At 43.7% G+C, this 72,089-nt stretch overlaps 1 protein-coding gene and 2 long non-coding RNA genes across 9 annotated transcripts in view; 2 read left to right on the top strand and 1 right to left on the bottom strand.

Moving 5' to 3' along the window:
- Window positions 1–3,623, bottom strand: part of LOC119869216 (olfactory receptor 6C74-like) — a 7,039-nt gene extending 3,416 nt beyond the window's left edge. Inside the window, 3 exon segments of the mRNA XM_038588955.1 lie at window positions 2,549–2,747; window positions 2,750–3,166; window positions 3,350–3,623. Of these exon segments, the coding sequence (XP_038444883.1) occupies window positions 2,549–2,747; window positions 2,750–3,166; window positions 3,350–3,623 (890 nt within the window).
- Window positions 3,624–11,614: 7,991 nt separating this feature from the next.
- Window positions 11,615–14,863, top strand: LOC111095026. Of its 2 annotated transcripts, XR_005386771.1 has the most exons (4): window positions 11,615–11,761; window positions 12,266–12,373; window positions 12,673–12,746; window positions 13,102–14,863. It is a non-coding gene; the product is annotated as an uncharacterized LOC111095026 (long non-coding RNA). The 2 variants fall into 2 exon arrangements; XR_005386770.1 differs by having other exon boundaries at window positions 11,615–12,373.
- Window positions 14,864–32,630: 17,767 nt separating this feature from the next.
- LOC119869004 lies at window positions 32,631–58,379 on the top strand. Of its 6 annotated transcripts, none has more exons than XR_005386765.1 (5): window positions 32,631–32,773; window positions 41,706–41,873; window positions 46,268–46,375; window positions 47,483–47,975; window positions 58,281–58,379. It is a non-coding gene; the product is annotated as an uncharacterized LOC119869004 (long non-coding RNA). The 6 variants fall into 6 exon arrangements; XR_005386763.1 differs by having other exon boundaries at window positions 46,268–47,268; XR_005386764.1 differs by lacking the exon at window positions 32,631–32,773 and adding an exon at window positions 33,257–33,385 and having other exon boundaries at window positions 46,268–47,268.
- The last annotated feature ends 13,710 nt before the right edge of the window (window positions 58,380–72,089 follow it).

Below are 72,089 nucleotides of genomic sequence, written 5' to 3'. Positions count from 1 at the left end.
CTAGGGGTGGTGGAAGGGGAGGAGGGCGGGGGGTGGGGGTGAATTTGTGATGGGCACTGAGGGGGGCAGTTGATGGAATGAGCACTGGGTGTTATTCTGTATGTTGGCAAGTTGAACACCAATAAAAAACAAATTTACTATTAAAAATAATATATTATCTGTAGCTATTACTAACATTACATAGTGTAATATGAAAATATGTCAGTTGTTAAAATGAAAATAATTTTATGGTTTTTTTAAGTAGAGAAAAGCAAGATAAAAAGATATCCTTAATATCTCTGTGTCTGATGATGAAAAATATTAAAAGAAAAATTTAAGGGGCTTATGCATAGCTTATTTGGAAATTTTATTTGCATAAAAACCACAGCATTTATTAAAATAGAGGTATCAATCTAAAAAATGTCAAAAAAATTTCACATTAAATTTTTACCAAATCTGTACAATTTTCTGGCCTCTGTATAAAATATATAGAGAAATAAGACCTTATTCTAAGGGATAACTCATTTATGTGAAATTGGACAGATAAAATGTACATACTTGATATAACTGGAAAACAGTTTGACTTTATTAAGAAGTGTTATGCTGTGGTCAAGTTTAATAAAGAAGAAGAGACAAAATTATTGGTGATTGTGATTATTAGATACAATTTATGAAAAGCTGAGCTTGAGCTGACATTGAAGGAACTATAATTTGTTGATGGGACCTGCGTTCAGCCAGAAAGACCATCAATTATATTTTGAATTTTGCCAAGTACTGACCAATCCACTCATGTATCTATATTAAATGGCGATAGTGTTTATTGAGCCCTTGCCATGAGCCAGGAAAGGTAAGTAGTATGATTCCTAACATTTTATTAACAATTTCGGGGCTGAAGGGCGGGGGCTGGGGGGCTGTAGTGAACACCACAGCCCATGTAGTCCCCAGGCCGGAGGTCTGGCCGCAGGTTTAGTCCCCAGCCCGGGGCCCGGCCGCAGGTGCAGCCCCCAGCCCGAGGCACAGACACAAGTGCAGCCCCCAGCCCGAGGCCCGGCCATAGGTGGAGTCCACAGCCCACACCACCTCCTCCACGACCATGCTGCTATTTTTCAACCTCATCCTCTGGGAGCAGCTGGTATTTATGCTGTGTGGGCGCCTATGTCCGTGTCACTTGAGATGCCTGTGGCCATTTCCTTGAGGACGTGCCTGCCGTCTGCACACTGAGCTCAGCTATGAGGAGGCTGCTTTCGCCCTCAGCCTGGCTGGCGCTGCCCCCCTGTCTCAGAGAGCTGCCTGCATCTGCACACCTGCCGCCCCCCTCCCCGGGGTGTCTGTACTGCAGCTGCAGTGGCTTTGGGACTGGCTTCCCAGCTCGGCCGGGGGGTGGGGTAGCCGTGCAGCCACTCTCAGGTGAACAGATGGCAGCACCTGCCCCCCACCCCGCCGAGGGCTGCAGGGATGGGGGCCGAGGGCCCGGGCCCTTTCAGCCCCGCCTGGGTGGAGAACTCGGCCCAAAGGCTCTCGCAGGAGGAGGAAAGGAGCTGCAGTTGAAGTGGACATCAGATGGTGCCCTCCTCAGCATCATATCTATCTATGTGATAGATGTAGAATTTAAGGAACACAGTTAGTTCCAAGATGAATAAGGAATAGCTGATAAAGCATCAAATGTGATCTCTCTCTCCAGGATGCATTTTATTCTTAATCAAAGTTACTTGATTTAGTACACATACATGAGTCAGTATTTATTTACTTATTTACTTATATGGCATAAAATGTAAAATAAAAATAATATACCATATAATATTTTATTACACTAGCATAGTGGGGTTTTTTCAATTCTCAAGACAAAGGATGATATTGATATTTTTTTTTAAAGATTTTATTTATTTATTCATGATAGACACAGAGAGAGAGAGGCAGAGACACAGGCAGAGAGAGAAGCAGGCTCCATGCACCGGGAGCCTGACGTGGGATTCGATCCCGGGTCTCCAGGATCGCGCCCTGGGTCAAAGGCAGGCGCCAAACCGCTGCGCCACCCAGGGATCCCTGATATTGATATTTTAATCTCAACTTCCAACTTTTAAAGATATTTATTTAAAACAGTAGAGAATGTGTATCAGGACATAAAAGCCAAGGAAAAGTAAAATCCCAAGGAAGATATATAATTGTTTCGAACTTATCAAGATTTTGCAGAAAATCAAATATAAGAATAAAATATACCACACAGATATAAAAATAATTAAGTCTCCATGAACTAATATATAAAGTTGACTAAAATAATCTTTCAAGTATTTGCTACATTTAAATGGAAGAAGCAGAGAAGAAATTAGTCAAATTTGAGAATGTTGGGATGCCTGGGTGTCTCAGTGGTTGGGCGTCCGCTTTCAGCTCAGGGCATGATCCCGGGGTCCTGGGATCTAGTCCCAAATCAGACTCCCAAAGGGGAGCCTGCTTCTCTCTCTTCCTGTGTCTCTGCCCCTCTCTCTGTGTCTCTCATGAATAAATAAGAAAAATATTTTTTAAAATGTTTTTAAAAATTGAGAATGCTTACAATGGAACAGAAAAATAAAATGCTTGCTTCACCTGCTGTTTCCTTAAAGTATAAATAAAGGGATTCAAAAGTGGAGCAACAGAAGTATTGAGAACTGCCACTCCCTTCATCAAGGATATCCTCTGTTTGACTGAGGGTTTAAGGTACATAAAGATGCAGCTGCCATATGAGAGGGAGATGACAATCATGTGAGAAGAACAGGTGGAGAAAGATTTTTTCTCTGGTTGGCAGAAGGAATTTTTAAAATTGTCAGGGCAATATATGTGTATGATAGAATTACGAATGCCAAAGTGACCAGCAGAGTCACCAAAGCTAAGATGAAACTCATCATTTCCAGCACGTGTCTGTCCGTGCAGGAGATCTGCAGGAGGGGAGCAGTGTCACAGTAGAAATGATCAATGACACTGGAATCACAGAAGTCCAGGCTTAAGCCTAAAATGAGTCCTGGAAAGATGATGAGGAAACCAGTGATCCAAGAGCTAAGGACTAGCTGGATACAGATTTTGCTGCTCATAATGGTTGTGTAATGCAGGGGCTTGCAGATGGCGACATAACGATCGTAGGACATGACAGCCAGGAGGTAACATTCAGATGCTCCAAGAAGGAAGGCAAAGCAACTGAGTTGCACAACAGTTATAGGAAATGGTTTTGGGGAACCCTGGGTGGCGCAGCGGTTTGGCGCCTGCCTTTGGCCCAGTGCATGATCCTGCAGACCCGGGATCGAATCCCACATCCGGCATGGAGCCTGCTTCTCCCTCTGCCTGTGTCTCTGCCTCTCTCTCTCTCTCTGTGTGACTATCATAAATAAATAAAAATTAAAAAAAAAGGAAATGGTTTTGTCACCAGTTGCCTTGCTTACAAGCAATTTGAGGATGCAGACTGTCGTATAAGAAATTTCTAAGAAAGAAAAATTTCGAAGAAAGAAATACATAGGGGTCTTGAGATGTGAGTCCAGCAAAGTGAGGGTAATAACTAAGTTGCCTGAGATGCTTAGCAAGTAGGTGAGGAGCAGGAAGACAAATAGCACAATCTTCAGTTTTGGGTCCTCCGTCAATGCTGCTAAGATAAATACTGTCACAGTTGTATGGTTTTCCATCTTGACCTCTTTATATGCTTCTGCTCTGGTAAAAATATTGAGAAAACAATATGCACAGGAACCAATAGTAAATTATGAAGATAATTATGTCAGAATATTAGTAGTTGCTATTGATTATACATACTAATAGGGCACATTTTTGAAATGACTAATGTAAGATAAAGTAACAAAAACTAGTACTTATATTTTTTATTATTTTTATTACTTTATTTTTGAGGAAAGACAAATATTTTCTACAAATCTGATGAATAAAACACTATCTTATAAATCATCTTTGTAGTCTGGCTTAGATTTATGGTAATGAGGTAAAGAAATTAACAAGCATGTGAAAAAATTATTTCTACTTTTCTCAGTATGTAAGCGCTAAGATGTCACAGTACTACTCAGCCTGATGACTGTATAAATATCATTGCCTCATGGAACTGACCATGAGTGCAACAGAGAAACAAGGTGATATATAAATACTTGTGATGGTTGAAAATAGAAATCAAGCTTAGATTTAAGTTTAATTCTGGAAGTAATTCCGGGTAACAACTGTAACTCTTCCCTGGTTTGGCCTGCGCTGCCTCTACTTAGATAATGAATACTCTATCTTGGTCCTGATTTTTTTATTCCTATAAATCAGTGTTTTGTCCCTATTCCATCTCTTCATTTCTTCACTTTTACTGCCTCCTATGCCAATATTAAACTTATCTGATTGCATACTAAAACTGACTTGAACAGAATTAAACAAATTCAGTGTTTCTTCTGGTTATAGTTCTGAAAACGGGAAGAGAATAAGAATAATGAAGTGAAATGCAAAATAAAGTAAATAAGTGTTCAAAGAGAAGGGAAATAGAGAAGAAAAAGTAAAAAAGAAGGAAGACAAAAGAAGTAGAAAAGCGGTAAGACAGTAAGGGAAGACGATAAAGAGAAAAACTTACCATTAAGATTGGATTTTTCTTCAGATGTGACAGTGACTGGTATTTAGCTCTGGGCCTCTTACCTGATAGATAGAAATGAGTTACATCAAAGCTGTAATTTACCTCCACCAAGGGGAATACAGAGAAAAAACTCTGGCAAATTTTACTCAGATGATCAGTCACTTGGCAAGTGTTTTTAGACACTTGCAAGTAATGCTGACTGCCCCCAAATAATGTGGTAAGTCCACAGATAAGCCCGTGCAAATGGAGTTGACTATGTGGTTGAATATTACATAAGCTCTCAATAAGCTAAATGTCATGAAAACTCCTAGCTATAAACATTTCATCCCTTGGCAATTTTCTTGTTTGATGACTTCATTATCAGTTACCCTTCTCGAAGGAGTTCATCATCAATATGAATCACTTATTAAACAATTTTTTTAGTTTCATTGGTAGAATTTAGTGTATTAATGTGCTGCATACAGCACCTGATGCTCATTAACATCAAGGGCTGTCCTTAGTGCCCATCCCTGCACCCATCTTCCCTCCAGAAATCCTCAGTTTGCTCCCTGTAGTTAAGTTTCTTATAGTTTGCCCCTCTCTAATTTTTTATCTTATTTTATTTTTCCCTCTACTCCCCTATGTTCATTTGTTTTGTTTCTTAAATTCCACATGAGTGAAATCATATGATAATTGTCTTTCTCTGACAGATTTATTTCGCTTAGCATAATACCCTCTAGTTCCATCCACATCATTGCAAATGGCAAGATTTCATTATTACTGTTATTGTTTTTAATAAATTTATTTTTTATTGGTCTTCAATTTGCAACACCAACCCAAAGCCTAACACTAACATTAAGCATAGTTCCATTTGGAACTTAGGTGTGACATGCCATCGTGTTGGATGTATCGTGTTGTTCAAAACCCATCACGAAACACCTCGCGGTGACACAGGGATATTTAAGCCACAGGTCATTATCGCTGGGAGCCATTGTGAAGGCTGCGACCCCCAGGCCCAGAAGGAGGCACCTCTGTCTCATTCAAAATAGAACAGGACACAATTGGACGGTTTGACTACAGAAGATCACCATGTCTGCATCTTAGAGCATTCCCACCCCATCATGGTGTCCCCATTGAAATGAGGCCGGAGGTCAAGTGAAAACTGTCGAATCCAGGCCACTTTCACCTGGTACTCCATGCCACATCTCACCTCTTCATGTCAGTCCACCATCCTTAAAATTTGCGCCTCAGACACACAGGACACCAGCTCACGTGCATTGCAGATATTCATAGACCCCTGATGATGTCCCTAGGAAGAGGATTCTGACTGTTCGATTACTGTGCAGGTTGGGAACCTGTGGACTATATGAGAGACATGGTGGGTTAGATAGGTCACAGATCTGCGAAGCCAAGCACAGAAAGAAAGGTCTGAATTCAGCTCCATCTCCAGAAATGTAGGACCTTCCTTGCATTTTCAGAGAGTTGTGGCTATGGCATTTTTGGCTGCGGATGTAAAGTTAACGACATAACGTGGGGCAAGCAGTCATCTGCCAAGAAGGGGCTCTGGATAGGTCTGACTGAAGGGAGGGGCCCAAGGGCTGGAATCTTGAAAAAGTGACGTCACTACCTTGGGGACAAGCGTGTAACGGATTTAGAACTCTGGTAACCAGGAAGCTGCATTGAACAATGTCCCTTTTTCCAGTGCACTTAACTGGAGCTGGTCAGGAGAACAAGACCTTCTGTTGCTGTTGCCCTACTTTCAGTGGCTCTGGGCTTAGGAGAGTCCAGAAAGAGAGATGTTCATGCCACTATGGACGTCAGTTCGGCCCTCTTTCCGAAGCTTCTGGTGATGTGCGGGAGTCTTCAACAGGTACCACAAGGCACCTTGTGGGAGGCTAATGGAGAGCAGACCACACTGTAATCTCAGCTGAGGGGGATCGCACCTCTTTCACCCTCATTGGTGTGTGTCCGTTTGCGTATGTGTAAAAGGGTGTGTTAGTGTGAGATTGTGTGTGTGTGTGTGTGTGTGTGTGTGTGTGTAGAGGGGACAGAAGAGAGGAACATGCCCTTCCTGGGCAGAAATCAGCTGCCATGGTTTGGAAGTCTGACACATCTTTGGTGTTCAGACTCCAGGTCATAGCAGGCAAGATGAGAAGGTGAGTGCTGAGGGCCAAGCTCAACTTCAAGTATGTTAAGTCATGAGCGCAAGAGTCTCTTTCATCTGGCTTCTCCTTGCCAGATGTCCCTTCAGCTGCCTCTGTGCTGTGAAGCAGAGAACACGATTTCTAAAGGGGTGTTCCCTTGTTGTGATGTGGAGGGAGTACCCTAATGTCTCTAGGCCCTGTACATACGGGGCACTGTATTTGCAGAGCTGCACCCAGGAGATCTTGGAGGAGATGTTCTGTGGCTTCAACTCTTCTAACTCCCTAGACAATGATCGGGTGCACCAGGCAAACAAGGAGCAGTGCTGTTCTGAAGTGAGAATGGGAAGAGGGTTCTCCACAGAGAGATGGCCACCACGCACACATGGAGAGAAACCTGGGACCCTCCCATAGTGGTTACACACCAGTGCCGCACAGGCCCAAATGCAAAGAGACCTGAACCTCCACCCCTAACCTCCGGCTACATCTGAGGTGATAAGACTCTATTCCGCTAGGTTGGAGAGGTGCAGAATAGATTTCATGCTTTTGAGGAGTGGGGGTGGTTTGTTTTTTTTCACTCAGAGCACTGAGTGTCTTTGCGTTCAGTATCATTTTCCTTATTGCACCCATGCGCCCCAGGTATCCTGTGTAGAACGCAGCTTCACTGTCGTTGCACAACGTCTGCTGGCCTCAGAAAAGATCACACTGAAGACGGTGATTTAAGACAAAAGGAAGGGTGGGATGAAGCCATTCTCTTTCTTTATCTCTAAGGTGTCATGTGCCAGAACACATCTGATCATTGTAGGCCAAATGGGTCATGAGCTGTGTCCTTAGAGGTCCTCGTAGTACTCTATCAATGATACCGTCTGCCACAGTGATTCAGCCATTCAAGGCCCTTGGCATTGACATGATGCCTTTCTCTTGCCATTTCTCCTGTGCTGCAAGGAGCACCTTGTGTGTCCCCACAAATTGTTTCAGTTGCTTGATCTGCGATAACCTGGAAGCCCAGTTTGGGTGGAAGCCCTCTGATGCCTCCTGACCCAAGTCTTTTTTGTAGAGATCCACACAGGAAATCTAGGATGAGGCTTAACCCTGACCCTGACCCTAATCCTGACCCCTAAAACTGAGGCCTTACCTGACCCTTTCACTGAGGCCTAACCCTGAGGCCTAACCCTGACACTGACACTAACCCTAACCCTGACCCTATACCTGAGGCCGAACCCTGACCCTATCCCTGAGGTCTAACCCTGAGGCTTAAACCTGACCATAACACTGACCATAACCCTAATCCTGAGGCCTAACCCTGAGGCCTAACGCTCACCTTAACCCTGAGGCCTAACCCCTAACCCTGATGCTAAACCTGAGGCCTAACACTAACCCTATCCCTGAGGCCTAACCCTGACCCTAACCCTAACCCCAAACCTGATGCTAACCCTGAGGCCTAACCCTGAGGCCTAACCCTGACCCTATCCCTGACTCTAACTCTTTCCCTTAGGCCTAACTCTGAAGCCTCACCTTAACCCTAACCCTGAGGCCTAACCCCTAACCTTGAGGCCTAACTTGGATGCCTACCGCTTACCGTAACACTGAGCACTAACCCCTAAACCTGTGGCCTAACCCTGTCCCTAACCCATAACCCTAACCCTGGGGCCTAAATCCTAACCCTAACCCTGAGGCCTAAACCCTAAACCTAACCCTAATGCCTACCCTAACCCTAACTCTGAGGCATAACCCCTAACCCTAACCCTGAGGCCTAAACCTAACCCGTAACCCAGAGGCCTAATCTTAACCACTAACCCTGAGGCCTAACACTAACCCCTAACTCTGAGACCTAACCCTAACCCTAACCCTGACCCTAAACCTAACCCTAAACCTAACCCTAACCCTGACCCTGACACTAACCCTATCCCTAACCCTAATCCTGAAGCCTAACACTGAGGCCGCACCCTGAGGCCTAACACTGAAGCCTAACCATGATCGTAACCCTAACTCCTAACCCTGAGGCCTAACACCTAGACCTAACCCTGAGGCCTAAACCTAAATCCTAACCTTGAAGCCTAACCCTAACCCTAACCCTGAGGCCTAAACTTAAACCTGAGGCCAAACCCCGAGGCTTAACCTAAACCCTAACCCTTAGGGCTAACCTTAACACTGACCACAGGCCTAACCCTAACCCCTAGGCCTAACATCTAAACCTAAACCTAAACCTAACCCTAACCCTAACAATAACCCTGAAGCCTAACACTAAGCCCTAACTATGAGGCCTAACACTGACCTCAAACCCTGAGGCCTAACCCTAACCCTAACCCTGATGCCTAATGCTAACCTAAGCCTAACTCTAACCCTGGCCCTATCCCTGAGGCCTAACACTGAGGCCGAACCCTAACCCTAACCCTGACCCTAACCCTAACCCTAACCTTAACCCTGACCCTGACCCTAACGCTGACCCTGACCCTGACCCTAACCCTAAACCTAACCCTGACCCTGACCCTGATGCTAACTTTAAACCTAACCCTAACCCTAACCCTGAGGCCTAACCCCTAGTCCTAACCCTGAGGCCTAAACCTAAACACTAAACCTGATGCCTTACCCTAACTGCTAACCCTGAGGCCTAAACCTAACCCTAGGGCCTTACCCTGAGGCCTAACTCTGAGGCCTAACCTTGAGGCCTAAACCTAAGCCAAACCCTGAGGCCTAACCATGAGGCCTAACCGTGAGGCCTAAACCTAACCCTAACCCTTAGGCCTAACCCTAAAACTGACCCCAGGCCTAACCTTAAACCTAACCCCTAAACCCTAACCCTAACTCTAACCCCTAGGCCTAAACCCTCAACATAACCCCTCGGCCTAAACCCTAACAATAATGCTGAGGCCTAACCCTAACCCCTAACCCTGAGGCCTAACCGTAACCACTAACTCTGAGGCTTCGCCCTAACTCTAACTCTGACCCTAACCCTAACCCTCACCTTAACCCTGACCCTGACCCTAAATTTAACCCTGTCCCTATACCTAATCCTAACTCAAACCCTGACCCTAACCCTAACCCTGACCCTGACCCTAACCCTAACCTTAACATTAACCCTAACCCTAACCTTGAGAACTAACACTGAGGCCTAACCCTGAGGCCTATACTTAATCTTAACCCTAACTCCTAACCCTGAGACCTAACCTGTAGACCTAACACTGAGGCCTAAACCTAAACACTAACCCTGCGGCCTAACCCTAACCCTAACCCTGAGGCCTAAACCTAACCCCTACCCCTAAGGCCTAACCCTAACCCCTTACACTAACCCTAACCCTGAAGCCTAACTCTAACCCTAACCCTAATGCTAAATGTGACCCTGACCCTAACCCTAACCTTAACCCTTACCCTAATCCTAACCCTAACACACTGAGGCCTAACCCTGAGGCCGAACCCTAACGCTAACCCTAACCTCTAACCCTAAGGCCAAACCTCTAGGCTTAACCCTGAGGCCTAAACCTAAACCCTAAACCTGAAGCCTAACCCTGAGGCCTAACCGTGAGGCCGAAACCTAAACCTGAACCCTTAGGCCTAACCCTAACAATGAACCCAGGTCTAACCCTAACCCTCAGCATAAACCCTAACTCTAACCCTATTCCTTAGGCCTAACCCCTAACCCTAACCACTCAGCATAACTCATAACACTAACCCTGAGGATTAACCCAAACCCCTAACCCTGTGGCCTAACCCTCACCCCTAACCTTGAGGCCAAATTCTAACCCTAACCCTGAGGCCTAAACATAATCCTAACCCTAACCCCTTACCTTAAACCTAACCCTGACCCTAAGGCCTAACCCATAACCCTAACCCCTCGGCCTAACCGCTAAGCCTAATGCAGAGGTCTAACACTAACCCCTAACCCTGAGGCCTAAACCTCACCCCTAAACCTGAGGCCTAACCCTAACCCTAAACCTGAGGACTAACCCTAACCTTAACCCTGAAGCCTAACTTTAAATATAACTCTAACCCCTAACCCTAACCCTCACCCTGAAGCCTAACCCTAACCCTAATCCTGAAGCCTAACCCTAACCCTAACCCTGAGGCCTAACCCTAACCTGAAACATAGATCAATTTGGAAATTAGATGTGACATGCCATTGAGTTGGATGTATTGTGTTGCTCAGGAACCGTCACCAAGCACCTCGGGTGACACAGGGATATTTATGCCACAGGTCATTATCGCTAGGAGCCATGGTGAAGGCTGTGACCCCCAGAGCACAGAAGGAGGCACCTCTGTCTCATTCAAAATAGAACAGGATACAATTGGACGGTTTGACTACAGAAGATCACCATGTCTGCATCTTAGAGCATTCCCACCTCATCATGGTGCCCCCATTGAAATGAGGCCGGAGGTCAAGTGAAAACTGTGGAACCCAGGCCACTTTCAACTGGTACTCCATGCCACATCTCACCTCTTCATGTCAATCCACCATCCTGAAAATTTGTGCCTCAGATACACAGGGCACCAGCTCGCGTGCGTTGCAGATATCATTCATAGACCCCCGATGATGTCCCTAGGAAGAAGATTCTGACTCTTCTATCACTGTGCAGGTTGGGAACCTGTGGACTATATGAGAGACACGGTGGGATAGATAGGTCACAGATCTGGGAAGCCAAGCACAGAAAGAAAGTTCTGAATTCAGCTCCGTGTCTAGAAAAGTAGGATCTTCCTTGCATTTTCAGAGAGTTGTGGCTATGGCATTTTTGGCTGCGGATGTAAAGTTAACGAGATAACATGGGGCAAGCAGTCATCTGCCAAGAAGGGGCTCTGGATAGATGTGACTGAGGGGAGGGGCCCACAGGCTGGAATCTTGAGAAAGTGACGTCACTTCCTTGGGGACAAGCGTGTAATGGATTTAGAACTCTGGTAACCAGGAAGCTGCGTTGAACAATGTCCCTCTTTCCAGCACACTTAACTGGAGCCGGTCAGGAGAACAAGACCTTCTGTTGCTGTTGCCCTACTTTCAGTGGCTCTTGGCTTAGGAGAGTCCAGAAAGAGAGATGTTCATGCCGCTATGGACGTCAGTTTGGCCCTCTTTCCGAAGCTTCTGGTTGTGTGGGGGAGAACTCAACAGGTACCTCAAGGAAGGTACCTTGGGGGAGGCCAATGGAGAGCAGGCCACACTGTAATCTCAGCTGAACGGGGTCGCACCTGTTTCACTGTCATTGAGTGTGTGTACATTTGTGTATGTGCAAGAGGATGTGTGTTTGAGACTACTGTGTTTGTGTGTGTGTGTGTGTGTGTGTGTATAGGAGACAGAGGAGAGGAACATGCCCTTCCTGGGTATAAACCAGCTGCTACGGATTGGAAGCCTGACACATCTTTGCTGTTCAGACGCCAGGTCATAGCAGGCAAGATGAGAAGGTGAGTGCTGAGGGCCAAGCTCAACTTCAAGTATGTTAAGTCATGAGCGCAAGAGTGTCTTTCATCTGGGTTCTCGTTTCCAGATGTCCCTTCAGCTGCCCCTGTGCTGTGAAGCAGAGAACACGATTTCTAAAGGGGATGTCCCCTTGTTGTGATGTGGAGGGAGTACTCTAATGTCTCTTGGCCCTGTACATACAGGGCACTGTATTTGCAGAGCTGCACCCAGGAGATCTTGGAGGAGATGTTCTGTGGCTTCAACTCTTCTAACTCCCTTGACAATGATTGGGTGCTCCAGGCAAACAAGGAGCAGTGCTGTTCTGAGGTGAGAATGGGAAGAGGGTACTCCACAGAGAGATGGCTCCCAACAAATATAGAGAGAAACCTGGAGCCCTCCCGTAGTGGTTACACACGAGTGCTGCACAGGCCCAACCGCAAAGAGACCTGGACCTCCACCCCTAACCTCCGGCTACATCTGAGGTATAAAACACTGTTCTCCTAGGTTAGAATGGTGCAGAATAGATTTCATGCTTTTGAGGAGGGGGTGTGGTTTTTTTTTTCACTCAGAACAATGAGTATTTTGAGATTCACTACCATTTTCCTTATTTCACCCATGCGCCCCAGGGATCCTGTGTAGAACGCAGCTCCACTGTCATTGCACAACGTCTGCAGGCTCACGAGAGATCATACTAAAGAAGGTGATTTAAGACAAAAGCAAGGGTGGGATGAAGCCATTCTCTATGTTTATCTCTAAGCTGTCATGTGTCAGTACACATCGGCCCATTGCCTGCCCAATGGGTCATGATCTGTGTCCTTAGAGGTCCTCGTAATACACCATCAATGGGACCTTCTGCCACAGTGATTCAGGCATTCAAGGCCTTTGGAACTTGACATGATGCCATTCTCTTGCCATGTCTGTCATGCTGTAAAGAGCACCTTGGGTGTCCCCACAGACTGTTTAATTTGCTAGATCTGCCATTACCTCGAATCCCAGTTTGGCTGGAAGCCCTCAATGCCTCCTGACCTAAGATACTGACTTTGCCTTTTTTTTAGAGATCCACACAGGAAATCTTGCATGAGTTGCTCCAAGGGTTCAATTCTCCATCTACCCCCAAGAAGCACAGGTGCATCAGGCCACCGCCTACAAGCATGGCCGGTCTGGGCTGAGAACCAGTCCCATTCATGGGGAAAGTCAGGACCCACAGATGATCAAGGCAATCCAAGGAACGGGACTAATAACAACTGGCTCCCCTGGGGCCTGCTGGAGAAAGTGCTCTCCCCTGATCCTTCCTCCATAGGTCAGGAACAGACCAAGGTACATCAGCTTAGGGGACATGCCAGGGAGCCCATGCTTTGGTCTCTTCTCAGGCCCAATCTGTGGGATTTTGAGCAGCATTTGAGGTGCTCTCTGTGTTCTATGTGCAGTGGGATGCTTACAGATGACTCCATGGAATACTGGTCTTCGTAAAAGCTCTGAGTTGAGAGAAATGTGAGTGTTGCGCAGCTATTCGTGTGTGTTGAAGTTTCCAATGCTGTGCCCTACGTCTGAACCAACCAATGGTACTTTGAAGCCTAAAACCTTTTTCTGTGTGGGCCCTGAACTCCTTTGTCCTGTACAACTTCCTGAGGGGATTGGTGTCTCTGGGCTGAGTGCCAGACCCTGATCTTCCCAGTGGCTTGTGGTTTGGAAGCTGACAACAGTGCCCCTCCTTGTGTCTCTGGTGTGGAAAGGAATCATCCACCCTGACAACAGATGAGTCCTGGGCCATGGGGACGCTCTGGGAGGCCAGAATGGATACTTTTGTACAGTCCCTGCCACGATCCATCCAGGAGAGAAGCCTCTCAGAAAACGCAGTCGTTTCCCACCTCTATCACGTGTTCAGCACAGCTCAAAGGGTCCTGGGCCAGCAGCTCCTCAAGTGAGTGACCACCCCATACACAGCACAGGGCCTGAGGCTCGCCTCTACTACTGGCATGTTTTGGGAATGTCACTGCACCTCTCTGAGCTTCTTTTTCTTCCTCTGAGAAGGGTTGTGGAAGAGGATGAACCTCATGGGGCTACTGTGGGCAATCCTGGCAGAACACATGGCCTAGAATTCTCTGCTGCCTGCCTCTGTTGAAAGGGCTGCTGGGCATCTTCCTGTGGAGCAGCTGTCTCTCGCCAGCGAAGAAGCTCTCCACATCAAGCGTCATGGGCCTGTGGCACCCTGGGTGTACAGAACACTGGAAAGCAGACCGTTTTCCTGTTTGCAAAAGACTTCTGGGATTCCATCTAACTGGCACTGCTCCTTGTCCTTCATGTGTCCAGAGCAGCGGTCAGTGGGGAAGACAGAGCAGCTCATGGTCCACTCAGTAGACGGAAAGTGCTGGCTGGGATTCCTTTCTCCAAGAATAGAGATAAAGCGCCTAGGATTGCAGCCACATTTCGAAGCACTAACATCATTGGAAGAATACAGTAGATACACGGTCTCAGTCTCAAGTCTAATCAGAGTGTCAGACAGTCAATCTACCTGTTGTAGGCACGCATGTCCACAGTTGGTTAGATGTGAAATCTTCACGGCCGCCGCATGGGATGAATGATCCCGCCACATTTAGACCACTGGGATGGATGATTAGATCAGGTAAGGGCACTGGGTGACTCAGTCAGTGAGGCCCCTGATTTCAGATCAGGCCATGATCCCAGGGACCTGGCTTTGAGACCTCCATTGGGCTCCCTGCTCAGTGGGGAGCCTGCATTGCCCTCTCCCACTGCAGCTCACCCTGCTTATTCTCTCTTTTTATTAATTTTAATTTTAATTTTTATTATTTTTCACATTACACATACATAATTTAGTTATTTATTTTGTTTTATTTTATTATTATTTTTAATAATAAATTTATTTTTTATTTGCCAAGATACAGAATAACACCGAGTTCTCATGTCTTCAAGTGCCCCCCTCAGTGCCCGTCACCCATTCACCCCCACACCCCCTCCCCTTCCACCACCCCTAGTTCTTTTCCAGAGTTAGTACTCTCATGTTCTGTCACCCTTTCTGATATTTCCTACCCATTTCTTCTCCCTTCCCTTCTATTCCCTTTCATAATTATATTCCCCAAATGAATGAGAACATATAATGTTTGTCCTTCTCCAATTGACTTACACCACTCAGCATAATACCCTCCAGTTCCATTCACGTTGAAGAAAATGGTGGGTATTTGTCATTTCTAATGGCTGAGTAATATTCCATTGTATACATAAGCCACATCTTCTTTATCCATTCAATTTTCGATGGACACCGAGGTTCCTTCCACAGTTTGGTTATTGTGGACATCGCTGCTATAAACATTGGGGTGCAGGTGTCCCGGTGTTTCATTGCATCTGCATCTTTGGGGTAAATCCCCCTCAGTGCAATTGCTGGGTCGTAGGGCACGTCTATTTTTAACTCTTTGAGGAACCTCAACACAGTTATCCAGAGTGGCTGCACCAGTTCACATTCCCACCAACAGTGTAAGAGGGTTCCCTTTTCTCCGCATGCTCTCCAACATTTGTGGTTTCCTGCCTTGTTAATTCTCCCCATTCTCACTGGCGTGAGGTGGGATCTCATTGTGGTTTTGATTTGTATTTCCCTGATGGCAAGTGATGCAGAGCATTTTCTCATGTGCATGTTGGTCATGTTTATGTCTTCCTCTGTGAGATTTCTGTTCATGTCTTTTGTCCATTTCATGATTGGATTGTTTGTTTCTTTGCTGTTGAGTTTAATAAGTTCTTTATAGATCTTGGACTAGCCCTTTATCTGATACGTCATTTGCAAATATCTTCTCCCATTCTGTAGGTTGTCTTTGAGTTTTGTTGACTGTGTCTTTTGCTGTGCAAAAGCTTCTTATCTTGATGAAGTCCCAATAGTTCATTTTTGCTTTTGTTTATTTTGTCTTGTGGATGTATCTTGCAAGAAATTACTGTGGCTGAGTTCAAAAAGGGTGTTGCCTGTGTTCTCCTCTAGGATTTTGATGGAATCTTGTCTCACATTTAGCCATTTTGAGTTTGTCTTTGTGTATGGTGAGAGGGGTCTAGTTTCATTCTTCTGCATGTGGATGTCCACTTTTCCCAGCACCATGTATTGAAGAGACTGTCTTTCTTCCAATGGATAGTCTTTCCTCCTTTATCAAATATTAGTTGACCATAGTGTTGAGGGTCCACTTCTGGGTTCCCTATTCTGTTCCATTGATCTATGTGTCGGTTTTTCTGCCAGAACCACACTGTCTTGATGACCACAGCTTTGTAGTCCAACCTGTAATCTGGCATTGTGATGCCCCCAGATATGGTTTTCTTTTTTAAAATTCCCCTGGCTATTTGGGGTCTTTTCTGATTCCACACAAATCTTAAAATAATTTGTTCTCTCTGAAGAAAGTCCATGATATTTTGATAGGGATTGCATTAAATGTGTAATTTCCCTGGGTAACATTGATATTTTCACAATATTAATTCTGCCAATCCATGAGCATGGAATATTTTTCCATCTCTTTGTGTCTTCCTCAATTTCCTTCAGAAGTGCTCAATAGTTTTTAGGGTGGAGAACCTTTACCTCTTTGGTTAGGTTTATTCCTAGGTATCTTATGGTTTTGGGTGCAATTGTAAATGAGATTGACTCCTTAATTTCTTTTTCTTCATTCTCATTGTTAGTGTATAGAAATGCCACTGATTTCTGGGCATTGATTTTGTATCCTGCCACGCTACAAAATTGCTGTATGAGTTCTAGCAATCTTGGGGTGGAGGCTTTTGGGTTTTCTATGTAGAGTGTTATGTCATCGAAGAAGAGGGAGAGTTTGACTTCTTCTTTGCCAATTCGAATGCTTTAATGTCTTTTGGTTGTCTTATTGCTGAGGCTAGGACTTCCAGTACTATGTTGAATAGCAGTGGTGAGAGTGGACATCCCTGTCTTGTTCCTGATCTTAGGGGAAAGGCTCCCAGTGCTTCCCCATTGAGAATGATATTTGTTCTGGGCTTTTCATTGATGGCTTTAAAGATGTCGAGGAATGTTCCCTCTATCCCTACGCTCTGAAGAATTTTGATCAGGAATGGATGCTGTATTTTGTCAAATGCTTTCTCCGCATCTAATGAGAGGATCATATATTTCTTGGTTGTTCTCTGGCTGATATGATGAATCACATTGATTGTTTTACGAGTGTTCAACCAGCCTTGTGTCCCAGAAATAAATCTTAGTTGGTCATGGTGAATAATATTCTTAATGTACTGCTGGATCATATTGGCTAGTATCTTCTTGAGAATATTTGCATCCATGTTTATCAAGGATATTGGTCTGTAATTCTCCTTTTTGGTGGGGTCTTTGTCTGTTTTTTTTTTAATTTTTTAAAATTTATTTATGATACTCACACAGAGAAAGAGAGAGAGAGAGAGGCAGAGACACAGGCAGAGGGAGAAGCAGGCTCCATGCACCGGGAGCCCGACGTGGGACTCGATCCCGGGTCTCCAGGATCGCGCCCTGGGCCAAAGGTAGGCGCCAAACCACTGCGCCACCCAGGGATCCCTGGTTTTGGATATAAGGTGATGCTGGCCTCATAGAACGAATTTGGAAGTATTCCATCTCTTTCTATCTTTCCCAACAGCTTTAGTAGAATAGGTATGGTTTCTTCTTTAAACTTTTGATAGAATTATCCTGGGAAGCCATCTGGCCCTGGTCTTTTGTGTCTTGGGAGGTTTTGGATGACTGCTTCGATTTCCTCCCTGGTTATTGGCCTGTTCAGGTTTTCTATTTCTTCCTGTTCCAGTTTGGTAGTTTGTGGCTTTCCAGAAATGCGTACATTTCTTCTAGATTGCCTAATTTATTGGTGTATAGCTGTTCATAATATGTTTTAAAATCCTTTGTATTTCCTTGGTGTTGGTAGTGATCTCTCCTTTCTCATTCATGATTTTATTAATTTGAGTCTTCTCTCTCTTCTTTTTAATAAGGCTGGCTAATGGTTTATCTATCTTATTAATTCTTTCAAAGAACCAACTCCAGGTTTTGTTGATCTGTTCCACAGTTCTGGTTTCTGAGTTCTGCTCGAATCTTTATTAACTCTCTTCTTCTGCTGGGTGTAGGATCTATTTGCTCTATTTTCTCTAGCTCCTTTAGGTATAAGGTTAGCTTTTGTATTTGAGTTCTTTCCAGTTTTTGAATGGATGCTTGTATTGTGACGTATTTCCCCCTCAGGACTGCTTTTGCTGCATCCCAAAAATTTTGAACGGTTGTATCTTCATTCTCATTAGTTTCCATGAATCTTTTTAATTCTTCCTTAATTTTCTGGTTGACCCTTTCATCTTTTAGCAGGATGGTCCTTAACCTCCACGTGTTTGAAGTCCATCCAAACTTCTTGCTATGATTTAGTTCTAATTTCAAGGCATTATGGTCTGAGAATATGCAGGGGACGATCCCAAACTTTTGGTGTCAGTTCAGACACGATTTGGGACCCAGTATGTGGTCTATTCTGGAGAAAGTTCCATGTGCACTTGAGAAGAATGTGTATTCAGGTGAGTTTGGAAGTAAAGTTCTGTAGATATCTGTGAAATCCATCTGGTCCAGTGTATCATTTAAAGCTCTCGTTTCTTTGGAGATGTTTTATTTAGAAGACCTGTCGAGTATAGGAAGATCTAGATTGAAGTCACCAAGGATAAGTGTATTATTATTATTTTTTTTTAATTTTTTTTATTTATTTATGATAGTCACAGAGAGAGAGAGAGAGGCAGAGATACAGGCAGAGGGAGAAGCAGGCTCCATGCCCCGGGAGCCCGACGTGGGACTCGATCCCGGGTCTCCAGGATCGCGCCCTGGGCCAAAGGCAGGCGCTAAACCGCTGCGCCACCCAGGGATCCCCGGATAAGTGCATTATTATCTAAGTATTTCTTCACTTTGGTTATTAATTGATTGATATATTTGGCAGCTCCCACATTCGGGGCATATATATTGAGGATTGTTAAGTCCTCTTGTTGGATAGATCCTTTAAGTATGATATAGTGTCCCTCTTCATCTCTCACTACAGTCTTTGGGTTAAATTTTAGTTGATCTGATATTCGGATGGCTACACCTGCTTTCTTTTGAAGAGCATTTGAAAGGTAAATGGTTCTCCAACCTTTTATTTTCAGGCTGAAAATACAGAAGGCTGTATTTTCCTTCTGTCTAAAATGAGTCTCTTGTAGACAGCAAATAGATGGGTCCTGCTTTTTTATCCAGTCTGACTCCCTGCACCTTTGATGGGGTCATTAAGGCTGTTCACGTTCAGAGTTACTATTGAAACATGAGTTTAGTATCATCATGATATCTATTCAGTCCTTGTTTTTGTGGATTGTTCCACTGGACTTCTTCTTAAAGGGGAATTTTGAGAGTCCCCCTTAAAATTTCTTGCAGTGCTCGTTTTCAGGTCACATATTCCTTCAGTTCCTGTCTGCCTTGGAAGCTCTGTATCTCTCCTTCCATTCTGAATGAGAGCCTTGTTGGATAAAGTATTCTTGGTTGCATGTTCTTCTCATTTAGGACCCTGAATATATCCTGCCAGCCCTTTTTGGCTTGTCTGGTCTCTGTGGAGATGTCTGCTGTTACCCTCATACTCCTCCTCATAAAAGTCAGGGATTTCTTGTCTCTTGCTGCTTTAAGGATCTTCTCTTTATCTTTGGAATTTGCAAGCTTAACTATTAGATGTCTCGTGTAGAACGGTTTTTATTGATTTTTTTTGGGGGGGGATCTCTCTATTTCCTGGATCTGAATGCCTGTTTCCCTTCCCAGATTAGGAACGTTTTCAGGTATGATTTGTTCAAATACATATTTTGGACCTCTGTCTCTTTCAGGGCCCTCAGGAAACCCAATTAAATGTAGGTTTTTCTTCATCAGGCTGTTGTTTATTTCCCTTAATCTAGCCTCATGGTCTTTTAATTGTTTGTCTCTTTTTTCCTCAGTTTCCCTCTTTGCCATCTACTTGTCTTCTATGTCACTCACTGATTCTTCCACCTCGTTAACCCTTGTCGTTAGGACTTCCTGTTTGGATTGCATCTCATTCAATTGATTTTTAATTTCTGCCTGATTAGATCTAAATTCTCCTTTATGCTTTTTCTAGAGCCACCAGTAGCTGTATAATAGTGCTTCTGAATTGGCTTTCTGACATTGAATTGTAATCCCGATTTTGTAACTCTGTGGGAGAGAGGACTGTTTCTGATTCTTTCTTTTGAGGTGATTTTTTTCTTCTAGTTATTTTGCTAAGTGCAGAGTGGCCAAAAACTAGTTGTATTGGGAGAAGGAGAAAAAGAGAGGAGAGAAAGAAGGAAACTAAAGAGAAAAAGAAAAAAGAAGAAGAAAAATAGAGAATAAAAAGAGAAAGAAAAAGAAAGAAAGGAAAAAAAGGGTGGGGGAAAGCAAACAGAAATCAAAAAGCAAACCAAACCAAACAAAACAAAACATGGGGAAGTATCTTTTGATTCTGTATACTTTAAGTCCCTTCACTTCCCCTGAACTTCTCCGTCTAGTTGGTCTTCTGGGGAAGGGGACTGTTGTGCTGATTCTCAGGTGTTACCACTTGGGGGGGCTGCTCAGCCCCCTGCCTGGTGCAGGGCTCAGTGGGCGTTGTTTACCCCGTGAGGCCCCAGGAGGAACAACCACAGTGGCGCTGGCCAGCTCTGGAGCCCTGGATTCAGCTCCCGCAGTAACTACGGAGCTCTCTGTCTGCAGGGGCCTGGATGCTCCAGGGGCGCGGCCGCTGATCTGCTCAGCTCGGGGCAGGAGCGTCTTTGCTGTCCTGGGCCCTCCTGGCTTCTGCCTGTCCCGGGGGGAGACTGGATCCTGGGCTGTGTCCCCAGTGCCCTGTGCTCCAGGGCCTGCGCTGTTGGATTCACACTCTCGGTCACGCAGCCCCCTCTCCGCGTAGCTGCCGACGAGCCCCTCTGAGCTGCTCCCAGAGCCGCGCAGCCCCCTCTCTGAAGAGCCGCCCCCCGAGGCCCTCCGAGCTGCTCCCAGGTCATTGGGTGCATGCGCTGCAGTCCTTTGGGAGCTCGGTGCACTCTCCCTGGTGCGCAGGTGCTCTGTTAGTGTCCCAGGGAGCCTGAGGGCATTCCCGCCCTTCCTGGGGTCATGCTCTAACTCCCTGCAAGTGCCTTTCCACCCGGGAAGATTGGTGTAGCTCCTGCTTCTCTGGGACGGAACTTTCTTGTCCTAGGGGCACTCGCCCTGGCCTTAGCTCCTCGAAGGGCGCCTCCCCCTCGGATGCCTTTTGTTTCTTTAATTCTTTTTTCCCCTCTCTTCCTACCTTGATAGAAGCGTGAACTCTTCTCACTGTAGCATTCCAGCTGTTCTCTCTTTAAATCTCAGGCTGAATTCGTAGATTTTCAGGATGATTTGAAGGTTACCTAGGTAACTTGGTGGGGACAGGTGATTTGGGGACCCTACTCTTCTGCCATCTTGTTCCTCCCCCTCTCCCTTAATTTGCAATTTTAAAGCTAAGGCATTTTTCATGTAATCACTACATTAGAAATTTATACGTCATCTAATTTATAAAATTCAAATCAAACTGCCATATTATGATGCAAGCATAAGATGTTTGTTATATAAGACAGAATTATTAATTTCTATGATAGCTTCACATCTAAGTTAATCACTTCAACCTATCCTATTCAAGGTTGAACCTAGTTAAAATCCAAAAATCTCATCCTAGTTCTAGGTCTCAAAATTCAACCCTCTAAAAAATTATTATAATACCACTAGCTTGTGTGCCTTCTTAAAAGACTGTAGCATGAAGGAATAAAAACATTTGCATCTACAGGAGTCTCAAAAAAAAAAACCTCTTTGTATAGTTTTTTTTTTTCTGAATGATCAAAATAACTTCTCCAAATGGAATATCTAGCAATTTATACTGCCAATCTAGTTCAACGAGGCTGTGTAAAAGCACAGTAGCAATAATTATATTTGTCAATTTTTTTGGTCAACTATCTCCTCAACAACAGTTGATTAGCACGTATCTGTCAAAATATACTTTGAATCAACATCTTTCCTTTACTTAAAAACCTGAATCTATACTGGAATAATCAGAATGACAGATTGTTTTTTTTAAACATTAATATAAAAGTTGTATCTGCTATTTTCCTAGAGTTGCCCAATGCCCTGTCCTTTATTTTGAAATCCTATTAGTGGGACAGCAGCCAAATATTACCTCAATTCTTATGTTGAAGGTAAAGACAGGGGAAAGACAACTAATGCCTTGTTATAATCAAAAACAACCAAAACTGTCAGGTGACATGAGGATAAAGGGAAAACAGTTCAAACATTTGGAGAGCTGACCTCCTAAATATTTTTAACACTTCCTGTCTATGCATGCTAAAAGGAAGATAAAATCCTCAAAAGATCTGGGTTAAAATGACATAAGATTGGGTCAGGTAGGGAGGGGATGGATTTAGCTTTTCTGACATACTCTTTTCAACTGAGCACAATGCCACAAACTTTAATAAAAGAAGGAATATATAAAACTACTCAATGTATCAGTGAATAAGGAACAACTGACTGATTACTTCAGCTTTAAAACTCTCTTTTACCAGCATTCTCTAGAGCCAGGTAAATACCTGGAAAATACAGTTAGTACAGTTGTTAAAATCTGTGACTGAACTTAGGTACAGAAAACAATTAAGTTACTGTTTAAATCACCATAATTTGCTACTCAATTGGCCTGTGAAATACGTGCGTTTATAGATAGACTATATTGAGAACGATTTGGCAAAGAAAAGTTGAGGATAAAATCCATCTACTACTTATTCTCAATAAGAACTCCAGTTTCCAGTTTGGAACTGTTATTTGTAGTTATTCCACTTTCTTTATCTTTTGGGCGTTTTTGAGACAAAGTGTCTTACCCAATGAGATGCTTTGAAAATTTCAACTGATAAAAATCTGTACAAGGAAACGATTTAAAAATCACCAAAAAGCCAAAGGACAAGATGTTCAAGACTTTAGACAGTATCTAAGAGAGAATATAGTCAGAGAATGGTTACAATCAGGTGGGCAGAGGTCAGAATGGCAGAATTCCTTCCCTGTTGTAATGAATATATGAAAACCATCAACGGTTTGGTGACTATCACTTTCCACTACTGTTTTACATTTTACATTTACAGTAGTAAAACAGAAGGGGAAAGCCTGGTACAGAAAGCTGACTGGCTCAGAGAAAACCTAAGTGGTGATAAGAGCCTAAAGGTACATACAGGTACGCATCTTTTATACTGGATGTGATCCATTTACATGGCCCCTGTTGAATCTCTTGGGGACCAACAGTAAAGTAAGTTTAGAACTTCATATCTTGAGACATCTCTAGCAAGATGCTGATCCAATGTGGTTCCAAATATCTTGTGTTTTCCTGGCTCACCTGAAGAGGAAAAAACACTACTGAGGATGTGGGAACTGAATTTCTTGATGTAGTTTCTTCTAGAGAAACTGTCTGAAAGTTTTGGCCCAATCCTTTATGAAGACTGGAGATGAGGCACTTGAGTGACTATTGGAAAACAAAATTCAAATGAAAAGGCGGAGTGAGGCATCTAAATGGGGAATACAAGAGCAAAAGATAACCGACTGCCGTAGGTAAATCAGCATTTCTAATCTGTAAGTGGGAGGAGGCAGAGAAAGGAGAGAAAAAATAAGCACAGATGTTTCTCCCTCCACTCCCTCACCCCAATTGCTACTAAAAATTCCCAAAGTACCTAAACTTTTGGACCACAACTAGGGAGTGAATAAGCAAGGTTAATTGGAAAGGTAAACATTTTGTCAAGTCTCCCTCCCCTGGCTATGTGACATTATTAAGCTGCAGGGAGGCCTCTCAGATAATAATTTTTTTCTAAGAACAGATTCTGGTGTAATACAGCTTGAAGCAATAAGAAAGAGAAATATAAACTCAATTTATGCAAAAAGAAGTCACAGGACAATATACCATATTGACAAAGTTTATTTAATTCTGTTTTTCAAAAGGGGAGGGACAGCTTTCATATAATAAGAAATCAGAACAAAAGTAGTTTTTATGTAATAGAAAATATTTTTAAACTAAGCAAAACAAACTGCATGCTTCATCCCCTTAGGAAATATTATCCTCTGGAAAGATAATCTTAAAAAAAAACTAATATTAGCAAAAGCAAATCTGATGTACATTACCACACAAAAGCATAAAAATGTAGTCCATAATATTTAGATTCAATCTAGTAACTTTTTTCTTAAAATATTTTACCTAAATATTATATTACAGTTATTCTCCAGCGTTCATGTAATAGCCTAGAACATAAAACAATTTTCTTTCCAAATATCTTCCATTTTAACCAGTTTACTTGAACTATATCTGGTAAAAAATGGCAGAATTTTCTGACAAATAGGATTGGAGAACCAATTAGATCTTTACCTGACGTGGCTGCTCATTCATTTGTTGTGGGTCTGATTTCACTTTATTACTAGGGTGAGTTGTGACTTTGGTTACTGGTTGTTTGAAAATTGATATGGTTTGTCTGATTGACAATGTTGTATTCAAGTCTGGTTTACCCGGTGGATCTAAGCATGTTTTCATTAATAAATAATATGTATAAATATAATTTGGTCCATTTTTTATTAATTCATTATCCATTACTTTTAAGTTTTTATTTAAATTCCAGTTAGTTTACATACAGTGTAGTATTAGTTTCAGGTGTGCAACACAGTGATTCAACACTTCCATAAATTACCCACTGCTCATCACTAGTGCACTGCTTCATCCCCATCATGTATTTAACCCACGCCCGAACCCCCTCCCCTCTGGTGTCCATTAGTTCTCTATAACTAAAGAGTCTGTTTCTTGGTTTGCCTCGTTTTTCCCCTTTGATTTTTAAGTTTACCTATTTAAATAATTTCTACATCCAATGTGGGGCTCGAACTCACGACCATGAGATCAAGAGTCACATGCTCCTCTGAGCCAGGCAAGCACCTCTGTTTTGTTTCTTAAATTCCACGTATGAGCAAAATCACATAGATGGAGCTAGAGATTATTGTGCTAAGTGAAATAAGTCAGAGAAATACCATTATCCATTACTTTAAATCATATTATACCAAACTTCTCAATCTCAAGCATTATAAATACTTGAAAGGACACTTTTAGCACTTCATTATACAAGACATACATGAAGTTTTCCTATCATAAAAAGCTTTACTTTTTATAAAAAGTTTTCTGTGTATTTTAAAATGTAAGGAAATTATTTATATGTAATGCATGATTAATTTGATTAGCCAGATATTCAGGATTTTTAAATGAATAAATTGTGCTTATGGGTAACACAAAAAGGAGCATTTTCAGAACAATCATCAGGATAGCAATCATCTCAACACTTGAGAATGGAGGAAAATATTGGTATACTTGGCCTTTAAAATGTGAACAACCTGGTCAGCTATTAGGAGGCCAGGTTTACATAAAACCATGTAAGTTAAACTTCACTCTCAAATTAAAAGATAACTAGAGATGGAAGTTCTAACAAATAGAACTCAATTTAGCAACAAACATATCTTTTAATCACCAGTAAATAAAATCTAAGATGTGTTCTAGTAAAGTCAAAATGTGGCAGAGTTACCATTAAATTCATTTGTGATGGAGATGCAGAGGGGCAAGGAAGGAGAAGAAGGACAAAAAGAACAAAATGTGATTTAATCATTGTATATTCTGATGCTGGCAAAAATCTATATATACATAAACAGTCATCTGTATCTGCAACAATATACATCTGGTATTTTTGATACACGCACTTGATAAATCTACAGGAGGGTATTCAATGAACTTTTGTCTTTATAACTATCCCCAGATAAAAATAGTGCTATCAACTTCCAGGCTCCAGAATAATGGTTCTCAACTTCAGCACACATCAGTACCACCCAGGGGATTTATTAAACATGATTCTTGGGCCTCAGCCCTAGAGATTCAGATTCAGGAGAGATGAAGTGAGGCCTGGGAACTTGCATTTCTATTAAGGATGCACGTGATGCTGATGCTACTGATCCAGGGACAACCTGGAGAACCACTGCTCTATAACAAAGATTGCAAACTTGTTGCAGAAGAACCAAGTTTAACCCATAGGTGTAATTTGTTCAGTTTTTAGTGTATTAAAATGAGCAAACATCTACAAGATCTGGAGATTTCACATAAAATCCATATTCTAGCTTAAAAATTCAAATATCTAGAAACACTGGACTTGATATGGCCACAACAGGCCATAATTAATTAGTAACGGCTGCTCACAAGGGTTTCACCCACCCGACCCTAACTTTCCCGAACCTGAACCCTAAACTGAACCCTAACCAACCCCTAAACCATAACCCTAATCCGTAAGCTTAAGAGTAACCCTTACACTCACACTAAACCCAAACCCTAACCCTAACCCTAACCTTAACCCTAACCCTAACCCTAACCCTAACGCTACACCGCAAATGTAACCCTACCCCAACCCGAAGCCTAACACTAACATTAAGCATAGTTCCATTTGGAACTTAGGTGTGACATAACATTGTGTTGGATGTATCGTGTTGGTCAAAACCCATGACGAAACACCTCGCAGTGACACAGGGATATTTATGCCACAGGTCATTATTGCTGGGAGTCATTGTGAAGGCTGCAACCCCCAGAGCCCAGAAGGAGGCATCTCTGTCTCATTCAAAATAGAACAGGTCACAATTGGACGGTTTGACTACAGAAGATGACCATGGCTGCATCTTGTAGCATTCTCACCCCATCATGCTGCCCCCATTGAAATGAGGCCAGAGGTAAAGTGACCATTGTGATATTACATTGCTGGTACCCAGGCCAATTTCAAGTAGTACCCCATGCCACATCTTACCCATTCATGTCAATGCACCATCCTTAAAATTGCGCCTCAGATACACAGGGCACCAGCTCACGTGCATTACACATATCATCCAGAGACCCCTGATGATATCCCTAGGAAGGAGATTCTGCCTCTTCTATCACCATGTAAGGTGGGAATCTGCGGACTATGTGAGAGACACGGTGGGTTAGGTAGGTCACAAATCTGGGAAAGCAAGCACAGAAAGAAAGTCTGAAATCAGCTCCGTCTCCAGAAAAGTAGACCTTCCTTGCATTTTCAGAGATTTGTGGCTATGGCATTTTTGGCTCCTGATGTACAGTTAAGGAGATGGCATGGGGTCAGCAGTCATCTGCCAAGAAGGGGTTCTGGATAGGTCTGACTGAAGGCAGGGGCCCAAGGGCTGGAATCTTGAAAAAGTGACGTCACTTCCTTGGGGACAAGCATGTAACGGATTTAGAACTCTGGTAACCAGGAAGCTGCGTTGAACAATGTCCCTCTTCCAGCTCACTTAACTGGAGCCGGTCAAGAGAACAAGACCTTTTGTTGCTGTTGCCCTACTTTCAGTGGCTCTGGGCTTAAGAGAATCCAGACAGAGAGATGTTCATGTTGCCATGGACGTCAACTCGGCCCTCTTTGCCGAAGTCTGGTTATGTGCGGGAGACCTCAACAGGTACCGCAAGGCACCTGGGGGAAGCCACTGGAGAGGAGGCCACACTGTAATCTCAGCTGTGGGGGCTCGCACCTCTTTCACCCTCATTGAGTGTGTGTCCACATGTGTATGTGTAAGAGGGTGTGTTAGTGGGAGACTGTGTGTGTGTGTGTGTGTGTGTGTGTGTGTGTAGAGGGGACAGAGGAGAGGAACATGCCTTTCCTGGGCAGAAACCACCAGCCCCTAACCCTGACCCTAACCCTCACGCTAACCCTGACACTGACTGTAAACCTATACCTGACTCTAACCCTAACCCTAACCCTGACCCAAAACCTAAATCTGACCCTGACCCTAACCCTAAGCCAAACTCTAACCCTAACCCTGAGGCCTAACTCTAACCCTAACCCCACTCCCTGAGGCCTAACCCTAACCTTAAACCCTAACCCAGAGACTTAACCCCTAGTCATAACCCTGAGGCCTAAACCTAAACCCTAAACCTGATGCCTTCCCTAACCCTAAAATGAGGCCTGAACTATAAACCTAACCCTAAACCTAACCCCTTACCCTAACACTAACCCCGAAGCCACTCAAACTCTAACTCTAACCCTAACCCTAACTCTGACCATGACCCTAACCCTGACCGTGACCCTAACCCTAACCCTCACCCTGATGCTACCCCTAACCCTGACCCTGACCCTCACCCTAACCCTGACCCTGACTCTAACCCTAACCATGACTCTAACCCTAACCCTAAACCTAACCCTGACCCTAATCCTAAATCTGACCATGCCCTAAACCTAACCCTCACTCTAATCCTAACACTAAGGCCTAACCCTAACCCTAACCCACTCCCTGAGGCTTAACCCTAACCCTTAACCCTAACCCAGAGGCTTAACCCCTAGTCATAACCCTGAGGCCTAAACCTAAACCCTAAACCTGAGGCCTTCCCTAACCCTAACCCTGAGGCCTAACCCTAAACCCTAACCCTGGGGCCTAACCCTAACCCTTAACCTGGAGGGCCTAACCCAGAGTCCTCACCCTGAGGCCAAGACCTAAACCCTAATGCTTAGACCTAATACTAACACTGACCCCAGGCCTAACTCTAACCCTAACACTAAATCCTTATCCTAACCCTAACCCCTAGGCCTCACCCCTAACCCTAACTGATGGGCTAACCACTAACCCTAAACATGAGGCCTAACCCTAACCCCTAAACCCTCAGCCCAACCCTAACCCATAACCCCGAGTCCTAATCCTAACTCTAACCTAGAGGCCTAACCCTAACCCTAACCCTAAACCTGACCCTGACCCTAACCCTGACCATGAGCCTAACCCTAACCCTAACACTGAGGCCTGAACCTAACCCTAACCCTAACCCTGAGGCGGAACACTGAGTCCTAATCCTGAGGCCTAATCCTGAGGCCTAACCCTGAGACCTAAACCTAACCCTAAACCTGAGGTCTACCCTAACCCTAACCCTGAGGCCTAACTCGTAACCCTAACCCTGAGTCTTAAACCTGAGGCCTAACCCTGAGGTCTAACCCATAAGACAAACCATGAGGACTAACCCCTAACCCTAACCCTGAGGCCTGAACCATAAAGCTAACCCTAATCCTAACCCCTAACCCTAACACTAACCCCAAAGCCACTCAAAATCTAACTCTAACCCTAACCCTAACTCAGACCATGACCCTAACCCTGACCGTGACCCTAACCCTAACCCTCACCCTGACGCTACACCTGACCCTGACCCTAACCCTCACCCTAACCCTGACCCTGACTCTAACCCTAACCATGACTCTAACCCTAACCCTAAACATAACCCTGACCCTAATCCTAAATCTGACCATACCCTAAACCTAACCCTAACTCTAATCCTAACCCTAAGGCCTAACCCTAACCCTAACCCCAAACCCTGAGGCCTAACCCTAACCCTAACCCTAATCCTAACGCTAAACCTAAACCCTATCGTTGAGGACTAACCCTAACCCTAGCCCTGAGGCCTAAAGCTAACCCTGAGGCCTAACCTTGAGGACTAACCCTGAGGCCTAACCCTGAGGCCTAACCCTAAGCCTGAAGCCTAACACTGAGGCCCTACCCTGAGGCCTAACCCTAATCCCTAACCCTGAGGCCTAACCCTAACCCTAACCCTAACCCTGACCCTAAACCTAAATCTGACCCTGACCCTACACCTAACCCAAACTCTTACCCAAACCTTGAGGCCTAACCATAACCCTAACCCTGAGGCCTAAACCTAACCCTGAGACCTCATCCTCAACCCTAACCCTGAAGCCTAACCCTACCCTAACCCTAACCATAACCCTAAAGCTGACCCTGACCCTAAACCTAACCGTGACCCAAACCCTAACCCTGACGCTAACCCTGACACTGACCCTAACCCTGACCCTGAAACTAACCATAACCCTGACCCTAACCCTAACCCTGACCTTAAACCTAAATCTGACCCTGACCCTAAACCGAACCCTACTCTTACCTGAACCCTGAGGACTAACTGTAACCCTAACCCTAAAACCTGAGGCCTAAACCTAAACCCTATCCTTGAGGCCTAACCCTAACCCTAACCCTGAGGCCTAACCCTGAAGCCTAAGCCTAACCTTAACCAAAAGGCCTAACCGTGACCCTAAACCTGAGGCCTGACCATGACAATGACCCTAACCCTAACCCCTAACCTTGAAGTCTAAACCTAACCTAACCCTAACCCTAACGTTGACCCTGACCGTAAACCTGACCCTGACCCTAAACCTAACCGTGACCCAAACCCTAACCCTGATGCTAACCCTGACACTGACCCTAACCCTGACCCTGACCCTAACCATAACCCTGAACCTAACCCTAACCCTAAACCAACCACTGACCCTAACTCTGACCTGAACCTAATCCTAATGTTAACCCTAACCCTAACCCTGAGTCCTAACCCTGAGTCCTAACCCTGAGGCCTATCTCCTAGTCCTAACCCTGAGGCCTAAACCAAAACCTTAACCCTGATGCCTTACTGCAACCCCTAACCCTGAGGCCTAAAACTAACCCTGAGGCCTAAACCTGAGGCCTAAACCTAAAACCTAACCCTGAGGCCTAACCCTTTCCCTAACCCAGAGTCGGAAACTTAACCCTGAGACCTAAACCTGAGGCCTCACCCTGAGGCCTAACCCTGCGGCCTAAGCCTGAGGCCTAACTCTAACATAACCGTGAGGCCTAAACCTAACCCCTAACTTTGAGGCCTAACACTATGGCCTAAGCTTGAGGCCTAACCCTAGACCTAACCCTGAGGCCTAACGCTAAACTCTAACCCTTAGTTCGAATTCTAATACTGACCCCAGGGCTGATCCTAACCCTAACACTAAACCCAAATCCTAACCCTAACCCCTAGGCCTAACCCCTAACCCTAACGCCTCGAGCTAATGGCTAACCCTAACCATGACGCCTAACCCTAACCCTTAACCCTGAGGCATAACCCTAACCCCTAACCCTGAGGCCTAACCCTAATCCTAACCGTAACCCCTTACCCTAACTTTAAAACTGAAGCCTAACTCTAACCCTAACCCTAACCCTAACCCTAACCCTGACCCTGATCCTAACCCTGACTCTGACCCTAACCCAAAACCTGACCCTAATCCTGACACTGACCCTAACCTTGAACGTGACCCTAACCCTGACCCTGAGCCTAACCCTAACCCTGACCCTGACCCTAACCCTGACCCTGACCCTGAACCTAAACCTAACCCTAAACCTACCCGAACCCAAACCCTAACCCCTACGCTGAACCCTGAGGCCTAACCCTAACCCGTAACCCTGAGGCCTAACCCTAACACTAAACCTAACCCCTAACCCTGAAGCCTAACCCCTAGGCCTAACCCTGAGGCCTAAACCTGAAGCCTAACCCTGAGCCTAACCCTAACCCTAACCCCTTGGTCTAAACCTAACCCTAAGGCCTAACCCTGAGGCCAAACACTGAGGCCTAATCCTGAGGCCTAATGCTGAGGCCTAACTCTAACACTAACCCTGAGGCCTAACCCTGAGGCTTACCTCTGAGGCCTAAACCTAAACCCTAACCCTTAGGCTTAACCTTAACACTGACCTCAGGCCTAACCCTCACCCTAACCCTAAAGCCTAACCCTAACCCTAACCCTGAAGCCTAATCTAACCTTCACCTAAATCCCTAACCCTAACCCTAACCCTGAAGCCTAACCCTAACCGTAACCGTGAGGCCTAACCCTAACCTTAAACAATTGGAAATTAGATGTGATATGCCATTGAGTTGGATGTATTGTGTTGGTCAGGAACCGTCACCAAGCACCTCGGGGTGACACAGGGATATTTATGCCACAGGTGATTATCGCTGGGAGCCATGGTAAAGGCTGTGACCCCCAGAGCCCAGAAAGAGGCACCTCTGTCTCATTCAAAATAGAACAGGACACAATTGGACGGTTTGACTACAGAAGATAACCATGTCTGATCTTAGAGCATTCCCACCCCATCATGGTGCCCCCATTGAAATGAGGCCGGAGGTCAAGTGAAAACTGTGGAACCCAGGCCACTTTCAACTGGTACTCCATGCCACATCTCACCTCTTCATGTCAATCCACCATCCTGAAAATTTGCGCCTCAGATACACAGGGCACCAGCTCACGTGCGTTGCAGATGTCATTCATAGACCCCTGATGATGTCCCTAAGAAGAAGATTCTGATTCTTCTATCATTGTGCAAGTTGGGAACCTGTGGACTATATGAGACACGGTGGGTTAGATAGGTCACAGATCTGAGAGGCAAGCACAGAAAGAAAGTTCTGAATTCAGCTCCGTGTCCAGAAAAGTAGGACCTTCCTTGCATTTTCAGAGAGTTGTGGCTATGGCATTTTTGGCTGCGGATGTAAAGTTAACGAGATAACGTGGGGCAAGCAGTCATATGTCAAGAAGGGGCTCTGGATAGGTCTGACTGAAGGGAGGGGCCCAAGGGCTGGAATCTTGAAAAAGATTGACGTCACGAGACGTCACTTCCTTGGGGACAAGCGTGTAACAGATTTAGAACTCTGGTAACCAGGAAGCTGCGTTGAACAATGTCCCTCTTTCCAGCGCACTTAACTGGAGTCGGTCAGGAGAACAAGACCTTCTGTTGCTGTTGCCCTACTTTCAGTGGCTCTTGGCTTAGGAGAGTCCAGAAAGAGAGATGTTTATGCCGCTATGGACGTCAGTTCGGCCCTCTTTCCAAAGCTTCTGGTTATGTGTGGGAGTCTTCAACAGGTACCACAAGGCACCTTGTGGGAGGCTAATGGAGTGCAGACCACACTGTAATCTCAGCTGAGCGGGCTCGCACCTCTTTCACCCTCATTGGGTGTGTGTCCATTTGTGTATGTGTAAAAGGGTGTGTTAATGTGAGATTGTGCATGTGTGTGTGTGTGTGTGTGTGTGTGTGTGTAGAGGGGATAGAGGAGAGGAACATGCCCTTCCTGGGTATAAACCAGCTGCCACGGTTTGGAAGCCTGACACATCTTTGGTGTTCAGACTCCAGGTCATAGCAGGCAAGATGAGAAGATGAGTGCTGAGGGCCAAGCTCAACTACAAGTATGTTAAGTCATGAGCGCAAGAGTGTCTTTCAACTGGCTTCTCCTTGCCAGATGTCCCTCAGCTGCCCTTGTGATGTGAAGCCGAGAACACGATTTCTAAAGGGGATGTTCCCTTGTTGTGTTGTGGAAGGAGTACCTTAATATCTCTTGGCCCTGTACATATGGGGCACTGTATTTGCAGAGCTGCACCCAGGAGATCTTGGAGGAGATGTTCTGTGGCTTCAACTCTTCTAACTCCCTAGACAATGATAGGGTGCTCCAGGCAAACAAGGAGCAGTGCTGTTCTGAGGTGAGAATGGGAAGAGGGTTCTCCACAGAGAGATGGCCACCAACGAACATGGAGATAAACCTGGGGCCCTCCCGTAGTGTTTCCACACGAGTGCCACACAGGCCCAAACGCAAAGAGACCTGAGCATCCACCCCTAACCTCCGGCTGTGTCTGAGGTGATAAGACACTGTTCCCCTAGATTGGAAAGGTGCAGAATAGATTTCATGCTTTTGAGGAGTGCGAGTGGTTTGTTTTTTTTTCACTCAGAGCACTGAGTGTCTTTGCGTTTCACTACCATTTTCCTTATTTCACACACGTGCCCCAGGTGTCCTGTGTAGAATGCAGCACCACTGTCGTTGCACAATGTCTGCAGGCCTCACAAAAGATCACACTGAAGACGGTGATTTAAGACAAAAGGAAAAGTGGGATGAAGCCATTCTCTATGTTTATCTGTAAGGTGTCATGTGCCTGAATACATCAGATCATTATAGGTCCAACGGGTCATGAGCTATGTCCTTAGTGGTCCTCGTAGTACTCCATCAATGGGGCCGTCTGCCACAGTGATTCAGCCATTCAAGGCCCTTGGCACTTGACATGATGCCATTCTCTTGCCATGTCTCCTGTGCTGCAAGGAGAACCTTGTGTGTCCCCACAGGCTGTTTAAGTTGCTTGATCTGTCATACCTGGAAGCCCAGTTTGGGTGGGAGCCCTCTGAATCCTGACCCAAGTAGCTGGCTCTGTCTTTTTTTGTAGAGATCCGCACAGAAAATCTAGGATGAGGCTAACTACGACCCTGACCCTAACCCTGACACCTAACCCTTAGGCCTAACCATAACACAAACCCCAGGCCTAACCCTAACACTGACGCTAAACCCTAACCCTTACCCCAACCCCTAGGCCTACTCCCTAACCCTAAACCCTTGGCCTAACCCCTAACCCTAACCCTGAGACCTAACCCTAACCCCTAACCCTGAGGCCTAAACCTAACCCCTAACCCTGAGGCCTAACCCTAACTGCTAACACTGAGGCATAACCCTAACCCTAACCTTGAGGCCTGAAACCTAACCCTAATCCTAACCCCTTACCCTAACAGTAACCCTAACCCTAAGCCTAAACATAACCCTCACCCTAACCCTAACTCTGACTTTGACCCTAACCCTAACCTTAACTCTAACCCTAACACTGAGGCCTAACCCTAACCCTAACCCCAAACCCTGAGGCCTAACCCTAACACTAATCACTAACCCTGAGGCCTAACCCCAAAGCCTAACACTGAGGCCTAAACTTAAAACCTATCCCTGAGCCCTAACACTAACCCTAACCCTGAGGCCTGAACCCTATCCCTGAGGCCTAGCCCTAAGCCAACCCTGAGGCTTAAACCTAACCCTGAGGCCTAACCCTACCTTAACCCCAGACCCTGAGGCCTACCCTAACCCTAACCCCTAACCCTGAGTCTGAACACCTAGGCCTAACACTGAGGCCTAAACCTAAACCCTATCCCTGAGGCCTAACACTAACCCTAACCCTGAGGCCTAAACCTAACCGTGAGACCTAACCCTGAGGCCTTACCCTGAGGCCTAACCCTGACCCTGACACTAACACTAACCCCTAACCCTGAAGCCTAAGCCTAACCCTAACCTTAACCTTAACCCTATCGCTGACCCCGACCCTAACCCAGACCCTTATACTAAACCTAACCATGACCCTAACACTAACCTTGACCCTAACCCTGACCCTGACCCTAACCCTGACCCTGACCCTAACCCTAACCATGACCCTAACCCTAACCCTGACGCTACCCTGACCCTGACCCTTATCTCGACCCTGACCCAAACCCTGACCCTGACCCGGACCCTAACCCTTTGGCCTTACCGTGAGCCCTAACCCTGAGGCCTAACCCTAATCGCTAACCTGAGGCCTACCCTAACACCTAAACCTGAGGCCTAACACCTAGGCCTAACCTTGAGGGCTAAACCTAAATCCTAACTCTGAGGCCTAAACCTAACCATAACCCTGAAGCCTAAACCTCACCCTGAGGTCTAACCCTGAAGCCTAAACCTGAGGCCTAATCCTGAGGCCTAACCCTAACCCTAACACTGGTCCTAACCCTGACACTTACCCTGAGGCTTAACCCTGACCCTAACGCTAACCCAGACCCCTAACCCTGAGGCCTAACCCTAACCCTGATCCTGAGCCTAACCTTAACCGTGACCCTACACCTAACCCTGACCCTAACCCTGACCCTGACCCTTAACCTAACCCTGACCCTGACCCTAACCCTGACCCTAACCCTAACCCTACCCTAAACCTTACACTGACTCTGATCCTAACCCTAAACCTAATCCTAACCATTACCCTAAAACTGAGGCCTAACCCTGAGGCCTAACCCTAACCCATAACCCTGAGGCCTAACCTAACCCATAACCCTGAGGCCTAACCCTAACACTAACCCTAACCCCTAACCCTGAGGCCTAACGCCTAGGCCTCCCCTGAGGCCTAAACCTAAACCCTAACCCTGAGGCCTAACCCTGAGGTGTAACCCAAAACCTAAACCCTAACGGTTCGTCCTAATCCTAACACTGACCCCAGGCCTAACCCTAAACCTAACCCTAAACCCTAATCCTACCGTAACCCCCAGGCCTAACCCCTAACCCTAATCCATCGGGCTAACACCTCACCCTAACCATGAGGCCTAAACCTAACCCTAACACTGAGGCCTAACACCTAACCCTGAGGCTTTACCCTGACCCTAACCCATAACCTGAACCCTGTGGCCTAACCCTTAACCCAAACGCTGAGGCCTAACACATAACCCTAATACTGAGGCCTACCCTAACCCTAACCCTGAGAACTAACCCTGAGGCCTAATCCTGAGGCCTAACCCTCACCTTAACCCTGAGGCCTAACCCTAACCCTAACCCTAAACCCTAACCCTGACGCCTAACTCCTAGCCCTAACCCTGAGCCTTACCCTAACCCCTAAACCTGAGGCCTAAACCTAACCCTGAGGTTTCACCCTGAGGCCTACCCCTAGGCCTAACCATTAGCCCTAAACCTAAACCCTAACCCTGAGGCCTAACCGTTACATTAACTTTGGGTCTTAAACCTAACCCTGAGGCCTAAACCTGAGGACTTACCCTGAGGCCTAACCCTAAACCCTAACCCTGAGGCCTAACTCTTAGTCCTAACCCTAAGGCCTAAACCTAAACACTAACCCTGAGTCCTAAACCTGAGTCTTAACCCTGAGGCCTAACCCCCAACCCAAACCCTGAGGCTTAAGCATTAACCCTAATACTGAGGCCTAACCTAACCCTAACCCTGAGGACTAACCCTGAGTCCTAAGCCTGAGGCCTAACCCTCACCTTAACCCTGAGGCCTAACCCTAACCCTAATTCTAAACCCTAACCCTGACGCCTAACTCCTAGTCTTAACCCTGAGGCCGAAACATAAACCCTAACCCTGAAGCCTTACCCTAACCCCTAACCCTGAGGCCTAAACTTAACCCCGAGGCCTAACACCTCAGCCTAACCCTAAAGCTAACCCTGAGGCCTAATCCTAACCCTAACCCTAACCATGACCCTGAGCCTAAACCTAAACCTGACCCTCACCCAAACCCTAACCCTAACCCTAAACCTAACCCTGATCCTATCCCTAACCTTGACTCTGACCCTAAACCTAACCCTAACCCTAAACCGAACCCGAACCCTAAACCTGAGGCCTAACCCCGAGGCCTAAACCTAATCCCCAATCCTGAGGCCTAACCCTAACCCTAACTGTAATCCCAAACACTGAGGCCTAACCCTGAGGCCTAACCCTGAGGCCTAAACCTAAAACCTAACCCTGAATCCCAACCCTAACCCTAACTCTGAGGCCTAAATCTAACCCTAAGGCCTAAATCTAAGGGCTAACACTGAGGCCTAATCCTGAGGCCTAACCCTGAATCCTAACCCTGAGGTCTAAACCTAAACCCTAAACCTTAGGCTTAACCCTAACACTGAACGCAGGCCTAACCCTCACCCTTACCCTAAACCCTAACCCTAATCCTAACCCCTAGGCCTCACCCCTAACACTAAGCCCTCGGCCTTAACCCTAACCCTAACCCTGAGGCCTAACCCTGAGTCCTAACCCTGAGGCCTAAACCTGAGACCTAACCCTGAGGTCTAATTCTTAACGCAAACCATGAGGCCTAACCCCAAATCCTAACCCTGAGGCCTAACTCTCACCGCTAACACTGAGGCCTGACCCTAACCCTAAACCTGAAGCCTGAACCCTAAACGTAACCTAACCTTTTATGCTAACCTTAACCCCGAAGCCTAACTCAAACCCTTGCCCTAACACTAAACCTAACCCTGACCCTAACCCTAACCCTGACCATGACCCTAACCCTAACCCTGACCCTGACCCTACCCCTAATCCTGACCCTAACCCTCACCCTAACCCTGAACCTGACTCTAACTCTAACCCTGACCCTAACCCACCCTAAACCTAACCCTGACCCTAAACTGAAATCTGACCCTGACCCTAAACCTAACCCTAATAATAACCCTAACCCTGAGGCCTAACCCTAACCCTAATCCCAAACTCTGAGGCCTAACCCTAACCCTAACCCCTAACCCTGAGGCTTAAGCCCTAGGCTTAACAATGAGGCCTAAAAATAAAACCCTATCCCTGAGGCCTAACCCTAACCCTAAGGCCTAAACCTAACCCTGAAGTCTAACTCTGAGGCCTAACGCTAAGGCCTAACCCTAAACCTGAGGCCTAACCCCTAGGCCTAACACTGAGGCCTAAATCTAAACTCTATCCCTGAGGCCAAACCATACACCTAACCCTGACCCTGACCCTGGCCTTGACCCCGATCCTGACCCGAACACTAACCTTAACCCTAACCCTAACCCCTAACCCTGAGGCCTAACCCTGGGGCCTAACAATAACCCCTAAGCCCCAGACCTAACACTAACCCTAACACTAAACCCTAACCATGAGGCCTAACCCCACTCCTGACCCTGAGGCTTAAACCTAAACCCTAACCCTGAGGCCTAAAACTAACCATGAGACCCAACCCTGGGGCCTAAACCCTAGGCTTAACCCTGAGTCCTAAATCTAACCCTGAGGCCTAAAACTGAGGCCTAATGCTGAGGCTTAAACCTGAGGCCTAAACCTAACCCTAACCCTTAACCCTAATCCTAACTCTAACCCCTAGGCCTAACCCCTAACCCTAACCATGAGGACTAACCCTAACCCTTAACCCAGAGGGCTAAACCTAATCCCTAAACCTGAGGCAGAACACTAACCCTAACCCTGAGGCCTAACCCTAACCACTAACCCTGAGGCCTAACCCTAACCTTAACAATAACACTGACCCTGATCCTAAACCTGAACCTGAACCTGACCCTAACCCTAAAACTGACCCTAACCCTAAACTTGACCCTAACTCTGACCCTGAACCTAACCCTGGCCCTAACCCTAACCCTAACACTGCCATAACCCTAACCCTAACCCTGACCCTGAACCTAAATCTAACCCTAACCCTAACCCTAAACCTAACCCTAACCGTGAGACCTAACCCTGAGGCCTAACCTAAACCCCTAACCCTGAAGCCTAACCCTAACCCTAACCCCTAACATTGAGGCCAAAAAACTTGGCCTAACCCTGAGGCCTAAACCTAAACCCTAACCCTGAAGCCTAACCCTAACCATCACCCTGAGGCCTAAATCTAACCCTAAGGCCTATCCCTGAGGCCTATCCCTGAGGCCTAACCCTGAGGCCTTACCGTGAGGCTTAACACTAACCCTAAACCCTCGGCCTAACTCAGGCTTAACCCTGAGGCCTAACCCTGACCCTAACCCAGACCCTAACCGTAACTCTGAGGACTAACCCTAAGGCCTAACCCTAACTCTAACCCTGAGGCTTAACCCCTAACCCTGAGGCCTAACCCTATCCCTAACACTGAGTCCTAACCCATCACCCTGAGGCCTAACACTGACCCTAACCCGAAACCGTAACTCCGAGGCCTAAACATAAATCCTAACCCTGAGGCTGACTCTTACCCTAACCCTGAGTCCTAAACCTAACCCTGAGGCCTAAACCTAAGGCCTAATCCTGGGGCCTAGGCCTGAGGCCCCTCCCTAACCCAAAACCTAAGGCCTAACACTGAGGCCTAACCCTGAGGCCTAAACCTCAACCCTAACCCTTAGTCCTAATCCTAACACTAACCCCAGTGGTAACCCTAACCCTAACCCTAACCCTAAACCCTAAACATAACCATAACCCCTAGGACTAATCCATAACCCTAACCCCTCTGGTTAACCCCTAAACCTAACCATGTTGCCTAACCCTAAACCCTAACCCTGAGGCCTAAACCTAACCCCTAACCCTGAGGCCTAACCATAACCCTAACTGTGAGGCCACACCCTAACATTAACCTTAATACCTTACTTAATCCTAACCTTGACCCCAAGGTCTAAACCCAACCCTAACCCGTCGGCCTAACCCTAAACCCTAACCCTGAGGCATAACTCTTACCCAAACCCTGAGGCCTAACCCTAACCCTAACACTGAGTCTTAACCCCTAACCCTGAGGCCTTACACTGACCCTAACCCAAACCATAACCCTGAGGTCTAAACCTAAATATTAACCCGGAGGCCTAACTCTTACCCTAACCCTGAGTCTTAAACCATATCCTGAGACATAAACCTGAGACCTAACCCAAAGGCGTAACCATGGGGCCTAAACCTAACCCCTAACCCTGAGGCCTAAACATAACCCTAACCGTGAGGCCTAACCCTAACACTAACCTTAACACCTTACCTTAATCCGAACCCTGACCCAAGGCCTAACACCAACACTAACGCCTTGACCTAACCCTAAATCCTAACCCTGAGGCATAAACCTAACCCTAACCCTGAGCCATAACCCTAACCCTAACCCTAACCCCTTACCCTAACCCTAACCCTGGTGCATAACTCTAACCCTAACCCTGACCCTGACCCTAACCTTGACCCTGAGACTAACCCTAACCCTAACCCTAACCCTGACCCTAACTCTAAACCTAACCCTAAAATGAACCCCAACCCTGAGCCTAACCCTGAGGCCTAACCCCTAGGTCTAACCCTGAGGCCTAACCCTAAACCATAACCCTGAAGCCTAACCCTAACCCTGACCCTAGGCCTAAAACTAACCCTTAGGACTAACCCTGAAGCCTAACACTGAGGCCTAATCCTGAGGCCTAACCTTGAGGCATAACCCTAACCCTAACCCTGAGGCCTAACCCGAAGGCCTAAACCTAAACCCTAACCCTTAGGCTTAACCCTAAAACTGACCCCCAGCCTCACACTAATCCTAAACCTAAACCCTAACCCTAAACCTAACCCCTAGGTGTAACCCCTAACCCTAACCCCTCAGCCTAGCCCCTAACCCTAACCCTGAGGCCTAACCCTCATCCTTAAACCTGAGGCCTAACCCTCACCCTAAACTTGAGGCCTAACCCTAACCTTAAACATACATCAATTTGGAAATTAGATGTGACATGCCATTGAGTTGGATGTATTGTGTTGCTCAGGAACCAGTCATGAAGCACCTCAGGGTGACACAGGGATATTTATGCCACAGGTCATTATCGCTGGGAGCCATGGTGAAGGCTGTGACCCCCAGAGCCCAGAAAGAGGCACCTCTGTCTCATTCAAAATAGAACAGGAAAAATTGGATGGTTTGACTACAGAAGATCACCATGTCTGCATCTTAGAGCATTCCCACCCCATCATGGTGTCCCCATTGAAATGAGGCCGGAGGTCAAGTGAAAACAGTGGAACCCAGGCCACTTTAACTGGTACTCCATGTCACATCTCACCTCTTCATGTCAATCCACCATCCTGAAAATTTGCACCTCAGATACGCAGGGCACCAGCTCACGTGCATTGCAGATATCATTCATAGACCCCCGATGATGTCCCTAGGAAGAAGATTCTGATTCTTCTATCACTGTGCAAGTTGGGAACCTATGAACTATATGAGAGACACGGTGGGTTAGATAGGTCACAGATCTGGGAAGGCAAGCACAGAAAGAAAGGTCTGAATTCAGCTCCGTGTCCAGAAAAATAGGACCTTCTTTGCATTTTCAGAGAGTTGTGGCTATGATATTTTTGGCTGAGGATGTAAAGTTAACGAGATAACGTGGGGCAAGCAGTCATATGCCAAGAAGGGGCTCTGGATAGGTCTGACTGAAGGGAGGGGCCCACGGGCTGGAATCTTGAAAAAGTGACGTCACTTCCTTGGGGACAAGCGTGTTACGGATTTAGAACTCTGGTAACCAGGAAGCTGCATTGAACAATGTCCCTCTTTCCAGCACACTTAACTGGAGCCGGTCAGGAGAACAAGACCTTCTGTTGCTGTTGCCCTACTTTCAGTGGCTCTTGGCTTAGGAGAGTCCAGAAAGAGAGATGTTCATGCCGCTATGGACGTCAGTTCGGCCCTCTTTCCAAAGCTTCTGGTTATGTGCAGGAGACTTCAACAGGTACCACAAGGCACCTTGGGGGAGGCCAATGGAGAGCAGACCACACTGTAATCTCAGCTGAGGGGGCTCGCACCTGTTTAGCCCTCATTGAGTGTGTATCAGTTTGTGTATGTGTAAGAGGTGTGTGTGTTGGAGACTGTGTGTGTGTGTGTGTGTGTGTGTGTGTGTGTATAGAGGGGATAGAGGAGAGGAACATGCCCTTCCTGGGCAGAAACCAGCTGCCACGGTTTGGAAGCCTGACACATCTTTGGTGTTCAGACGCCAGGTCATAGCAGGCAAGATGAGAAGGTGAGTGCTGAGGGTCAAGCTCAACTTCAAGTATGTAAGTCATGAGCGCAGGAGTGTCTTTCATCTGGCTTCTCCTTGCCAGATGTCCCTCAGCTGCCCCTGTGATGTGAAGCAGAGAATACGATTTCTAAAGGGGATGTCCCCTTGTGTTGTGGAGAGAGTACCCTAATGTCTCTTGGCCTTGTACATACAGGGCACTGTATTTGCAGAGCTGCACCCTTGGAGGAGATGCCTTGCATCTTGGAGGAGATGTTCTGTGGCTTCAACTCTTCTTTTTTTTTTAATTTTTATTTATTTATGATAATCACAGAGAGAGAGAGAGAGAAAGGAAGAGACATAGGCAGAGGGAGAAGCAGGCTCCATGCACCGGGAGCCCGACATGGGATTCGATCCCAGGTCTCCAGGATCCCGCCCTGGGCCAAAGGCAGGCGCTAAACCGCTGCACCAGCCAGGGATCCCAGCTTCAACTCTTCTAACTCCCTAGACAATGATCAGGTGCACCAAGCAAACAAGGAGCACTGCTGATCTGAGGTGAGAATGGGAAGAGGGTTCTCCACAGAGGGATGGCCCCCACACAAACATGTAGAGAAACCTGGGGCCCTCGCGTAGTGTTTCCACACTAGTGCCCCACAGGCCCAAATGCAAAGAGACCTGAACCTCCACCCCTAACCTCCAGCTACATCTGAGGTGATAAGACACTGTTCTCTTAAGTTGGAAAGGTGCAGAATAGATTTCTTGCTCTTGAGGAGTGGGGGTGGTTTGTTTTTTTCACTCAGAGCAATGAGTGTCTTTGCGTTTCACTACCATTTTCCTTATTTCACCCACGCACCCCAGGTATCCTGTGTAGAACGCAGCTCAACTGTCGTTGCACAACGTCTGCAGGCCTCACAAAAGATCACACTAAAGTGGGTGATGTAAGACAAAAAGAAGGGTGGGATGAAGCCATTCTCTATGTTTATCTCTAAAGTGTCATGACCAGAACACATCAGATCATTGTAGGCCCAACGGGTCATGAGCTGTGTCCATAGAGGTCCTCGTAGTACTCCATCAATGGGGCCATCTGACACAGTGATTCAGCCATTGAAGCCCCTTGGCACTTGACATGATGGCATTCTCTTGCCATGTCTGCTGTGCTGCAAGGAGCACCTTGGGTGTCCCCACAGACTGTTTAAGTTTCTAGATCTGCCATATACTGGAAGTCCAGTTTGGGTGGAAGCCCTCTGATGCCTCCTGACCCAAGCAGCTGGTTCTGTCATTTTTGTAGAGATCCGCACAGGGAATGTAGGATAAGGCCTAAGCATGACATTTCCTAACCCTGATCCCTAACCCTGAGGCCTAATCCTGACCCTATCCCTGAGGCTAACCCTGAGGCCTAACCCTGACCCTAACCCTTACTCTAACCCTGACCCTAACACTGAGGCTTAACCCTTACCCTATCCCTGAGGCTTAACCCTGAGGATTATCCCTAACCCTAACCCTAACCCTGAGGCCTATCCCTGACCCTAACCCAGACCCTAACCCTAAATCTGAGGCCTAACTCTAAGGGCAAACCCTAACTCTAACCCTGAGTCCTAACCCTTCAACCTGAGGCCTAACCCTAACCCTAACACTGAGTCCTAACCCCTAACCCTGAGGCCTAACACTGACCCTAACCCATAACTGTAACCCTGAGGCCTAAACTTAAATCCTAATCCTGAGGCCTAAGTCTTACCCTAACCCTGAGTCCTAAACCTAATCCTGAGGCCTAAATCTGAGGCCGAACCCTAAGGCCTAACCCTGGGGCCTAAGCCAGAGGCCTAACCCTAAACCTAAGGCCTAACCCTGAAGCCTAACCCTGAGGCCTCAACCTAAACCCTAACCCTTAGTCCTAATGCTAACACGGACCCCAGTGCTAACCTTAACCCTAACCCTAAACCCTAATCATAACCATAACCCCTAGGACTAACCCCTAACACTAACGCCTCCGGCTAACCCCTAAACCTAAACATGAGGGCTAACCCTAAACCCTAACCCTGAGGCCTAACCCTGAGACCTAACCCCTAGGCCTAACCCCGAGGCCTAACCCCTAGGCCTAACCCCTAGGCCTAACCCTGAGGCCTAACCCTGTGGCCTAAGCCTATACCGTAACACTAAGGCCTAACTCTAACCCTGACCCTAGGCCAAAAACTAACCCTAAGGCCTAACCATGAGGACTAACACTAGGCCTAATCCTGAGGCCTAACCCTAACCTAACCCTGAGGCCTAACCCTGAGGCCTAAACCTGAACCCTAACCCTTAGGCTTAACCCTAACACTGACCCCAGGCCTAAACCTCACCCTAACCCTAAACACTAAACCTAGCCCTAATCCCTAGGTCTAACCCCTAACCCTAACCCCTCAGCCTAACCCCTAACTCTAACCCTGAGGCCTAACTCTCACCCCTAAACCTGAGGCCTAACCCTCACCCTAACCTGAGGCCTAACCCTAATCCAACTCCTTACCCTAACCCTAAACCTGAAACCTAACCCTAACTCTCACCCTAACCCCTAATCCTAAACCTAACCCTGAAGCTTAACGCAACCCTAACCCTGAGGCCTAACCCTAACCTTAAACATAGATCAATTTGGAAATTAGATATGACATGCCATTGAGTTGGATGTATTGTGTTGGTCAGGAACCAGTCATGAAGCACCTCGGAGTGACACAGGGATATTTATGCCACAGGTCATTATCGCTGGGAGCCATGGTGAAGGCTGTGACCCCCAGAGCCCAGAAAGAGGCACCTCTGTCTCATTCAAAATAGAACAGGAAAAATTGGATGGTTTGACTACAGAAGATCACCATGTCTGCATCTTAGAGCATTCCCACCCCATCATGGTGCCCCCATTGAAATGAGGCCGGAGGTCAAGTGAAAACAGTGGAACCCAGGCCACTTTCACTGGTACTCCATGCCACATCTCACCTATTCATGTCAATCCACCATCCTGAAAATTTGCGCCTCAGATACACAGGGCACCAGCTCACGTGCATTGCAGATATCATTCATAGACCCCCAATGATGTCCCTAGGAAGATGATTCTGACTATCCGATCACTGTGCAGGTTGGGATCCTGTCGATATGAGAGACACGGTGGGTTAGATAGGTCACAGATCTGGAAAGGCAAGCACAGAAAATGAGGTCTGAATTCAGCTCCGTGTCCAGAAAAGTAGGACCTTCCTTGCATTTTCAGAGAGTTCTAGCTATGGCATTTTTGGCTGCGGATGTAAAGTTTACAAGATAACGAGGGGCAAGCAGTCATCTGCCAAGAAGGGGCTCTGGATAGGTCTGACTGAAGGGAGGGGCCCACGGGCTGGAATCTTGAAAATGTGACATCACTTCCTTGGGGACAAGCGTGTAACGGATTTAGAACTCTGGTAACCAGGAAGCTGCATTGAACAATGTCCCTCTTTCCAGCTCACTTAACTAGAGAAAAATTTGTTCTGTTGCTGTTGCCCTACTTTCAGTGGCTCTTGGCTTAGGAGAGTCCAGAAAGAGAGATGTTCATGCCACTATGGACGTCAGTTCGGCCCTCTTTCAAAAGCTTCTGGTTATGTGCGGGAGACTTCAACAGGTACCACAAGGCACCTTGGGGGAGGCCAATGGAGAGCAGGCCACACTGTAATCTCAGCTGAGGGGGCTCGCACCTCTTTAACCCTCATTGAGTGTGTTTCCGTTTTCATCCATGTAAGACGGTGTGTTGTTTGAGACTGTGTGTGTATGTGTGTGTGTGTATGTGTGTGTGTGTGTTTGTGTGTGTGAGGAGGGGACAGAGGAGAGGAACATGCCCTTCCTGGGCAGAAACCAGGTGTCACGGTTTGTAAGCCTGACACATCTTTGGTGTTCAGACACCAGGTCATAGTAGGCAAGATGAGAAGGTGAGTGCTGAGGGCTAAGCTCAACTTCAAGTATGTAAGCCATGAGCACAAGAGTGTCTTTCATCTGGGTTCTCATTTCCAGATGTCCCTTCAGATGCCCCTGTGATGTGAAGCAGAGAACACGATTTCTAAAGGGGATGTCCCCTTGTTGTGATGTGGAGGGAGTACCCTAATGTCTCTTGGCCCTGTACATACGGGGCACTGTATTTGCAGAGCTGCACCCAGGAGATCTTGGAGGAGATGTTCTGTGGCTTCAACTCTTCTAACTCCCTAGACAATGATCAGGTGTACCAGGCAAACAAGGCACAGTGCTGTTCTGAGGTGAGAATGGGAAGAGGGTTCTCCACAGCAAGATGGCCACCACACAAACATGGAGATAAACCTGGGGCCCTCCCGTAGTGTTTCCACACGAGTGTCGCACAGGCCCAATGCAAAGAGACCTGAACCTCCACTGCTAACCTCCGGCTACATCTGAGGTGATAAGGCACTGTTCCCCTAGGTTGGAATGGTGCAGAATAGATTTCATGCTTTTGAGGAGTGGGGGTGGTTTGTTTTTCACTCAGAGCACTGAGTGTCTTTGCGTTTCACTACCATTTTCCTTATTTCACCCACGCGCCCCAGGTATCCTGTGTAGAACGCAGCTCCACTGTCGTTGCACAACGTCTGCAGGCCTCACAAAAAATCACACTAAAGTGGGTGTTTTCAGACAAAAAAAAGGGTGGGATGAAGCCATTTCATATATTTATCCCTAAGGTGTCATGTGCCAGAACACATCAGATAATTACAGGCCCAACGGGTCATGAACTGTGTCCGTAGAGGTACTCGTAGTACTCCATCAATGGGGCCGTCTGCCACAGTGATTCAGCCATTGAAGGCCCTTGGCACTTGACATGATGGCATTCTCTTGCCATGTCTGCCGTGCTGCAAGGAGCACCGTGGGTGTCCCCACAGACTGTTTAAGTTGCTAGATCTGCCATATCCTGGATGTCCAGTTTGGGTGGATGCCCTCTGATGCCGCCTGACCCAAGTGGCTGGCTCTGTCTTTTTTGTGGAGATCCACACAGGAAATCTTGGATGAGTTGCTCCAAGCGTTCAATTACTCCATCTACCCCCGAGAAGCACAGGTGCATCAGGCCACCGACTACAAGAATGGCCAGTCTGGGCTGAGAACAAGTCCCATTCATGGTGAAAGTCAGGACCCAGAGATGATCAGGGTAAGCCAAGCACCCAGACTAGAAAAAACTGGCTCCCCTGGGGCCTGCCGAAAGAGGTGTTCTCCCCTGCTCCTTCCTCCCTATGTCAGGTACAGATTAAGGTACATCAGCTTAGGGGAAATGCCATGCAGCCCATGCTGTGGTCTCTTTTCAGGCCCCATTTATGGGATGTTGAGCAAAATTGAGGTGCTAACCCTCTGTGTTCTATCTGCAGTTGGATGTTTATGGATGACTCCATGGAATACTCGTCTTCATAAAAGCTCTGAGTTGAGAGAATGCGAGTGTTGCTCAGCTATTCATGTGTGTGGAAGTTTCCATTGCTCTACCCTGCGTCCCAACCAACCAATGGTACTTTGAAGCCTAAAACCTTTTTCTCTGTGGGTCCTGAAATTCTTTTTCCTGTACAACTTCCTGAGGGGATGGGTGTCTCTGGGCTGAGCGCCAGACTCTGATCTTCCCAGTGGCTTGTGGCTTGGAAGCTGACTACAGTGCCCCTCCTTGTGCCTCTGGTGTGGAAAGGAATCATCCACCCTGACCACAGATGAGGCCTGGAGCATGAGGACTCACCGCAAAGGCAGAATGGATACTTTTGTACAGTCCCTGCTGCGATCCTTCCAGAAGAGGAGCCTCTCAGAAAACGCAGTCGTTTTCCCTGTCTACCAGGTGTTCAGCGAAGCCCAAAGGGTCCTGGGCCAGCAGCTCCACAGGTGAGTGACCACCCCATACATAGCACAGGGCCTGAGGCTTGCCTCTACTACTGGCATGTTTTGGGAATGTCACTGCTCCTCTCTGAGCTTCCTTTTCCTCCTCTGAGAAGGGCTGTGGAAGAGGATGAACCTCATGGAGCTACTGTGGGCAATCACAGCAGAAAACATGGCCTAGAATTCTCTGCTGCCTAACCTTGTCGATAGGGCTGCTGGGCATCTTCCTGTGGAGCAGCTGTCTCTCGCCAGCGAAGAAGCTCTCCACATCAAGCCTCATGGGCCTGTGGCACCCTGGGTGCACAGAAGCACGTGGAAAGCAGGCCGTTTTCCTGTTTGCAAAAGACTTCTGGGATTCCATCTAACTGGCCCTGTTCCTTGTCCTTCATGTGCCCAGATCAGAGGTCACTGGAGGAAGGCAGAGCAGCTCAAGTTCCACTCAGTAGATGGAAAGTTCTGGTTGGGATTCCTTTCTCCAAGAATAGAGATAAAGCGCCTAGGATTGCAGACACATTTCTAAGCACTAAGATCATTGGAAGAATACAGTAGATACACTGTCTCAGTCTCAATTCTAATCAGAGTGTTAGACAGTCAATCTACCTGTCCTAGGCACGCCATGTCCACAGTTGGTTAGATGTGACATGTTCATGGCCGCCGCATGGGATGAATGGATCCACCCACATTTCGACCACTCGGATGAACGATAAGATCAAGGTAGGGCACTGGGTGGCTCAGTCAGTGAGGCCCCTACTTTCAGGTCAGGCCATGTTCCCAGGGGCCTTGCTTTGAGACCTCCACTGGTCTCCCTGCTCTGTGGGGAGCCTGCTTCGCCCTCTCCCTCTGCAGCTCACCCTGCTTATTCCTTTTTTTAATTTTAATTTTAATTTTTTTCACATTACACATACATTATTTATTTTGTTTTTTCTTCTTCTTCTTTTTTTAATAATAAATTTGTTATTGATGTTCAATTTGCCAACATACATTATAACACCCCATGCTCATCCCGTCAACTGCTCTCCTCAGTGCCTGTCACACATTCACCCCCACCCCCCGCCCTCCTTCCCTTCCACCACCCCTAGTTCGTTTCCCAGAGATAGGAGTCTTTTTTTTTTTCAGAGTTAAGAGTCTTCATGTTCTGTCTCACTTTCTGATATTTCCCACACATTTCTTCTCCCTTCCCTTGTATTATCTTTCACTATTATTTATATTCCACAAATGAATGAGAACATATAATGTTTGTCCTTCTCCGACTGACTTACTTCACTCAGCATAATACCCTCCAGTTCCATCGACGTTGAAGCAAATGGTGGGTATTTGTCGTTTCTAATGACTGAGTAATATTCCATTGTATACATAAGCCACATCTTCTTTATCCATTCATCTTTCGATGGACACCGAGGCTCCTTCCACAGTGTGGCTATTGTGGACATGGCTGCTATAAAATCGGGGTGCAGGTGTCCCGGTGTTTCATTGCATCTGCATCTTTGGGGTAAATCCCCAACAGTGAAATTGCTAGGTCGTAGGGCACGTCTATTTTTAACTCTTTGAGGAACCTCCACACAGTTTTCCAGAGTGGCTGCACCAGTTCACATTCCTACCAACAGTGTAAGAGGGTTCCCTTTTCTCCACATCCTCTCCAATATTTGTTGTTTCCTGCCTTGTTACTTTTCCCCAACCTCACTGGTGTGAGGTGGTATCTCATTGTGATTTTGATTTGTTTTTCCTTGATGGCAAGTGATGCAGAGCTTTTTCTCATGTGCATGTTGCCCATGTCTATGTCTTCCTCTGTGAGATTTCTGTTCATGTCTTTTGCCCATTTCATGATTGGATGGTTTGTTTCTTTGGAGTTGAGTTTAAGAAGTTCTTTATAGATCTTGGAAACTAGCCCCTTATCTGATACATCATTTGCAAATATCTTCTCCCATTCTGTAAGCTGTCTTTGAATTTTGTTGACTGTATCCTTTGCTGTGCAAAAGCTTCTTATCTTGATGAAGTCCCAATAGTAAATTTTTGCTTTTGTTTCTTTTGCCTTCGTGGATGTATCTTGCAAGAAGTTACTGTGGCTGAGTTCAAAAAGGGTGTTGCCTGTGTCCTCTAGGATTTTGATGGAATCCTGTCTCACATTTAGATCTTTCATCCATTTTGAGTTCATCTTTGTGTCTGGTGCAAGACAGTGGACTAGTTTCATTCTTCTGCATGAGGATGTCCAATTTTCCCAGCACCATATGTTGAAGAGGCTGTCTTTCTTCCAATGGATAGTCTTTCCTCTTTTATCGAATATTCGTTGACCATAAAGTTCAGGGTCCACTTCTGGGTTCTCTATTCTGTTCCATTGATCTATGGGTCTGTTTTTGTGCCAGTACCACACTGTCTTGATGACCACAGCTTTGTAGTACATCCTGAAATCTGGCATTGTGATGCCCCCAGACATGGTTTTCTTTTTTAAAATTCCCCTGGCTATTCGGGGTCTTTTCTGATTCCACACAAATCTTAAATTAATTTGTTCCAACTCTCTGAAGAAAGTCCATGGTATTTTGATAGGGATTGCTTTAAACGTATAAATTTCCCTGGTAACATTGACATTTTCACAATGTTAATTCTGCCAATCCATGAGCATGGAATATTTTTCCATCTCTTTGTGTCTTCCATAATTTCTTTCAGAAGTGTTCTATGGTTTTTAGGGTATAGATCGTTTACCTCTTTAGTTAGGTTTATTCCTAGGTATCTTATGCTTTTGGGTGCAATTGTAAATGGGATTGACTCCTTAATTTCTCTTTCTTCAGTCTCATTGTTAGTGTATAGAAATGCCACTGATATCTGGGCATTGATTTTGTATCCTGCCACGCTACCAAATTGCTGTATGAGTTCCAGGAATCTTGGGGTGTAGACTTTTGGCGTTTCTAGTAGAGTATCGTGTCTTCGGCAAAGAGGGAGAGTTTGACTTGTTCTTTGCCAATTTGAATGCCTTTAATGTCTTTTTGTTGTCTGATTGCTGAGGCTAGGACTTTCAGTACTATGTTGAATAGCAGTGGTGAGAGTGGACATCCCTGTCTTGTTCCTGATCTTAGGGGAAAGGCTCCCAGTGCTTCCCCATTGAGAATGATATTTGCTCTGGGCTTCTTGTAGATGGCTTTTAAGATGTTGAGGAATGTTCCTTCTATCCCTACACTCTGAAGAGTTTTGATCAGGAATGGATGCTGTTCTCTGCATGTAATGAGAGGATCCTATGTTTCTTGGTTTTTCTCTTGCTGATATGATGAATCACATTGATTGTTTTACGAGTGTTCAACCAGCCTTGTGTCCCGGGGATAAATCCTACTTGGTCATGATGAATAATTTTCTTAATGTACTGTTGGATCCTATTGGCTAGTATCTTGTTGAGAATTTTTGCATCCATGTTCATCAGGGATATTGGTCTGTAATTCTTTTTGGTGGGGTCTGTGTCTGGTTTTGGAATTAAGGTGATGCTGGCCTCATAGAACGAATTTGGAAGTACTCCATCTCTTTCTATCTTTCCAAACAGCTTTAGTAGAATAGGCATGGTTTCTTCTTTAAACTTTTGATAGAATTCCCCTGGGAAGCCATCTGGCCCTAGACTCCTGTGTCTTGGGAGGTTTTTGATGACTGCTTCAATTTCCTCCATGGTTATTGGCCTGTTCAGGTTTTCTATTTCTTCCTGTTCCAGTTTGGTAGTTTGTGGCTTTCCAGGAATGCGCCCATTTCTTTTAGATTGCCTAATTTTGGCGAATAGCTGTTCATAATATGTTTTCAAAATCGTTTGTATTTCCTTGGTGTTGTTAGTGATCTCTCCTTTCTCATTCATGATTTTATTAATTTGAGTCTTCTCTCTCTTCTTGTTAATAAGGCTGGCTAATGGTTTATCTGTCTTATTGATTCTATCAAAGAACCAACTCCTGGTTTTGTTGATCTGTTTCTTTTTTTATTTTTTCAATTTTTATTTATTTATGATAGTCACAGAGAGAGAGAGAGAGGCAGAGACACAGGCAGAGGGAGAAGCAGGCTCCATGCACTGGGAGCCCGATGTGGGATTCGATCCCGGGTCTCCAGGATCGCACCCTGGGCCAAAGGCAGGCGCCAAACCTCTGCGCCACCCAGGGATCCCTGTTGATCTGTTTCACAGTTCTTCTGGTCTCGATTTCATTGAATTCTGCTTGAATCTTTATTTATTCTCTTCTTCTGCTGGGTGTAGGATCTATTTGCTGTTTTTTTCTCTCGCACCTTTCGGTGTAAGGTTAGCTTTTGTATTTGAGTTCTTTCCAGGTTTTGAATGGATGCTTGTATTGCGATGTATTTCTCCCTTAGGACTGCTTTTGCTGCATCCCAAAGATTTTGAACGGTTGTTTCTTCATTCTCATTAGTTTCCATGAATCTTTTTAATTCTTCCTTAATTTCGTGGTTGACCCTTTCATCTTTTACAGGATGGTCCTTAACCTCCACGTGTTTGAAGTCCTTCCAAACTCCTTGTTGTGATTTAGTTCTAATTTCAAGGTTTATGGTCTGAGAATATGCAGGGGATGATCCCAATCTTTTGGTATCAGTTCAGACCCGATTTCTGTCCCAGCATGTGGTCTATTCTGGAGAAAGTTCCAGGTGCACTTGAGAAAAATGTGTATTCAGTTGAGTTTGGAAGTAAAGTTCTGTAGAAATCTGTGAAATCCATCTGGTCCCATATATCATTTATAGCTCTCGTTTCTTTGGAGATGTTGTGCTTAGAAGACCTATCGAGTATAGGAAGAGCTAGATTGAAGTCACTAAGGATAAGTGTATTATTGTCTAAGTATTTCTTCACTTTGGTTATTAATTGATTGATATATTTGGCAGCTCCCACATTCGGGGCATATATATATTGCGGATTGTTAAGTCCTCTTGTTGGATAGATCCTTTAAGTATGATATATTGGGCCTCTTCAAGTCTCAGTATAGTCTTCGGGGTAAATTTTAGTTGATCTGATATAAGGATGGCTACCCCTGCTTTCTTTTGAGGATCAATTTGAATATTTCAATTTTAATGGTAAATGGTTCTCCAACATTTTATTTTCAGACTGTAGGTGTTCTTCTGTCTAAAATGTGTCTCTTGTAGACAGCAAATAGATGAGTCCTGCTTTTTTATCCAGTCTGACACCCTGCGCCTTTTGATGGGGTCATTAAGCCCGTTCACGTTCAGAGTTACTATTGAAAGATATGAGTTTAGGGATCCCTGGGTGGCGCAGCGGTTTAGCGCCTGCCTTTGGCCCGGGGCGCGATCCTGGAGACCCGGGATCGAATCCCACGTCGGGCTCCCGGTGCATGGAGCCTGCTTCTCCCTCTGCCTGTGTCTCTGCCTCTCTCTCTCTCTCTCTCTCTCTCTCTGTGTGTGTGACTATCATAAATAAATAAAGAAAAAAATATTAAAAAAAAGAAATATATGAGTTTAGTGTCATCATGATATCTATTCAGTCCTTGTTTTTGTGGATTGTTCCACTGGACTTCTTCTTAAAGGGGAATTTTAAGATTTTAAAATTTAAAATTTCTTGCAGAGCTGGTTTGGAGTTCACGTATTCTTTCAGCTCTTGCCTGTCTTGGAAGCTCTTTATCTCTCCTTCCATTCTGAATGAGAGCCTTGCTGGATAAAGTATTCTTGGTTGCATGTTCTTCTCATTTAGGACCCTGAATATATCCCGCCAGCCCTTTCTGGCCTGCCAGGTCGCTGTGGACAGGTCTGCTGTTACCCTAATACTCCTCCCCATAAAATTCAGGGATTTCTTGTCTCTTGCTGCTTTAAGGATCTTCTCTTTATATTTGGAATTTGCAAGCTTAATTATTAGATGTCGAGGTGTTGAATAGTTTTTATTGATTTTATGGGGGGATCTCTCTATTTCCTGGATCTGCATGCCTGTTTTCCTTCCCAGATTAGGAACGTTTTCAGCTATGATTTGTTCAAATACATATTCTGGCCCTCTGGCCCTTTCGTCGCCCTCGGGAACACCAGTTAAACATAGGTTTTTCTTCCTCAGGCTGTCGTTTATTTCCCTTAATCTAACCTCATGGTCTTTTAATTGTCTCTTTTTTCCTCCGTTTCCCTCTTTGCCATCAACTTGCCTTCTATGTCACTCACTCTTTCTTCCTCCTCATTAACCGTCGTCGTTAGGACTTCTGGTTTGGATTGCATCTCATTCAATTGATTTTTAATTTCTGCCTGATTGTATTTAAATTCTGCAGTCATGAAGTCTCTTGAGTCCTTTATGCTTTTTTCTAGAGCCACCAGTAGCTGTATAATAGTGCTTCTGAATTGGCTTTCTGACATTGAATTCTAATCCAGATTTTGTAACTCTGTGGGAGAGAGGACTGTTTCTGATTCTTTCTTTTGAGGTGAGGTTTTCCTTCTAGTCATTTCTCTCACTGTGTAGTGGCCAAAAACAAGTTGTATTGGGAAAAGGAGAAAAAGAGAAGAGAGATAGAAGGAAAGAAAAGAGAAAAAGAAAAAGGAAAAAAGGAAGAAAGAAAGAAAAAAGAGAAGAAAAAGAGACAGAAAAAGAAAGAACGGAAAAAAACGGTGGGGGAAGCAAACAGAAATCAACAAGCAAAAAAGCAAAAAAAAAAAAAAAGAAAAAGAAAAAAGAAAAAGAAAGAAAAGAAAACACTGGGGAGTATCTTCTGATTCTGTATACTTTAATTCCCTTGACTTTCCCTGGAACTTGTCCGTCTAATGGTCTTTTGGGGGAGGGGCCTGTTTTGCTGATTTTCAGGTGTTAGCACTTGGGGGAGCTTCTCTGCCCCCTGCCTGGTGCAACGGTCAGTGGGGGTTGTTTACCCCTTGAGGCCCCAGGAGGAGCAACCACCGTGGCGGCAGCCAGCTCTGGAGCCCTGGATTCAGCTCCTGCAGTAACTCAGGAGCTCTCAGTCTGCAGGGCCTGGATGCTCTGGGGGCGGGGCCCCTGATCTACTCAGCTCCGGGCAGGAGCGTCCTTGCTGTCCTGGGCCCTCCCAGCCTCTGCCTGTCTCCGGGGGAGGCCGGATCCTGGGCTGTGTCCCCGGCGCCCAGTGCTCCGGGGCCAGCGCTGTCGGATTCGCCCTCCCGGCTGCGCAGACGCCTCTCCGCCAAGCCGCTGCCCGACACCCTCCGAGTTGCTCCTGGAGCCGCGCATCCCCCTCCGCACAGAGCCTCCTCGTCTGCCGGAGCCGCCTCCGAGCTGCGCCCGGGACACGCAGCCCCCTCTCCCCGGATCCGCCATCCGAGCCCCTCCGAGCTACTCCCGGGTCAATGTGTGCGTACGCTGCAGCCCTTTAGGGAACTTGGCACACTCTCCGTGTTGTGCAGTTGCTCTGTTAGAACTCTACTTTCCTAAATTGTACTATCATAAGAATCTGGAAAGTATGCAGAAATGATCAAACAAAAATTTTTACTTCAATGTCTGTGTCTGTTGTCCCTCTCCACCTCTCTCTTAATCTTTCTCCATTGACACCCAAACTAATACATTGAAGATCTTCCATTTTGTGTAAACATGTCATATATAGGATCTGAGTTTGTATTTTTAATGGATTTTTTAAAATCTGGAAATATTCGGGATCCCTGGGTGGCGTAGCTGTTTGGCGCCTGCCTTTGGCCCATGGCGCGATCCTGGAGACCCGAGATCGAATCCCACATCGGGCTTCCGGTGCATGGAGCCTGCTTCTCCCTCTGCCTATGTCTCTGCCTCTCTCTCTTTCTCTCTCTGTGACTATCATAAATAAATAAAAATTAAAAAAAATAAAAAAAAATTAAAAAATCTGGAAAAATTCAAACCACTCAGTCGTAGAACAATTTGAAAATCTCTTTTAATTTTTAATAGGTAATATTTGGACCTCTTCTGATACTATGTGCATAAGAATGAGATTCCAGTTTTTTAAAATTCCCTTATTTACTACTTAAATATTTTAGTATGCTGAATTAATATGCATTAGTAGTATGGATTAATATGCATCAGTAGTCTATGATTATAAATATGAGTGTCTTGTTTTATTCAACTGTAACGATTAAAGCATAATCAAATTTCCTTTACTATTAATCAGTATTTAAGTTAATCAGTTTTGAAATCAGAAACTGAATTGTTTATATGGTAGCAATAAAGATATTTAAGTTTGCAGTGAGAACAAAGACACAGCCTTTGTTTTAGGGTGTAAAACAATGTGATATGTAACATGTAACTTTTAAAAAGATATTTATAAGCACTGTTTTATGACTAATTTTTTCACTAGAGATTGGAGGTAACATACACTGTACATACACTGTACATACCTCACTCTGTTTCCTTTCTAAGCACTGTTCACATTCAAGCAAAGGAAGGGGAGAGTTCATTCCATGGCTTTAAGTTAAGCATCTAATATATCCTTCCTAAATAAAATCTCCTATGTATTATTCCACAAGGATTTACAGTTTAATGCAAACTTTTATTTGAAGTTTTGAAAAACAGAATGAATGAGAAGAATTTTACTTCATCTGAGAAATATTGCATAGTAGAAGATGGAAGGATAGCAGACTAGTTGGGCTTAATAATTAACACCCTCAGTTTACCAGATGGGTAGCCACATCATGGTCATAGGAATTAGAATCAATACTTACAGATTTTTAGGTGAAATTCTATAGAACAAAGAAGTTGAGCTTTGCTAGTCTTAACATACCACTTTATTCAAATCCATTTGAACATACGATTATGATTATGTATTTGCTACTAGTTTTGGAGGAAATATATCAGTTTTTAAGATTGAACGAGGAGATACATGGAGTAAGATTATTGAGTTATGAAAGAGATTTAGAGAATTTATTGATTTCTTACCATCCTGAAATGTTTCAGAACACAGCTGTAACTCATCACTTGATTGTTAGATGAAGTGCAGTAGCTACTCAAGTGATGTGTAATGTAAGACCCTATGCCTGAGCCTCATGATTCTAACCATACTAATATATACTAGAAAAAGAATCAAGAATGTAACACAAATTTGACTAAATTCATACAATATCAGTTTTTAAAATTTAGTAGCTTTTCATTGTTAGAAACACTCATCCTGTAATTCCTTTAATGGCTGATGTTTTTAAGGCATTAAACTGTTGTTGCTACTATCTTTAATGAATTGCAAGTCATTTTATCTGTAAATTGCCCTTTTGTCTTATATTTCCCTGAATTACTGGACTTAACTGCTCTAGCGAGTTTTCAAATTTCAGTTTTCTAAGGAAGTTTCTATTTTTCTTTCTACTCCTAGTTTTTCTTTTATATCTACTTCACCTGTTTCTTTTAATAATACAGATTGGTTGGTCTACCTTTCCTTATGAACACAAAAGAATGCAAAATAAATATGTATATCTGGTTATAATAAAAATTAACCAATTAAATATAATCTTGTATGGGAAAGGAATTTAAAAATCCTTTTTTAAGGTATGCATTGTACTTTTGTAGTTAGTATATCACAGCATGTAATTCTATGCAATTCCAAGTAATAAACTCCTTCCTTGATAATTAAATATGATAAAGATTAAGATAGGGATCCCTGGGTGGCGCAGCGGTTTGGCGCCTGCCTTTGGCCCAGGGCGCGATCCTGGAGATCCAGGATCGAATCCCACGTCGGGCTCCCAGTGCGTGGAGCCTGCTTCTCTCTCTGCCTGTGTCTCTGCCTCTCTCTCTCTCTCTCTGTGACTATCATAAATAAATAAAGAAAAAATATTAAAAAAAAAAGATTAAGATAGCTTGAATAAATCATTACATACAGTAATTAAGTTTACAAAGACTGATAGTCTTATGAAATCTGTATAAACAATTCACAGTTTCATTATCATATGATTTGGTTTATTGGCTACATACCTTGACTTAGGTTACAAACCAGAAAATCCCATGGTTATGTTTCTACATAACATAGTTTTACCACATTATAGGCAGAGTTAAACTTTGTTAGATTCCACAGTAAAATTGATTTTTCTTTATTCTTTTGATGTGAAATTCTGCTTCTTCTGTTTCTTTCCAAAGTGTAAGCAGCAAACTCATAGTTTTCATTGATCATAACTTGTTTCCAGAAGGACCAGAAAAGCTGTTGTAACTAAATGACTTGACAGAGAAACCTTTACTACAAAGCTGTAGAGTATTTTATTTGCATTTGTACCTGAACTAACAAAGAAAAGTCTTAAAGCATTAATATGTACATATTTTATATGTTTTTCCTCAAGTGGTATATCTCAAAATATAGACGTAGTGTCAATGACTCTTTAAGTATTTGTAAATGTTAGTGAACCTCTTTTTCTTTAGAAAAATTAGCCCAGCTAATTTGACAAATATGTTTATTTCAGGAAAAGAAGAGAAAGATACTGGAACGCTTTGGACTCCTTTGATATTCTACATTAACATTTCCTCTCCAAGTTTTATATATTAAGTAAAAATAATTGCCAAATTAAAATATTTCAGTGCTCTTTCTTATCACCAATACATTCATATCTTCACTGACATTGAATACGTAATTGTCTCATAATATCACTGTTATATCTTATAATATTTAAAAGTATTTATCCAAGTGTATTAAATTACTAGAATGGAGTTATTTTACTCGAGATATTTTTAAGAAGGATTCCATTTATTTATTCATGAGAGATAGAGACAAAGACACAGGCAGAGGGAGAAGCAGGCTCCCTGCAGGGACCCCGATGCAGGACTCAATCCCGGGACTCTGGGGTCATGCCCTGAACCAAAGAGAGACGCCCAACCACTGAGCCACCCGGGCACCCCTACTCGAGATATTTTAAGTTGATTGTAGTATATTATGCTTTAAGAACAAACAAAAAGGTCAAAACTATATAGTTACATTTACATGCTATTCACAAATTATGGTTACTTTGACTTCCTTTAGGTGAGTTATTATTGAAGATTTATCATAAAAATATTGAATTTCCTTATGGTGACCTTGGATTAAATACATACAGCTACAGATTAGCTGAAAACTTGTCAAAATAAATTATAAGCTCAAGCGTCATTATCATTTGTAGTTTGAACATAACAAATCTGATACAGTGTTACATCATAATTCTGATGCTCTTTGCAGTAAATTTGATATAGAACAGTTGCTAAAGAAACCATGTTCAAATGTGTGAGCATTTTTATGGAAAACATCTGGGGTAATTATAATTAGTTCAGGATGTGTACTGTTTAAAAATAACCTTGAATTCATGGAGAAATAAGTGTATCTTTTCTTCAATGAGTAGAATAATCCAAGTTAGTATAAAAAATTCTTCAAGTTATTGGTAGCTGTGCTTAGAGTATAATTTTAGAGTATTCCAAAAGTAAATGAGGAGTAACTTTTACATAAAATGCCAAATTAGCACTTTACACCTGTTAGTGTGTTTAGTTTATTTTTTATTTTTTTTTAAAGATTTTATTTATTTATTCATGATAGTCACAGAGAGAGAGAGAGAGGCAGAGACACAGGCAGAGGGAGAAGCAGGCTCCATGCACCGGGAGCCCGACGTGGGATTCGATCCCGGGTCTCCAGGATCGCGCCCTGGGCCAAAGGCAGGCGCCAAACCGCTGCGCCACCCAGGGATCCCTGTTTAGTTTAGAACAGCTGTGTCTTTTATTATTAGTAATCAGATGCAGAAAGTAATAGAATGTTTTTTTTTATTTTTATTTATTTATGATAGTCACACAGAGAGAGAGAGAGAGAGAGAGAGAGGCAGAGACACAGGCAGAGGGAGAAGCAGGCTCCATGCACCGGGAGCCCGACGTGGGATTCGATCCCGGGTCTCCAGGATCGCGCCCTGGGCCAAAGGCAGGCGCCAGACCGCTGCGCCACCCAGGGATCCCCCAGTAATAGAATGTTTTAAAGCAATATGTTAATCTTGTCTTCCACTACTGAACTGTCTCACAATATAGTGATTAAATATTGACTATGCAATAGAGGGAGAGTTTGACTTCTTTTTTGCCAATTTGAATGCCTTTAATGTCTTTTTGTTGTCTGATTGCTGAGGCTAGGACTTCTAGTACTGTGTTGGATAGCAATGGTGAGAGGGGACATCCCTGTCTTGTTCCTGATCTTAGGGGAAAGGCTCCCAGTGCTTCCCCATTGAGAACGATATTGTGGTTTTCCAGAAATGCGTCCATTTCTTCGAGATTGCCTAATTTATTGGCGAATAGCTGTTCATAATATGTTTTTAGAATCGTTTGTATTTCCTTGGTGTTGGTAGTGATCTCTCCTTTGTCATTCATGATTTTATAAATTTGCGTCTCCTCTCCTTTTTAATAAGGCTGACTAATGGTTTATCTGTCTTATTAATTCTTTCAAAGAACCAACTCCTGGTTTTGTTGATCTGTTCCACAGTTCTTCTGTTCTCTATATCATTGAGTTTTGCTCGAATCTTTATTAACTCTCTTCTTCTGCTGGGTGTAGGATCTATTTGCTGTTTTGTCTCCTGCTCCTTTAGGTGCAAGGTTAGCTTTTGTATTTGAGTTCTTTCCAGTTTTTGGATGGATGCATGTATTGCGATGTATTTCCCCCTGAGGACTGATTTTTCTGAATCCCAAAGATTTTGAACAGTTCTATCTTCATTCTCATTAGTTTCCTTGAATCTTTTAAAGTTCTTCTCTAATTTCCTGGTTGACCCTTTCATCTTTGAGCCGGATGGTCCTTACCATCCATGTGTTTGAAATCCTTCCAAACTTCCTCTTGTGATTTAGTTCTAATTTCAAAGCCTTATGGTCTCAAACTACACAGGGGACAATCCCAATCTTTTGGTATTGGTGAAGACCTGATTTGTGACCCAATATGTTGTTTATTCTGGTGAAAGTTCCATGTGCACTTGAGAAGAATGGTACTAAAGTTTTATATTTTACGCTTAAGTTCATGATTGATTCTGAATTAATTTTTGTATAATATGGGAAACTTTGATTCGTTTTTAAAATTTATTTCATTTATTTATTCATGTGTGTGTGTGTGTGAGAGAGAGAGAGAGAAAGAGAGAGAGAGACAGAGAGAGAGAAAGAGAGGCAGAGACACTGGCAGAGGGAGAAGCAGTCTCCATGCAGGGAGCCCGATGTGGGACTCGATCCCAGGACCCTGGGGTCATGCTCTCAGTCAAAGGCTCAACCGCTGAGCCCCCCAGGTGTCCCTTGGCAGATTCTTTTTGGTGAGAGTCAGGGGGAGATAATGGACACCAAAATGAAGCAGTATCATTTGGTGAAATAAACACCTTTGTTTCATTGAATTGCTTTTGCACTTTAGTAAAAAATCAGTTGGCCACTTTTGCCTAAGTGTGTTTTTAGGTTCTTATTTGTGTTCCATTGATCTCCATGTGTATTCCTCCACTAATACAAAGTCTTGATTACTATTCTATGTCATGCCTTGAAAATGGGCATTCTATTCCTCTCACTTTGTTTTTTTCAAAATTGTTTTAGCTTTTCTAGCTTCTTTACCTTCATATAAATTTTTGAATCTCACCTATATCTACAAAAATTCTTGCTGGGATTTTGATAGGAATTAAATGAAGTTTGAATATCAATTTGGAAACTGTTGAAATCTTAACTCTATTGTTTTCTAATCCATAAATACATTATATTCTCCATTTTTAAGGGTTTCTATCTCTTTTATCACTATTTTGTATTTTCAGCATCCAAGTACTGTATGTCGTCTTAGATTTATACCTAAGTAATTCATTTTTCTTGAATGTTTATAAACGGTATTGTATATTCACATTTTATGTCTACATGGTCATTACACATCTATGTTTATCATGTATCCTTGCAACCTTGCTGAACTCATTAGTTCTATCTTTTTAATGGATTCCTTGAGTTTTCCTACACAGACAATCATGTTATCTGCAAATATGGACATCTTTCTTTCACTTTATATACATCTTTTTTTCTACCATTCCCCTGGCTATAACTCTCAGCCCTATATTAAGTAGGAGTAGTTTAGAGAGGATATCCCTTTACTTTTTCCCTATCTTGGGATTTCTCACTAAGTTCTCCATTCAGTGTTACCATTAACAATAATGTTGGCTATAGGTTTTGTAGATAAAATGTCAAGTTGAAGAAGTCCCCTCTAATTTTTCTTTCTTTCTTTTTTTTTTTGACAAAGCTTCTAGGTGTTTGAAGATATTCCCATTATCATTCTGATACTTGATTTCTAGTTAGACTCCTTGGTGGTCAGAGAACATGCTCTATTATATTTCAATTCTTTTAAGTTTTTTTAAGGTCTATTTTACAACCCAAGATATCACCTATCTTGGTACATGTTCTGTGGGAATTTGAATGGATGTGTATTCTGTTGTTAGGAGTGGAGTTTTCTATAAATACTTATTAGATCCTGTTTGTTGATTGTCTTGTTCAGATCTTATATCTTTCCTGATTCTCTGTCTAGTCCAGTCAATTGTTGAGAGAGTGGGTGTTGAAGTACTCCAGCTGTAATTGTGGGTTGTCTATTTCCTCATTTTTTAGTTCTACCAGTTTTTACTCAAATATTTCAGCTCTGCTGTTTGTTGTGTGCACATTTCAGATTGCTGTATTGTCTTAATGGATTGACTTTTTATCATCATATAACATCACTGTATTTTGTAATTTTCTGAAGTCTACTGGAGTCACACCTGCTTTTTGTTGATTTGTGTTTGCATGATACATCTTTTTCTATCCTTTTATTTTCACCCTGATTATGTTATTTTTTTGAAGTTGAATTTCTTGTAGGCAGCATACACTCGGATCATGGGTTTTCATCCACTCTGCCAATCTCCATCTTTTAATTAGTGTAGTAAGGCCATTTACCTTTAATGTAGTTATGAATAGATTGGACTTAAGTCTGCCTCTTTTTTCCTGTTTAATGTGGTTTTCATTTTTGTTTTACATCTTCCAATTTTCTATGGGCTACCTGAACATTTTTTTAGAATTTTGATTTAATATTAGTGTTTTTGAATATCTCTGTATAGCTTTTTTAGAGTTTGCACAGGTGTTACTATTTATATATGTGCATACACACACACACTTTATTGTCTATTGCTGTTGTCATTTTACCAGATGAAGTATAGAAACCTTACTTCCATTAATAATCTTTTATCTTTTCCTGTTTATAACATAATTGTGTTAAGTATTGCTTTACATACATTTAGAGACATAGTAGTTAATATTTTAATTTGTACTTCGACCATCAAATATAATTTATAAAACTCAATAAGTAAAGTGTACTGTGTTTACCTATATGTTTTCTTGTTTTATTATTCCCTTTCTGTTTAGAGGATTTCCTATCGTTTTTTGTTTGTTTGTTTTTTAAGATTTTATTTATGTATTCATGACAGACACAGAGAGATAGAGAGGCAAAGAGAGAAGCAGGCTCCATGCAGGGAGCCCAATATGGGACTCGATACCAGGACTCCAGGATCATGTCCTGGGCCAAAGCCAGGCACTAAACCGCTGAGCCACCCAGGGATCCCCTCCTATAGATTTTTTATACACTAGATCTGCTGGAGACAAATTCTGTTGGTTTTTCTTCATCTAAGAATGTCTTGATTAATTTGCCATTTCTGATGGAATTTTAAGGGATATAGGATTCTGGGTTAACAGCTCTTTTCTTTCAGGTCTTGAAAAATATTATCCCACTTCTAGCTTTCATGGTTTCTTTTTTTTTAAGATTTATTTATTCATTCATTCAGAGAGAGTGAAGAGAGAGGCAGAGACACAGGCGGAGGGAGAAGCAGGCTCCATGCAGGGAGCCCAATGTGGGACTCGATCCCGGGTCTCCAGGACCACACCCCAGGCTGCAGGCGACGCTAAACCGCTGCGCCACCGGGGCTGCCCAGCTTTCATGGTTTCTGATGAAAAATCTACTGTCATCTAGATGGTTTCTTGCTGCTTTCAAGATTTTTTCTTTGACATTAGTTTCAGAAGTTTGACTAAAATATGTATTGGTACAAATTTATTTGGGTTTATGTTTTGGGGACTTATTCATCTTGAATCTGTAAGTTTAGGTTTTTCCAAAATTGGAAAGTTTTTGGCCTTTATTCATTTGAGTACTTTTTTAGCCCCTTTCTCCTCTTCCTTTGGGACTCTGATGACATGAGTATTAGTTTTTTTGTTCTTTGTATCTCTTATTTCTTTGCTGAGTTTTCTAATTTGTGTTGTTTAAAGTGTATTCTTAATTGCTCCCTGAAGCATAGATGGCCACTTTAAAATCTTTGTCAGAGAATTCTAACATCTCTATTATCTGGGCTTTGGTATCTGTTGAATGTCTTTTTCATTTGGTTTAAGATCTTCCTGGTTCTTCCTATGATGAGCAACTTTCTGTCAAAACTTTTTTTTTGTCCAGAATTAGAGCATGAGACTCCAAATATTATTTAACCTATTACTTCAGTTGGTTTTCTCGAACACCTGTCCAGCAGGAGAAGGACCCTCATTACTGCCATGTGGGGCTAGAAGTGTTAGGTTTCCCAATTGTCCTCTGTTAAATCCCAAGGGAGATTGTGGGAAGGAGCTTCCCATGACAACTGGGTAGGTATACAATTTTCATCTCCACACAAGTCCTCCACTGACATCCCAGGAGTAGGGCATTTTATCAGCCAGCGGGGATGAACGTCCTGGCTCCCTATTGGTCTTCTTTGACTCCAGCTCTGCAGAGTTCAGAATTGCCTTGTTATAACATGTCATAGTGGAGGGATCCCTGGGTCGCTCAGTGGTTAGCGCCTGCTTTTGGCTCAGGGCGTTGTCCTGGGGTCCCGGATCAAGTCCTGCATCAGGCTCCCTGCTTGGAGCCTGCTTCTCCCTCTGCCTATGTCTTTGCCTCTCTCTGAGTCTCTATGTCTCTCAAGAATAAATAAAATCTTAAAAAAAAACACATGTCAGAGTAGAAATCTGTCAGGCTTTAGGGTGAGGGTATGGCCACAGCTTTTCTGTTATGTTAGACTGGAGTAGGGCAGTTATATAAAGCTCAGGCCTGTAATCTTAAGGAATAGAATACTTAGAATACTGTGTTCAGATGTGAATCCAGCCCTAACCAACAACATGTTGATTGTAGCCTTGTAGGGGACACACCTAAGCAATGTTTGGACTCTTTGTTATCAGAAACTATGAGATAATAAATGTGCATTGTTTTGAGCTGCTAAATCTGTGGTGATTATTATACCACAAAAGATAATTAAAAGACAATACAGATAGACATAACCACTTCCCACATATATAAAACATCACCTAGCTCCTCCTCTCTCCCCAGTTCTGTTTGTTAGGAGGAATCTTTTTATTCATTGTCTTCTGTGATCCTAGGCTTTTCTATTAGAAGATTCTTTTTTGTAGCCACATTTAAAGTGTACATTAAAGAATATGCTCTCTTGTGGGATGTGCAACCACTTAGAGCCACTTTCTGCTGTTGGATTTTTGGGAACCCAATATTTTCTTTAGGGGTCAAGATACTTTTATAAGTGTTGTATGTGACTTTTTTAAAAAATTAAACTAGATATGTTCATTAGTCCATTTGTGGTCATGAACCTCTGGAATGACTTAGGATGGTACACTCTTGGATTCATTCCCATATGTGTAGTATATGGTTTTCTAAGCCAAGAATATAGAATGAAATTACTCAGGAACAGTGTGTATAAATGAGAAGAGGTGATGGTCTAGAACAGAATCTGGAGAAATATCAATAGTTAAGAAATGAGCAAAGGATATTGGAAGCAGGATGTAGAGAGATAAGAACATCAGGAAAATATACATCATTAAAATCAGGAGAAAATGTTTCAAGAAAAAAAGACAGTCTGTATTATCAAAAATTATCCAGATATTAAGAACCAAGAATTATTCATTGGATTTAGTGAAAAATACATAAATGATCATACTGAGAATAGTTTTAGAGAAATATATAGAGATACAAGATTTGATTATACTGGATTTGCATATTTTTAAAAAAGAAATCTTATTTTAAGTAGACACCTTTTCTTCCTTATTTTCCAGATTTTGTGTCCAGCAACTTTTGCATTATTGGTCCTTGACATATAATTGATCACATACAGGTGAAACATAGAGATATTTTTTCTTGATTATCTTCTCAAGGATGAACCCACTAAATCTTACTTTGCAGGCCTCTTCATTTTACTCTGTAGGGATGGACTATATATATCCCACATCCTCAGAAAGATGCTCAAAATGTTATTTGTGCTCTCCTGAATGACATCAACTTTTAAATATCCTTGCTGCTTTTAACATTCAGTACTCGGGTCATAATCTGAGCTTTATCTTCTTTTCTTCTCTGCTAACTACTCAAGTTTGAAATAACTAAATACACACACTTTAGATCAAGAGTGAATATTTTGTTTTAGAGAGTTAGAAGAGTAGTTTTTTATGAAAATCAAATTAACTGAATACTTAAACTTTAAAAACTAAGTAGAAAACCAAGTGAAACTAAGTAAATACAGAGATAAATGGGATCTTAATAATTTTATATTTACAAATAAGCTCTGATTAGAATAACATTAGCTTTATGCAGCTATTTATTCTTTTCTCTTTTTTAACTTTTGAAGTAATGTTAGACTTACAAGAAAGTTACAAAAATTGTACAATGAATGCTATGCCCTTTACCCAAATACTCCAAATATTAACATTTTGCCACATTTGATTTAGGTTCCTCTCACCTTTCTCTGAGACGTTTTGAAGTACTTAAGCTGCACACATAATGCCCTTTAACCTCTAAAAATTTCTCTCTATATTTTCTAAAGCCAAGGACAGCCTGATGAACTCAATACAATTATCAAAATCAGTAAATTAACATTGATATAGTATCATTATCTAATCTATATAGCTGTGCTGTCCAATACAATAACCACTAGCTACACGTGGCTACTTAAATTAATTAGAAATTTGTTTCTTTGGTCACACTACTTAACATTTCAATCAGTTAGCAGTTTAGTGGCTGCCATATTGGAAATCATAGCTATAGATCATTTTCATCATTGCATAAAGTTCTATTATACAGTTAATGGTCTAGAGATCTTAATCATGCCACTTGTTTCACTGATGTCTTTTATAGCAAAAGAAAAGGAGTTTTTCCAGATTTTGCTAAATATCTTATTGTTCTTACTTTGGTCCAGGATCCCTTTCTTATTGCATTTAGTTATTATTTCTCTGTTAGTCTCCTCCACTCTGAGGTAATTCCTCAGTCTTTCTCTTTATTTCATGACAAGTTGTGATTTTTTTTCTAATTCTATAAAATTACCACATTTAAAAAAAGATTTTATTTATTTATTGGAGAGAATGATAGAGCACAAGTAGGGAGAGGGAGAAGCAGGCACCCTGCTGAGCAGGGAGCCCAATGCAGGACTGGATCCTAGGACCCTGGGGTCATGACCCACACTGAAGGCAGACACTCATAGACTGAGCCACCCAGGCGGCACACATATCTACCATATTTATTAATTGCAATTCAATTTTAAGAAGGAGCTCTCTCTTCTTATTTATTTCTACTAGTAGGGACTCATAGATTCTTTCATTCTGTGGTTAAAATCTATTGCCATCATTAGTTATTTGATGCTCAAATCATCCTGGGTTTGAAAAGTGAGAGAGAGCCCTTCAGGCTGGTTTATATTTATACTGAATATGTCAGCTAATAAAAAGGAGATTGTTTTGCAGTATTGATAAAAGTCATATGGATTATGGTATTCTTTATCCGCTGAATATCTTTAACCTATTTAAAATATCTGACTTATTAAACTATTAAAAGTCAAATATTATTCATCATATAATTGTCTGTATCTCATATCTAGATTATCCTATATCTCACACTAATTATTGAGAGCAGGGTGTTTTCACTAGGATCCTTTGTTACTGTTTAACTTGGGCAAATATTCACTGATTTATTCACTCTTCAGTTTTGAGAAGAGTTTTCATATAATTATTTCCTTTTTTAACAGTTCTTTTTTTCTTTCAGTTTTATTAAGATAGAACTGACATACAGCACTGTTTAAGGTGTGCAGGATAATGACTTCTACATATTGTGAAATTATTACCACAAGAAGTTTAGTTAACATCTATCATCTCAGATAGATACAAAAAAAGGAAAAGAAAAAAAATTTCTTGTAATGAGAACTCTTAGAATCTACTCTCAGTACCTTTCAAATATGCCATGCAGCAGTGGTAACTATATTAAAGTTGTACATCCCCAGTACTTACTTATCTTATAAGTGGAAGTTTGTACCTTTTAACTTCCACCTGCATCTACTTCCCCTACTTCCATACCCTTCTAACCAGAAATTTGAACTCCTGAGTTTGCGTTTTGAGGGGCTTTTATTTGTTTAGATTCTACATAAGTGAAATCATGCAGCATTAGTCTTTCTCTGACTTATTTCACTTAAATAATGCCCTCAAATTCCACTCATGTTATCAAAAATGGCAGGAATTCCCTTTTTTAATGACTGGATAGTATTCTGTTATACACACCTGCAAAAAGCCCAGGGCAGCAAGAGATAAATTTTATATTAGTGAAGGTTTAAGTTCTGGTAGGATTAAGAAGTGCCAGCATCAGAACTCGCATAGTGGGTGTCAGTGGTTGGGGAAATCCCAGAATCAATAGTTGAGCATTAACCAAAGCAGCATGAGAATCCATCTAGGTGACACAAAGGATAATGTTTGGAAAAACCTGCTGCAGCAAGAACCAGGCTATGAAAATGGGTAGCTCCCAAGAAGAGTATTTCCCTGACTTCTCTTTATCTGCTATCATGGGGAATAATAGAAGAAACTCCCAGAGAGCAAAGACAGGCCGCTGGAGCATAGTGGATTTGGGAATTCTCCTCATCAGCAAAATCTGGGCAGTCTACTCAAGGAATTTAATCTACTGTTAGAGGCTTGGGATTACCTGCTAAATGGACTTAACAACTAATATGGATTGGTGACTGTTAGTTTTCTAATTCTTTTAGTTTAGTTATAGTTATCCTATTCACATGTCACCATTGGATATTGAGTAGGGAGGGAACAGATAATTTGTCTGTCTGTAGGTATATATAGACCTGGAGGGGGCACAGTCACTAAATTTTATTCTCCCTTCTTCCATAACAGTAAAACCGCAGCTGAGATATGGTTCCCTTGCAGCAAAGTCATAGTTCTGCGACACAAAGATTTCACCAATGGAATGTGAGCAGAAGTCATATAACTTTAGATTCTTTTGCTTAAAAGGAATGCCCTGGCCCTGGGACTTTATTATTATTATTCAATTTATTTAAACTCAAGCAAAAAAGGCATTCCTCCCACCACCCCTCCCCCAGACTCCACCACCACCAGTCTGTTCTCTGTGTATATTGGATGCCATATATAGGAGAGGTCATATAGTATTTGTCTTTGTTGGGCTTGTTTCACTTAGCATAATGCCCTTGAGGCCCATCTGTATTGTCACCAATGGCAAGATTCCATTCTCTTTCGTGGCTGAATAATATTCTGCTGTGTGTGTACACATATACCTAAACACACAGAAACACACGTACATACACACATACATACCATGATTTCCTTATCCATTCATCCATCAGTATATACCTAGGTTGCTTCCATACTTTGGCTATTATAAATAATGATGTAGTGAACATATCTTTTCCAATTAGTGTTTTCATTTCCTTTGATAAATACCCAGAAGTAGAATTGCTGGATCACATGGTAGTTATATTTTAATTTTTTGAGGAGTTTTCATACCCAAAAATTGTACCAATTTACATTCCCATCAACAGTGCACAAAAGTTCCCTTTTTTCCACATCATCTCCAATACTTGTTATTTCTTGTCTTTTTGGTGTGAGGTGATATCTCATTGTGGTTTTGATTTGCATTTCTCTGATGATTAATGATGTTGAGTATCTTTCTATGTATATGTGAGCATCTGCATGTCTTCTTTGAAAAAATATCTATTCATATGCTCTGTCCATTTTTTTAATAAAATAATTTTTATTGGTGTTCAATTTACCAACATATAGAATAACACCCAGTGCTCATCCCGTCAAGTGTCCCCCTCAGTGCCCGACACCCACTCACCCCCAACCCCCGCCCTCCTCCCCTTCCACCACCCCTAGTTCGTTTCCCAGAGTTAGGAGTCTTTATGTTCTGTCTCCCTTTCTGATATTTCCCACACATTTCTTCTCCCTTCCCTTCTATTCCCTTTCACTATTATTTATATTCCCCAAATGAATGAGAACATACACTGTTTGTCCTTCTCCGATTGACTTACTTCACTCAGCGTAATACCCTCCAGTTCCATCCACGTTGAAGCAAATGGTGGGTATTTGTCATTTCTTTTTTTTTAATTTTTATTTATTTATGATAGTCACACACAGAGAGAGAGAGAGAGAGGCAGAGACATAGGCAGAGGGAGAAGCAGGCTCCATGCACCGGGAGCCCAACGTGGGATTCAATCCCGGGTCTCCAGGATCGCGCCCTGGGCCAAAGGCAGGCGCCAAACTGCTGCACCACCCAGGGATCCCATATTTGTCATTTCTAATGGCTGAGTAATATTACATTGTACACATAAACCACATCTTCTTTATCCATTCATCTTTCGATGGACAACGAGGCTCCTTCCACAGTTTGGCTATTGTGGACATGACTGCTATAAACATCAGGGTGCAGGTGTCCCAGCGTTTCATTGTATCTGAATCTTTGGGGTAAATCTCCAACAGTGAAATTGCTGGGTCATAGGGCAGGTCTATTTTTAACTCTTTAAGGAACCTCCACACAGTTTTCCAGAGTGGCTGCACCAGTTCACATTCCCACCAACAGTGTAAGAGGGTTCCCTTTTCTCCTCATCCTCTCCAACATTTGTTGTTTCCTGCCCTGTTACTTTTCCCCAACCTCACTGGTGAGAGGTGGTATCTCATTGTGGTTTTGATTTGTATTTCCCTGATGGCAAGTGATGCAGAGCATTTTCTCATGTGCATGTTGACCATGTCTATATCTTCCTCTGTGAGATTTCTCTTCATGTCTTTTCCCATTTCATGATTGGATTGTTTGTTTCTTTGGTGTTGAGTTTAAGAAGTTCTTTATAGATCTTGGAAACTAGCCCTTTATCTGATACGTCATTTACAAATATCTTCTCCCATTCTGTAGGTTGTCTTTAGTTTTGTTGACTGTATCCTTTGCTGTGCAAAAGCTTCTTATCTTGATGAAGTCCCAATAGTTCATTTTCGCTTTTGTTTCTTTTGCCTTCGTGGATGTATCTTGCAAGAAGTCACTGTGGCCAAGTTCAAAAAGGGTGTTGCCTGTGTTCTCCTCTAGGATTTTGATGGAATCTTGTCTCATATTTAGATCTTTCATCCATTTTGAGTTTATCTTTGTGTATGGTGTAAGAGAATGGTCTAGTTTAATTCTTCTGCATGTGGATGTCCAATTTTCCCAGCACCATTTATTGAAGAGACTGTCTTTCTTCCAATGGATAGTCTTTCCTCCTTTATCGAATATTAGTTGACCATAAAGTTCAGGGTCCACTTCTGGGTTCTCTATTCTGTTCCATTGATCTATGGGTCTGTGTTTCTGCCAGTACCACACTGACTTGATGACCACAGCTTTGTAGTACACCCTGAAATCTGGCACTGTGATGCCCCCAGACATGGTTTTCTTTTTTAAAATTCCCCTGGCTATTCGGGGTCTTTTCTGATTCCACACAAATCTTAAAATAATTCGTTCTAACTCTCTGAAGAAAGTCCATGGTATTTTGATAGGGATTGCATTAAACTTGTAAATTGCCCTGGGTAACATTGACATTTTCACAATATTAATTCTGCCAATCCATGGGCATGGAATATTTTTCCATCTCTTTGTGTCTTCCTCAATTTCTTTCAGAAGTGTTCTATAGTTTTTAGGGTATAGAAACTTTACCTCTTTGGTTAGGTTTATTCCTAGGTATCTTATGCTTTTGGGTGCAATTGTAAATGGGATTGACTCCTTAATTTCTCTTTCTTCAGTCTCATTGTTAGTGTATAGAAATGCCACTGATTTCTGGGCATTGATTTTGTATCCTGCCACGCTACCAAATTGCTGTATGAGTTCTAGCAATCTTGGGGTGGAGGCTTTTGAGTTTTCTATGTAGAGTATCATGTCATCGGCAAAGAGGGAGAGTTTGACTTCTTCTTTGCCAATTTGAATGCCTTTAATGTCCTTTTGTTGTCTGATTGCT

Source organism: Canis lupus, unplaced genomic scaffold (genome assembly GCF_011100685.1).
Source record: "Canis lupus familiaris isolate Mischka breed German Shepherd unplaced genomic scaffold, alternate assembly UU_Cfam_GSD_1.0 chrUn_S1451H1635, whole genome shotgun sequence".
Classification (NCBI taxonomy): Eukaryota; Metazoa; Chordata; class Mammalia; order Carnivora; family Canidae; genus Canis; species Canis lupus.
This window is presented reverse-complemented; position numbering and strand designations above follow the sequence as displayed.